We start from the raw sequence: 52,823 nt of genomic DNA on the forward strand, positions 1-52,823 counted from the left end.
GCCCCAATTGTTAAACACTTGGATCAAGTCATAACCAGTTTTATTGCAAAAGGACCCTGTACACATTTATCAATTCTAGTACCTTAATAGCTACCCAAGAAGTCATTAACATACAGAAACATGCATCATGAGAAGCAAGAAATATCACCCATCCCTTCTGCGTATTAGCAACTTGTCACTCCTGAGCAACAGCGCTCACATCACTGAGGTCTGTGAACAGTCACTTTTCGCATTCATCCTGAGTGAAAGATGGAATGACTTAAGTACAAATGCAACATATTATAAACAATTTCTTACAAAAAGAAGTCACAAATTAAACCGAAGTATTTTACAGAATTTACTACAAAACAGCATAAAAACTGCCTTCACTTAAGCTCTCTCTCCCCGTATCCGGCGAGCCAACTGGATGTCTTTGGGCATGATGGTGACTCTCTTAGCGTGGATGGCACACAGATTAGCATCTTCAAACAAACCTACCAGGTACGCTTCGCTAGCCTCCTGCAGCGCGCCGATGGCGGCACTCTGGAACCTCAAGTCGGTTTTGAAATCCTGGGCGATCTCCCTCACCAACCTCTGGAAAGGCAGTTTCCGGATCAGAAGCTCGGTGGATTTCTGGTAACGACGGATTTCTCGAAGCGCAACAGTCCCGGGCCTGTAGCGATGAGGTTTTTTTCACCCCGCCAGTAGAGGGGGCGCTTTTCCTGGCCGCTTTGGTGGCCAGCTCCTTGCGGGGCGCTTTTCCACCCGTTGACTTAACGAGCAGTCTGCTTGGTTCGGGCCATTTTCTTTTACCTAACGCCGAAGTTTTAGGCCGCTTCTCCGACCACCGCGCCGCCGATGCTGCCCAAAGAGCCGCAGTAGCTGAAACACGGGGAAAGCTCCCTCCAACGAACGACCAAACCGCTCTGCCTATTACGCCCATTTTAAAGGGAGGTGAACTAAGGCTCCGAGGGACAAAGCCAGGATTCCAACCTACCAAAAAGATGGTGACCGTAGTCATGAAATCAAAAGGCACTTGCTCCTTGGAAGAAAAGCTATGACGAACCCAGAGAGCGTATTAAAAAACAGAGACTTCACTTTGCTGACATAAGTTTTCCAGTACTTATGTGCAGATATGAGGATTAAACCATAAAGAAGGCTGAGCGCCAGAAGAATTGATGCTTTTGAACTGTGGTGCTGGAGAAGACTATTTAGAGCCCCTTGGACAGCAAAGCGGAGAAGGCAATGGCACCCCACTCCAGTACTCTTGCCTGGAAAATCCCATGGATGGAGGAGCCTGGAAGGCTGCAGTCCATGGGGTCTCTGAGGGTCGGACACGACTGAGGGACTTCACTTTCACTTTCATGCATTGGAGAAGGAAATGGAAACCCACTCCAGTGTTCTTGCCTGGAGAATTCCAGGGATGGGGGAGCCTGGTGGGCTGCCGTCTATGGGGTCGCACAGAGTCGGACACGACTGAAGTTGATTTAGCAGCAGAACAGCAAAGAGATCAAAGCAGTCGATCCTCAACCCTGAGTATTCGTTTGAAGGACTGATACTGAAGCTTCAGCTTCAATACTTTGGCCACCTGATGCGAGGCCGACTCACTGGAAAAGACCCTGATGCTGGGAAAGACTGAAGTCAGGAAAAGGGGACGACAGAGGATGAGATCGTTGAATGGCATCACCGACTCGATGGACATGAGTTTGACCAAACTCCAGGAGACAGTGAAGGGCAGGGACGCCTGGTGTGCTGCAGTCCATGTGGGTCGCAAAGCGTCCGACTCACTGAGCGACTGAACAACAGTAATGAGAATCAGAAAAGGGGCGGGAAGGCAGACATTAAGCACATTCCAATAATAACCGATAATAACCGAAGAGCCTCCATTTCTCAAGGAAATTGGAAGTAATAACCGACTTTGCCCACAGCGTGGAGCCGATGAGATCCTCGAGCGTTTGACCTGCGTAAGCGCCTTTACCCACAAGGCCTCCTGCTCGGGCACATTTTGTTCCGCCCCCTTTTGCAGCACTCACGGCGGCACTTTACGACTCTGGTACTTATTTCACTGGTGAGAACACGGCCCGGCCCGCCCCTCGGGCTTAGTAGGCCCCGCCTTACTCTGAGTGGATTGGTTAGCCTTCCCACGAGCCCCACTCTGACTGGCTCGCGTCGCTGCCACTCTATTTCAGCCTAGTGGCGCGCAGCGGCGGCTACCGGCGGGAACGTGAGCGGCGGCGGCGGTGGCGGAAGTGGCCGGGGAGGCCGGTCCCTACCGACACCATGGTGAGGCGACGGGGGATCCGGCCGCCAAAGGCCTTCGGGGCGGGTGCTGGGGCAGGGGCGATGCAGAGCGAGTGTGTCATCCGGGCCTCGAGTCCTGCCACCCGGTCGGAGCAGGGGAAACAGACCGGAGAATGCAGGGGTTTCTCTCAAGACACCTGGCACGTCGGTCTCAGGGGAACAGAGGATTGGACGAACGTGTAATCATAGTATAGCAATCTAGCCGCAGTCTTCTCATTTTTTGGATGGGAAAAATGAGGCCGGAGAGGAAGGGGAACCGCCCCCCCCCCCCCCACGGCCTCCCAGAACGCCAGTGAATGAAACAGAATGACTTCTCAGTTAGGGAAGTGACTCCGAGTGATCAGACCCAGTCTGACCTCGTAGAATGTAAAGCTAGAGCGCCAGGAAGTAGAGACCCGTTGTGCGTTCTCAGATTAAGCCAACTTGGGGAATTTCAGAGCTTGTAAGGTCCTTAGAGGGCTTCCCTCGTGGCTTCGTGGTAAAGAACCCGCCTATCAGTGTAGGAGACGCGAGTTCCATCCCCGGGTCAGGAAGATCCCCTGGAGAAGGAAATGGCAGTATCTTGCCAGAGAAATACCGAGCAGGTGCGTCTGGCGGGGTACAGTCCATGGGATCGCAAGAGTCGGACCGACTTAGCTACTGAACAACAAGGCCCTTAGGATGCTAGCCTCACAATCTCCTGTGCCTCTCCTTTTCAGGCTGAAAAACACCCAGAGATGGGTTTGCTTTTCCCAGGGTCACACAGCATGCGGTTCAGAGGGAGAGGGGTCATTTTGAGCCAGATTGAGACAGAATGGGCTAACTCCTCCCAGTTCACAGAAGGAAAAACTGAGACCCTGTCAGGAAACCTCTCCAAAGGCATGCTATTCACAAGTTGTGGACAAGTTATAGATCTAAACCAGAGAGTGCGTGTACCCCCGCCCCCTCCAGTGTATGACAGGGAAACTGTGGCCCCACAATGGAATTGAGAGCTGAAGGCTTCCTGAGAGAGTACCTGGCCTGTCAGCACCCAGATTGCTCTGAGGTGGTCCCTGCACATTTCTCTGAGCCAACCCATGAGGGCTCATTAAATTTCTCCTGGTCAGTGTAAGGCTAGAGAGAAGGGAACCGGTTCCTCTCTGCTCAAGGGTAGAGTTGGTCTCAGGGAATGAGCAAAACTGGAAAAATCCGTGTGTTAAGCTCTATGGAGACAGGATTTTCGATTTTTTTCTCATGGGAGTCCCAGAGCCTAGAGTAGTGCCTGCGTGAAGGACAGACTCGTTCAGCCTTTTCCTGCCTTCTGGGGAGTGTTGAGGCCATCAACAAGGCTTTTTCCCTGTGGTCCCCGCAGGGCCGGAAGCAGAGGTCTGGCTGAAGGAGTGGGTGGTCTGCAACAACTTCCTGAATTGGGAGCCTCAGGATACTGTTAGATCTAGGCCTGAGGACCAGGCCCCAGGCATTCTGAGAAAGGCCAAAGAAAGGCCTTTCTTTCCTCAACCTTTTTCCCCTGACTTCAGAGGACCCTATCTCCCCCAGGACTGAGTGTTCAGCCCTCTCCTATCTCGCTGGCACCTTCAAGCATCTTCCATCCCCCACCTGTGCTGCTGTCCCTTCCCCTTGGCTTTCAGGTTCATCAGAATCCTCCCCTTCCTCTCACCCCTGTCTTCAGCACAGTTTGGGGTTGTAGAAGATGGTGAGATGTGACCGTGGCTCCAGGCCCTGGGCTGTCCCAGCTCCACCTCTCCCTACCCAAGCCTCTCCTTTCTTTGCGGGGTGGAGCAGGAATCCCCCCATCCCACGTGCCTCCAGGGGGGTGGTGTGTGCTGTATTTGTTCAGCAAATATTTACTGAGACCTTCTCGTGTGCCTGACCGGGTGTTCAGTGCTGGACAAAGTCCACACCCTCCAAATTTTCCAGTCTAGCAGGAGGTTTGGCGTTTCCAGTCTAGCCAGGGAGACATAATAAATAAACAAGTTAATTAGAGACTGGCTGTGTCCTGTAATAGAAGCAGCAGAGGGTGACCCAGGTGGAAACCTCCTTTCTTCCCTCGACAGGGTTATAATGAGGACCTGGCTGAGGGGACAGTCACCAGCTGGGGGCAGGGCACCCCAGGCAGAGGGAGCCTCAGAACAAGGGCTACCAGCAGCACCAGGCGTGGTGTGTGAGGTGCAGAGGGGGCCAGTTTGCTGGAGCTGGATCGGGTCTGGCTCTGTGGGCTGCCTAGGGAGGGGTACACAGGGAGGGTTGTGAGCAGGTGCTGGTCCCATCTGTGTCGCAGCCATCTGAGGGCATACTGCCAGCAACAGCTGTGGAGGCTGTGGGTCCTGCAGGTCTGTGCTGCTGGTAGCTGGGACAGGGTGGCAGCCTGAGAGGGACCAGCCTAGAGGCTCTGTGTGCCATAAAAGGACATCTGTGGGTTCCCTGCTGACAGGCATCAGCCTACTCTCCTCAGCTTTACCAGGACCTTGCTCTGTGGCCCTGGGTAGGTTCCTCCTGCTCTAGCCGCTGGTGTCTCATGTAGAGGCTCCTTGGTTGGACTGCTCCGACCCTCCCTCCACCTCTCAGAGTCCATCTTCATTCTCGCCTTCCAGGGCTAACCTGGTGATCTGGGAGGAGGACCTAGGTGTGCCCCCGTCCAGATTCCCATTGTGGACACAAGAGAACAGGCTTGCCCAGGAAGAGTGCGAGGCTTCGCCGCTGTAAATACCACCTGGGTGTGTGGCTGCTGCATGCGTGTCTGAGCCTCCGGCTCACCGCACTCGGGCAGCCTTGCACAGATTTATTCCAGAGTAGAGGGCAGGTTGGCCACCCACGTGTCCTTCTGGGAACAACCACCTCCTTTCCACGTAGCCCCTTCTTCCTCCTTATCTTGCCCTTCCAGGAAGCCTGTGCAGGAAGTGGGCCTGGGCCTAGCTTCCTGCTGCCACTGGACCTCCCCCCGGGTGGCTTGTAGGGAAGGCCCGTGGGATGTGGAATTCCCCTCCCTCCAAGCCCTTCCACAGGGAGCCTTCCTCTGGAGATTGAGGGCCATTTGTGGCCTCCTGACAGAGAGGCTCACAGCCCCCACCACCTGGAGAAACAGCTACCCCCTATTCGATAGAGCCTGAGGGTAGGCTGGGACTCCCCAGCAAAGAGCTCCTAGGGGTCAGGCCAACTTAGAGCTCCCCAGTTACTGGGGCATGATAAGGTTTTCCCTGAGGTAATTTCCTGTCTGGTGGGGCCCTTGCTCTAGAACTTTCACCTACCTATGCTGGATAGGCTGCCACTGGACCCTGAACCCAAGCACTGCCCCTTGAGTCACCCTTCTGGAGGCCCAGAGACAGGCCCCAGGGTAAGGCTCAAGATTTGTGTTCCAAAAATGAAAACTAATTTCCGCCGCCCACCGCGCCCCCCCCCCACCCCCAGTTAACACTATATGGTTGTTTTTTTTTTTTTATGAAAAATTCAGTAATAAAGGAAACAGAACTATCTTGAAAGTTTACCTTATCTGGGTGAGTTTTTAAATCCCATTGTTTATCTGCTGTCCCTTCCAGTAACCACAGACTTTTTCTGAAATGTTTCTTCCTCTCACCTGGTAAATTCCGCTCAAATGCCCAGCTCAGATGTCACCTCCTTAGATCATGAGGCCAGTTGAGCCTGATGGATCACTCTGCCAGGGGACAGTCAGGGCTGCCCCCCAAGGTGTAGGCCCAGGATGAGCTGGCTTCTGACAGATAGGGTCGAGCCACACTCCATCTCTAGGTCTCTGGCGCTGGGCAAGTTCCTCAGTCTCTAAGCTCATCATCCTCACCTGAAAAGTGTGTGTGACGATAACCATCTACCATACTGAAAATGAAAGGCTTAGCTAGAGCTGCATGTGTTAACCTGGATGTATCTCTGAAGCAGCAGCAGAGCGAAACACAAGCAGCAGCAGGACCCATGTGCCATGATGCTGTTGATAAACCTAGAGGGCTATGCCTGGTCCTGTCAGGCATGAGCTAAAGAGAAATACCCAGAATGATCAGCCCCAACACCGGAGGGCAGCTGCTGCTGAGATTGTCAGGGGAAAGATCAAACCGTTTTATTGAAGGACTTCGGGGGAGGGTCAAAAGGCTGGGAGGACAAAGATCTAACGTCCTCCTCCTGGCTGAGATCTCCCCAGCTGCAGAATTGCTGAAATGAGATTTTCTAGACCTGAGTGCTAACCTGGGAGGTGGGTATGTGGCCTGGGGTTGGGCAGAGTTCAGAGGCTGTGTTTCTGTTGAGGGATATGCCAGCCCTGCCTAGAGGCCGGGGCCATGGTGCTGATGAGCCAGACAGGTCATGCGCTTTTGTTTGCCTTTCAGCTTCCCTTGTCGCTGCTGAAAACGGCTCAGAATCACCCAATGGTGAGTATGTGCCACTCTGGAGTGGTGCCTTTCAGCAGGTCCCAGCCTCAGCACAGGAACAGGGACACTGGGCAGAGGGCGAGGTGCCTCCAGACAAGCCCGCCTCCTGCCTGTCCACGAAGCAGCAGCTTGTCCTCTCCTCCCTCCCGCACGTCAGGGCCTGTGTCATTTCTGCTCCTGTTCCAAGTCATACATACTTATTAAAAGTGTCAAATACTGGAGATTCAGAGGAAGGGGAAGCCCCTCTTCATTAATCTTTCCAACAATTTATTCTTTGGTTTTTACACGTTTTGACTTTTAACATGTGTGTATAAGCATGACTGAATTTTTAAAATGTGGGTGGGTTCATGCAATACACATTCCCTAATCTGCTTTTGTTCCTTTGTGATAGAGTGTGATATCTGTCAATATATTCTGTTGTCTTTCCTTTTTTTAATTCAGATATTATTCATACAACCATACGGTTCAGCCTTTTCAGGGGGGACAGTTTAGGGACGCTCAGCACGCTCACAGGGTTGGGCAACCCCCACCTCTGTGTCATTGCGGAGTAATCCTGTCACCCCAAAAGGTGGCCCAGGCCCCACTAGCAGCCATCCCCACAGCCCCCTCCCCCAGCACCTGGCAACCACTCCTCTGCTTTCTGTCTCTGTGGATTTGCCTGTTCTGGACATTTCCCATAAATGGGCTCACACAACACGTGGCCTTTCATGTCTGGCTCCTCTCACTCAGCATGCTGTTCTCGGGGTTTGTCCACATTATAGCGTGTGTCGGAGCTCCATCCCTATGGCCAGGTGCTACTCCATTGTGTAGATCATGTCTGGCTCCTCTCACTCAGCATGCTGTTCTTGGGGTTTGTCCACATTATAAGGTGTGTCGGAGCTCCATCCCTATGGCCAGGTGCTACTCCATTGTGTAGATCATGTCTGGCTCCTCTCACTCAGCATGCTGTTCTTGGGGTTTGTCACATTATAGCGTGTGTCAGAGCTCCATCCCTATGGCCAGGTGCAACTCCATTGTGTAGATCATGTCTGGCTCCTCTCACTCAGCATGCTGTTCTCGGGGATTGTCACATTATAGCGTGTGTCGGAGCTCCATCCCTATGGCCAGGTGCAACTCCATTGTGTAGATCATGTCTGGCTCCTCTCACTCAGCATGCTGTTCTCGGGGTTTGTCACATTATAGCGTGTGTCGGAGCTCCATCCCTATGGCCAGGTGCAACTCCATTGTGTAGATCATGTCTGGCTCCTCTCACTCAGCATGCTGTTCTCGGGGTTTGTCACATTATAGCGTGTGTCGGAGCTCCATCCCTATGGCCAGGTGCTACTCCATTGTGTAGATATATCGCACTTCATCCATTTGTCCCGGTGGCTTCCCTGATAGTTCAGATGGTACAGAATCTGCCTGCAGTGAAGGAGACCAGAGTTTGATCCCTGGGTTGGGAAGATCCTCTGGAGAAGTGAATGGCAACCCACTCCAGTATTCTTGCCTGGAGACTTCCGTGGACAGAGGAGCCTGGCAGGCTACAGTTGATGGGATCACAGAGTTGGACACGACTGAGCTGCTAACACACATCCCTTTGTTCCCTGATGACGGACGTTTGGGTTGTTTCTGCTTTTTGGCTACTGAAAATTTGAGCTGCCGGAAACATTTGTGTACTCATTTTTCCGTGGATACATGCCTTCATTTCTCTTGGGCAGATAGCTGAGTTGATTCTTTTTTTTAATTTTTTCAAACTTGAAAGTGATGACTTTCTAAATCGTGTTTAAACCTTAAAGTGGTTGCCAAGGGCAACAGGCAGAGTAGCTGAAAAATGTCTACAGCACCATGGAAGGCAGGGGAGAGCGCGTGATGACTGCCGGTGGCCATCCAGGGACTCAGCTGAGCTGTCCCACAGGCCTACCAGGGTCTCACCCTCACGCACGTCACTGGTCACCCACCAGCAGGAACTTGAGCAGGAAGTCACAGGCATGGGCTGGGCTGCCGCTGTTGCTCATCATGCCAGCACCCGGCATCATGCCAGCGCTCAGGCCCGGCCCGCAGAACGGTGCAGAGGTGGTGTCTGGGCAGCCCAGTGCCTCTCCAGCCCCAAGAGTTGATTATTTTTTTAAATTTTTATTTTATATTGAAATATGGTTGATCCACATTTTGTTAGTTTCAGGTGTACAGCAAAGTGGTTCAGTTATGTATACACAGGTATCTGTTATTTTTAAAATTATTTTCCCATTTAGGTTGTTCCATAATATTGAGCAAAGAATCCCCTGTACTATAGAGTAGATCCTTGCTCAGTTTTTTATTTGTTTGTCTTTGGAGTATAATTGGTTTACAGTGCTCTGTTAGTCTCTGCTGTACAATGAAGTGAATGAGCTATATGTGTACATATACCCCCTCCCTCTTGGACCTCGTCCCACCCCACCCCCTTCCCATCCTGGAAGGGGGAACACCCATCACACAGCACCCAGCTGAGCTCCCTGTGCTATACTGCAGGTTCCTGGTTATCCATGTTAAATATAATTGTGTGTACATGTCAGTTCCATACTCCCTAACTATCCCTCCTTGCCCCCATCCCCTCTGGTAACCATAAGTTTGTTCTCTGAGTTGGTATTTTTTTAAGACAGGCTTTTCTAGCAAAAGCATGTCTTCTGAATGAGGTGCTTTTCCCCAAACACATCAAGACAGGCAAGTAATTCCTGCAATGAAAGACTATCTCCAGACCACCATAGATCACACACGTGGCATCACTGGGCACCTGGCCACCCTGTTACTACTCATTCTTTTAAAGATGTGTGGGTGGTGTTCATTTCTTCCACACACAGGAAAACGATTTCATCATAGAAAGTGTACAGTGCCCAGCAAAGTGTACTGAGAAAGCAGAGCACATCTCCTGCAAGATGGGCCCCTGGGAGCCTGGGTACCGGACGCTGTGCCCACTGGGTCCCAAGAGGAGCCAAGGCCGTGTCTGAGCAAGGCCCGATGGTGGCGACCTGCTCCTCGGGGTAGGTTTGCACCTTCCTTGGGGCCTGTGCCTGATGTGGGGCCTGTTTCTCTCCAGTTGGTGGAGCTCAAAAACGGGGAGACATACAACGGGCACCTGGTGAGCTGCGACAACTGGATGAACATCAACCTGCGCGAGGTGATCTGCACGTCCAGGGTGAGCGCCCTGTGCCCTCAGCCTGTGCCCCTTTCTGGGGACCTTCAGGTGGTGCTGGTCTGGTGGGCATCTTGAGTGGAGGCTGTGTGGCCAGGGTCATGCACTGGGACCTGGGGTGACCTTCCAGAGCCTCGGCCTTCTCACTTCCAAGTCCGGTACAAGCCCTCTGCCTGGACCGGACGGCCCACACCTCAGCCTCTACTGCAGTCTATCCTGCCAGGGGCGGGGCTCTGTGGAGGGGCGGGGCCCTGGGCTGGGTGTGGAGCTCGGCAGAGGGACAAGGCTCCAAGTCTCTGGTGCCCTGGACTTTGCACCTGTGGATGCTGCCCAGCAGTTACTGAGCTGCTCCTCCACCCCCCAATCCCAACGCCACTCCTGACCAGGAAGGACTTGGGCCTAGGGATGCCCCTGGCTGTAAACCCGTTCTCTACAGGAAGGGGGTGGCCTCCAGGGCAGACTCCCTCCCCCTCCCTGCACTGGGTTCCGCTAGTTAGTACTTTCCTTTCCCCTTGATTCCTGTCTCCATCACCTGCCCAAGGCAGCCCCCCATGTTATGGGGAAGAAGCTGCTGGGAGGCCCAGGCTGTCTTGAGCCAAGGACAGGGTACCCCCAGGGCTTGCCCCGCCAGCATTCAGCAGAGCACGAGGCAGCCTCTCTCGTCCTTGAAGGCAGACGGGGGCGGGGGGACCACCCCCCCTCCCCCTCAGCTGCTCAGCTCTGTAACTTATTTCTTGGGACCAAACTCCAGGCAGCAGGTGGCTGGGGATTTCCATTGTGGCTGTGGCACATGGTGCCATGGTGCACAGCTGGGCACATGTCCTTCTGCACATGGCCAGTAGGTTTCTGTCCACTTTGAGAATGTTGAGCCAATCACTGGGTCTTGGGGCAAGGTCAGTCCCACCTCCATGGCCAAGCCTGGACACATGGCTCCCCCTGGAAGGTTCCCCTTGGGACCCAGCGGTTGGGAGGAGAAACTGGGTGTGAGGAACCAATCTATGCAGCCATCAGGCCTCCTCACCTGTAAACAGGTGACAGCAGCCCCTTCTCCCCTCGAGCAGCCGATGCAGAGACCCCAGGGGCTGAGAGTGTGCAGGAGAACAAGCGTCTGGAGGCACGAGCTGCCCCCGTGGAAAGCACATAAGCCTGGTTCCCCCAGGGAGTGCGCTGGGCTGGGCCTGCCCTTGGCTGGGGAAAAGCCTCACGCTGAATGGCCACCCCGGTCCCAGCCCTGAGCTTCCACAGAATCATCATTTTGCCTGGCTGTACTCTGCATCCCCATGGACTTGGCTGCTCGCCTACCCTCTCTGGGAAAGGAATGCTCTGAGGCCTCTTGGGGCTCCTGTATGGGTCGGGGGCTCTTATGTATGTTCCTGGGAAGAGCTGGCCCTCAGACATTCCGCTTGTCCCCACCGAGCGCCTGCACTGGGCTGGGCTGAGTGGCCCAGGCACCGCTGATGTCATGCAGGAGGACTGAGGGCTTCAAGGAGGCTGCAAGCGAGGCCTGTTGAGGGCTGCAGTTAGCCAGACACGAAAAGGCGGGAACAGTGTATGCAAAATGCAGGAGGCCAGAAGCCCATTGTGTGTGTTCCAGAATGTTCCATCTGGAAGGCACATCGAATGCTGAGAGAGGGCAGCCAGAGTGGGGCGGGATCTCAGGCCCTCTGGAGCCACACTGAGAGAGTTGGACCTCGTCCTCAGCCAACGGGGCCCTGATTGGGATCTAAGCAGGGAGATGTCTTGGTCTGATTTCTAGGGGTGTGGGGGAGGGGTTGGCTTGGGGCAGCAGGGGTGGGGCAGGATAAGCAATGTGATGGACGAGGTCCCGGGCTCCTGCCCAAGGGCAGCAGGAGGGTGGGGCGAGGCCTTGTGCTGGTCACAGGGTGTTTGAGGGTCAGGGGGAGACAGCATCCTGAAAACTTCAAGGTCAGCGTTGCTCAAGAGTCTACAGCTGTACAAGCCCCCTTGTCTCTCTAGCTTCCATTAGCTCCCCTGTAAACTGGCATCACTGGGGTGCTGCCCCAGCTGGCCGCAAACCTGCCTCCCCACCCCCTCCTGGCCCTCTTCACCCACCACACAGGGTCTGTGTCCTGCTCACCTGTGTCCCATGCCCAGCTCAGACCCTGCCACGAGACACTTGTGTGAATGAATGAGTCACGGTGCATGGAGCGGACTCCAGGAGAGTTTGGGAAGACTGGGAGCAGAAAGGGGAGGAGCTGGGCTGTGGCAGCACCTGGCCCGTGAGGCAGCCTCGCCCCTCTCCAGGCTTTGGACGGCATCCCCCACCAGAGGACAGGCTGAGGACACAGGCTGCTCACGAGGCCCTGCCCTGCCCGCCCGCCCTCGTGCATGAAGGGCTGCCAAGGGTCTGGAGAGAGCCTGCTGGAGGGCAGCCCCTCCCATGTCCTGTGCAGAAGGAAGAACCTCATACCCTGCGGGGGCGACGCCAGGTGCAGGAAGCCTGAGCTGATCGATGCTGCCCCGGCTGACTACACGTCCCTCCCCACGGCTCTGACACGTACCCCCTCTTGCAGGACGGGGACAAATTCTGGCGGATGCCTGAGTGCTACATTCGCGGCAGCACCATTAAGTACCTGCGCATCCCCGACGAGATCATCGACATGGTCAAGGAGGAGGTGGTGGCCAAGGGCCGTGGCCGCGGTGGCCTGCAGCAGCAGAAGCAGCAGAAGGGCCGAGGGATGGGGGGCGCCGGGCGAGGTAGGCCCTTCTCTCCCCCTTCTCCCCTGGCAGGCAGCTGGGGCCTCCCCACTGGAGGGTGACTGCCGCACACGGCATCTGGCCTGGCCCAGTGTTGACATTCTCCACTGGTGTCGTCATGTTGCCGAGGGCCTGGCTCTGTGCCCCTCCTCCATAGCACTGGGGGGCCGTGACTCACAGGGCTCTTCTGTGGAACAGCTGATGCTGCTGGTTGCCACCTGAATGCCCCGTGTCCCCCACCCCAGGAGCCCAGCTAAGTCCTGGTGGTCAGTGCTAGCTGCGCCCATCCCCACAACATGGGCCCTCCTCCCCCCAGTGGCTCTTGGTGCTCCCTCAGCTCCAGGTGCCGCCCGGCAGACTAACCTGGTACCCACACAGACCTGGGACTTGAGCCCCACCTGTGTTTCCTGGCAGGTGCTCTGGGCACCTCCACAAGGCTCAGATTCCCTGCTGCAGAGAAGATCTCCATGGTGCCCAGCCTGGGACCCTTCCCTGCTGTGACTCCTTTAGACAAAACCGAGGTCACGCCTTTTGGGTAGATCACCCCACGCCACCCTGAAATGATAAATCTAGCATAAAACTAAACGTGCAGTCAGCTAGAGCCGGAGCCCAGAGGCCAGCGGTGGGCCCTACCCTTCCCCGCCTCCCCACCCGACTTCCGTCCTTGGAGGGACCTGGCTTTGTCTTGCCCACCTGGAGGGGCTTGTATGCTAGGTCCCAGGAACCCACCTTGGGGGCTTATATGCAGAGCCAGGAAGGACATAGGAGCCCTCCCTGAGCTGAGGCTTGAGTGACAGAAAGGAGCCAGAGAGAAGAGGGCACCGCAGGTGGAGAAGAACCTAGGATGGGGGTGAGCAGGGCCCCAGGGGCCCCAGGACCTGCCCCCAGGGCTAGGCTCTCCACCCAGGGTGCCATCACTGTCGAGTAAACTGCCTGAAGGAGCAGGGAGGACAGGGAGAGCAGCTTGCTTGCACCGGGGCCCCTGCATGACCAGGCTCCCCTTGGCCAAGCTGGGTCTTGCTCCGTTAGAGATGAGGCCAGGCAGACCCTGTCAGCACTGGCTCTGTCCCCTGCATGTGTGTGGAGGAAAGGGACCCTGGAAGGCCAAGCTGCTGCTTCTGTGACTTCCTGGGCAGGGTCTGCACCCACCCTTGGGCTATTCACCTTCCCCAGCAGCAGTGCTGTGTGCTCCATGTAAAATGTCTTTCGGAAACAGCCCCGCCTGTGGCTGCAGAGGTCAGAGCTCAGGAGGCTCCCCCGCCCCATCTCTGGGCTGGACACACAGAAACCCCACCCCACCCCATTGTTTCTCTGGGGCCAGCAAGGCAGGCTGGGGTCCCTGGTGCAGCCCCAGCCACAGCTGAGCATCGTTGCTCCACCCCTGGGCTGAGTCCAGGCCTCATTCTAGCTTGTACTCCCTCCTCCTCCTCCTGGAAACCCTCTGACTTTGTCCTGCTGATGACCACCCACCCCCTCACCTTGGCCCTCAGCCCTCTCTTCCAGGAAGCATCCCCCCCCGCCCCCGCAAGCCCCAGTGTGACTTGGTGCCAACCTCTGTCCTCCTTGGCATCCTTCGCACCCGTGGAGCGCCTGGTCTGATATCCCTTGTCACACTGAGAACGTTGTGGAGCAATACCCCTGCCCAGTCCTGGTCAGACGCTCCACCTCAGGTTTTCAGCCTGCTCTTAGAAGGTATGGTCACTGCCCCCACTTCACAGAGGTGAAAGCTGAGGCTCAGAGGGGTTCAACGACTTGGCTATAGTCTAAGAGTTCCAGTTCCTGGTCCCTGCCTACAGTGACCCTCCCAGCCCAGCTCTACTGAGGCCCCCCTCCTCTGTCTCACAGGTGTGTTCGGTGGCCGGGGCCGAGGTGGGATCCCCGGGACTGGCAGAGGTCAACCAGAAAAGAAGCCAGGCCGACAGGCGGGCAAGCAGTGAGCCGCCCCTCCCTCCATTCCCGAGACGGAGCTGCCGCATGGAGCATCTGCTCCCACCCAGAGGCTGCTTTCCTGCTCTCCAGTTTATGACTGTTCAGAACAAAAAGAAGAGGCAGGGGTCGGGGAGGACCCCCTGCCTGTTGTCTCGTGGTCCTCCTCTTTTTTTGTTAGCCAGCAGTTCTGTGGTTGGAAATGTTATTCTGTGCTTCTGGTTTTGTGAAGCCGCAGCCAACTGGGTTCCTGGAAGATTCTGTGTTTAATGCATCTGTAAAGCCCTCACTCTTGTTTTAAGGGCAGGCATTTTCCAAACAGGTTTGTTTTGCATTCTGTATGGTGAACAGACAGGAGGTTTTTATTTTCAGCTGTTTGCACTGAGATTGACAGCCTGGAGGGTCTCCTGAAACACGGACCCTGAAACTGCCTTTTCGAAATGAATCCAGGCAAACGTGTGCCTCAGAAGCTGTTCTGGGGGATGATGCCCTGTTCCGTCCCTTCTTCTCTCCCTCTTTGTCTTAGAAAAATAAAAACAAATACAACTACAAACTGCGAAATCCGTAATTCCTTTAAACCACTGGGCGCATCTAGTTGTAGTGTCCCCAGGAAATCACAGCCCCACGCAAGAAGTTTCCTTTTGCACCCTGTGGCCTCTCACCACAGGGAAGTATTTCAATGGGACACTGGTTCCCATGACCCTCAGCAGCCTCTTACCAAAGGTGGAAGGCAAGATGGGGGTCTGGGCAGTAGGGGACCCCCTTCCCCTCTTCGTGGGGAGGTGGGGGAGGGAAGTCCTAGGCGGGAGCCAGTGGGACACCCACACTGCCTGTCCTCAGCCTCCGTTCCTGTTGTGTAAGTACTGTTCACAGCAGAGCTCTCTGAGAAGCTGTGACAGGGAGCTGCCTCCAGGAACACAAGAGGAAGGCTTTTCGCGAACCTTTTACCTCTTAGAGTCGGGGCTCTTGCCTGTCCATGACTTAGCGATTTGTCTGAGACGCTGAGCCAGCACTTGTGCAGAACACTTCCGGCGATGTGGTCCTTTGACCGATATTCCTGGACAGCCTGATGTTAAGAGGCTGGTTCCTATGGATGTGAGGTCTGCCTGGCCTGAGGTCTACTTGTCACCGATACCGTATTGAGACCGGTTCTGAAGGGTGATTGGAAGAAAAGATGGTGGTGCCTGTAGAACTCCACTTAGGTCTGCAAAGTACTGGCCTAGCTATTGCAAAGATGCTCTAAGATTTCTCAGTCTGATCCTATCTGGAGAGTGCTGTTCCCTGCCACTTCCTCATCATTGCTTCTCTCCATTTGCACCCCCTCCAGGGACCTACTGCTGCCTGAGTCCTTGTTTTGGCATAGGTTGGGGACAGGGGTGTGGGGTCTGAGTTCCACCTGGGCCCTGGGAACCCACCTCCCTCAGAGACGTGGGCGGTGCCAGGCCAGGCTGGTAGGAAGACACAAAAAGAATGGCGGGGAGGGAGGGCCTGTGTTCACAAGTCCCCTTCCCACAGCCCTGGACACAGAATCCCATAATGGCCTTTGGGGGCCTTGGTCTGAAGTCTGGGTTTTCCACTTGCCAGGGGCGTGATGTCTCTGGTGAAGCTTTGATGGAAGCCGGGGGCTGTGAACGAGAAACCCTTTAGAAGCCCCGCCCCTTCCTGCTGTTCGCGGTTTGGTTTTTCTTCCTTAGCTCTGGACCAAGAACATGTTCAGACGTTCCCAAGGGCCCCTTCGCCGCTCAAGGTCTTGGGTCTCCGACGCGCCCGGTCTCCACACAGGGGCGCATCCCCGGCGGCGTGCGTAATCGCGGCTTCCTGCCAGCCGCCCCTGACCTTTCCATCCGGGCAGCTCCGGCTCACGGCCCAGTTCTCTGCGAGCCGGCTGGTGACGTGAGCCGCCTCCCCGGCACTGGCCGCTTAGATGCCAAGGGGCTGCCGGAAGGCTCCGTCCTCCTGAGTTGGGTGTCAGGACAGCCCGGTTTTCCAGTTCTTCTTCCTGGTTGGTTTCAAGAAACCAGCCTCAACGCCCTGAACAAGAAGAGAAACCAAAAGTACCGTGCTGGTTCCCACAAGTCCGCCTCCTTTCTGCCCTCCTGATGGTCTGTCTCTGGGGGCTGGCGCCCCCCTCAGCTGACTGCTGCATGACCTGAAGCCTGCGGGCTACCATAAGTGTGGGTGGTGAAGTGTAGGTGTTTCCCGCAGGCCGACCGTCTCCCTTTGGAGTTTGTTCCAGCTGTCAGGCCAGGGAGGCCCACACACCCAGGTGTGACTCAGCCTGGGGCCTGCCTGGATTGCCCTGTTGCTTCAACCTGAGCTCAGGACTCAGCTCCCTGAGTCCATTTCAGGGAGCTGGATCCAGTGGGCAGCCGTAAGCAGCAGCCCCCCAGGGAGTGGTGGGCAGGAGGGCGACCCTTGCCTTCCCGTGTCAGTCCTGCCTGCACACCCCTCAGCACTGACTCCTCCTCTACTGGGCCTCACCTGCGGCTCTGCCAGCACCTCCCCTGGAAGCCCTACCCCCAGCCTGCTGCCTCCCACTTCAGGCAGGCTTGATGGCAGGCGCCCTCCCCAGCCATCCAGCTGGGCCCTGGGGTCTGCGTGTCCCGGCCTGTGTGTCCCTACCCGCCCATCGCTGTCTGTGTCCTCTGACAGCCCTCCGTGGACAAGGCTGCTTGGTCTGTGGGAGGTACGGGAGGTGGTCTGATGTCCACTCAGACAGTCTTAATGGGGGCAGCTATTCGTCCTAAGAGGAACAGAGGCCTGGCTGGGGGTGGAGGAACTGGGGCCACAACCACATCCTAGGCACTGGAGACTAAGCTGTGAATTAAACAGAGTCCCCCACCACAGGGACCCTTACCTTCCAGGAGGGTGAGCTGGCAACGAACAGGCCAAATGCATAAATCCCAAGAAGAAAATGAGGGTGGGGAAGAGAGGCGGTCAGGGCAGGCCAGGGGTGACATTTTGAGAAAAGGGTTGGAGGGAGGCAGAGGAGTCATACCCCTGGCGAAAGAGTGTTCCTGACAGAGAGACAGCCTGTGCAAAGGTCCTGGGCCAGGTGGTGACAGGAACAAAGTGAGAGGGCAGGAAATGGGGCAGGTGCAGACCCTGAGTGAGATAGGAAGCCACAGAAGGTTCTAGAACAGACTGAGGCAAGTGTGGAAGCCAAGAAACCAGAGGAAGCAGTGCTGGGGTGGGGGTGGGGTCAGCCCAAGGGAGAGGCCACAGGTGGTGGAGGCAGGGGTGCCGTGAGGGCCCAGGCAGGGCTGTTCTGCAAACTCAGACGCTGGGCTGGGAGCTTTTTGAAGACTAGAAGGGGCACGTGGTCAAACTGGTTTCTGAAGGACATGAAGCCTCTGCTCAGGACTTTTCTGGAAGTCTAGTGGTTAAGACTGCCTTCCAATGCATAGGGTGCAGGTCTGATCCCTGGTCAGGGAGCTAAGATTCCACATGCCTCTGGGCCACAAAACCAAAACAGAAAACAGAAACAAGAGTGTCCAAATTCAATAAAGACTTTAAAAAGTCGTCCACATCAAAAAAGTCTTAAAAAAAGAAAAGAAAAAGAAGCCTCTGGCCTCGGGAAGAGAGCAGGGAACAACAGGTAAAGGTAACAGTCAACACAAAAGCCCTGAGACTCTGGGCCCTGCTTGGGGAGGGAAGCGAGGATGAGCAGACCCAGGGGCTCAATCCCAGCAAGAGCCGAGCGGGGCGCAGGCAGTGCCCGTGCGCAAGCACAGAGGGTGAGCCATCTACCCCAGGACACACCCTGGGACGTGTAACCCCACGTGCCTGTGCCTCAGACACACAGCCGTGCTCCATATTTGCTTTAAAAAAAAAAAATTATTTTTTTTATACTAGGAATTGAACTCGTGCCCCCTGCAGTGGAAGCGCGGAGTCTTAACTGCTGGACCTCTGGGGAAGTCCCTCATTCCTGCTTGAAAACACAGGAGAAGCGCCTCACTGGGCACCTGGGGAGTGTCTGAAACCTCACCTAGGACCCTCTTTCTCTCCATTAGCTGTGGGGGCAGCGTGACTGACTGGCTGGGGGGACCTGAGCAGCGGTGCCATGCCACAGGGAGGGCCAGGCCACTGTCCTCTGTGCCCCGGAGGCCGACACCAGATGCCTGGCCCCAGGTCCCTAAGCTGTCACCTTACAGGCCCTGGGTCCTGCCCTGAGACCCCCCCTCCTGGTCTGGGCCCAGCCACCCAGGGATGACTCACCCCCATTCCGCCCCCACTGGAACCAGGCACCAAAATAGTCACCCAGCTCACTCTTGGGAGTGGCCGTGGAATATTTCAGGGCCGCGTTCAGTGCCTAAAAATACTTGGGGAATACAGGCATGCATCTCCCCTCCCTCGTTCCCGTCTCTGTTCCTTGGAAAACCATCCCTATAAGCACCCCCAGGCCCGTCCCTCCACGCTACACCCCTCCAGCAGGTTATGCCTCCCCGGCCAGCAGGTCTGTGGGAGGTCCCCAAGTGCCCACATCCCTGTCAAGTGTGGTGAGGTGGCCTTGCTTCCTCCCTGTTGCCATGGAGAGACTCCACAAGGTTCCCCAGAACTCTCTGGAAGGGCGAAGCCTTTTCCACAACCCTTAGAAGTCTCGATTCCTGGAGAGGGAGGCCAGGACGCAGCAACATGGATCAGGGAGATCTTCATTACTCAGCAGTTTTCCTTCAAAATTAGAAAATGGATCTTGCCGTTTGTGTTCAGGAGGCTGCTGGAAACAGGCTCCTAGGACAGGGCCCCCAGCTGGGTCCAATCCTGTTGCCTCCGTGGGACCGCACGTAGGTTACTGGTCCTTCTCCCTCCCCCAGGGAGCAGCCTGTCCCCCTCCAACACACCCAAATATCTTTGACATCATCCTAACCACTGAGTCTCCTGGGCACACTCCATCCTTACCACCAAGACCCTTGACCTTTCTTGTAGCCCCAGGAAAGAGAGGGAAATGATTCGAGTTGGAGTGTGGCTTGGCCCACTGGGGTCTGATCAGCTTCTCTATGCCCTGAAGCCTCCAGCTGGAGGGAATAGCAGGTGCAAAGGCCCTGGGGAAGGCACATGCTGGGTGTCTTGGAGACACAGCAAATTGAGCATTATTGCCTAAAGTCCACACCTGATGACTCAGAAGGTAAAGAATCTGCCTGCAATGCAGGAGACCCGGGTTCCATCCCTGGAATTGGGAAGATCCCCTGGAGAAGGAAATGGCAACCCACTCCAGTATTCTTGCCTGAGACATCCCATGAACAGAGGAGCCTGGCGGGCTACAGTCCACGAGGTTGCAAAGAGTCAGACACAACCAAGCAGCTAACACAGAGACAGTTTTTACCTAAAGTGCTTTAAAAACAATTGAAGTAACATTCAGTAACATAAAATCAACCTTTTTAAAGTGAGCAATTCAGGGACTTCCCCGGTGGTCCAGTGACTGAGACTGTGCTCGCAGTGCAGGGGGCCAGGGTTCCATCCCTGGTCAGGAGGGACTAGATCCCACTTGCTTCAACCAAAGATCCTGCATGCCACATCTAAGACCTGGCACAGCCAGATTAAAAACAACCAAAAGAAAGTGAGCACTTCAGCGGTATTTAGTACATTTGCGATGTTGTGTAACCACCACCTGTACCTAGTTCCAGAACACTGTCATCACCCCAGAAAGAAGCCTCACACCCACTCCCTCCTCCTCAGCCCCTGACTACCACTAATCTGCTTGCCGTTTTTACGAACTGACCTGTTTTGGACATTTCACATAAACGGAATCACATCCTATGGGGCCTTTCGCATCTGGCTTCTTTCACTCAGCATAAGATTTTTAAGGTTCATACGTGTTGCAGTGTGTATCGGTGCTTCATTCTTCTCTTTGGCTGAATAATACACCATATGACTGGATACATTGTGTTTATCCTTCATCAGCTCCTGGACTGTCGGCTGAGTGTTTACTCTGTGTTCACACCTAAGGAACAAAAGGCCATCTCTTAGGTCTATATACTCTGAAGATGGGGGGTAGAGAGATAATCAGGAAACCAAGAATTAAACAAGACAGATACCTGGTGAAGACCCTAAGGGTCTTCCAGGCAGAGACAGCAGCATGTGCAAAGGCCCTGAGGTAGGAATGAGCTGATGTACTGGAGGAAAGGCACAAAGGCTGATGTGGCTAGAGCAGGATAAGTGAAGAGTGAGGTGGGCACAGCTGTGAGGCCTGAGGGGTGTGGAGAAGCGTCTGGGCTGTACTTTGAGATGGAGAGACAGAGAGAGAGATACTGAAAGAGACACAGGAAGAGGGGGAGAGACTGACAGCAGAAGGGAGAAAAGAGGGCCTCAGCATCTCGACGCCTGGGCCCAAGTGGCCAAGGGTCTTCGCCAGCATCCTCTCAGCCCAAACCCTTCTCTGATACTCTGATTGCATGAGCAAGAGTTAACTGCCCTGTGCTGAGAACCGTGTGGCCATGCAGGAAGTGGTCCATAAACGTTAGGTGGATGAATGAACAGAGGGAAAGATGGATAGGTGGGTGGGTGGATGGGTGGACAGACAGACAGATGGGCGGGATGACAGGTGGATGGAGGGAGGAAGAGCTGGTACCCCTTCACTGCAGTGAGAACATGATCTCCCACCTGCTAGCAGGTGATTGGATGGGGGTTGTGAAGAAACTTAACCAGCTGCCACAGGGCCTCACCCGCCCCCCTCTGGTCTCAGAAGATGAGTGGAGTGCAGGCTGCAGGGTGGGGGCTGGGCAGGGTGCCTTGCGTGCAGAGGCGGCTGCCGGGTACCAGATGCCGCTACCTGCCTCTGCCTCTGAGTCAGCATCACCATGGCAACGCGGGCCCTGCCGGATGCTCCTCCAGGCACATCCCCCATCACTGTAGCCATCATCACTGCCACCTCCTCACAGGGGGCTGGGGCAGAGGGGCAGCTATTTTTAACCAGGTTGTGGGCAGAGCTCAAGGACCCCGATGCCCACCTTCTCCCATCTGTCAGCCTCTCTGTCTCTTAAGCCACCCCCCCCCTGCAGAGCTTGCAGCCAAACATGGGGTGAGGGGGCTGAGTGAGGGGCCCAATGGGGTTGGGGAGCCAGCCGAGGGAAAGTCTTCAGGCTCGGCTAGATAGGGGGGCTGCAGAGTGTTTTGTGGGCACTAGTGAGGGAACATCATGGACAAAGGTTAGGTGGCTGGATGGCAGCAGTGGGCAGAGAGCTAGGGGGTGACAGGGAGATGGGCTGAGCAGGGAGCCACAGGGCATGTGAAGAGGCCAGGGGGCACTCACAGAGAGCAGGAGATGGACCACTGTGACCCTGGGCAGCCTCTATGCCCCCCGTGTCTCCCCTGCATCCTCTGGAACATGGGCACTGGTGGGGAAACAGAGGCAGGGAGGGTAGTCACAGGCTCTACCTGAGCTGGCAAGGACTCCACCTACGCCCACCCCAGCTACTGACAACATGGATGCCCCTGCTCTTACCTTCCCCCATCTCCCCTTTCCTCACTCTACTCCAGCCTTGATTGTCTTCCAACACACTCTGTATCTCTACCTCAGGGCCTTTGCACTTGCTAACCCAGCGTTTAGGAACATCCTTTCCTGGTGCCTCCTTGCAGATGTCATGGACCCTCTGCATTCCCCACTCCCTTCCTCCTGGTGAGATTTCTTCACAGCGCTTGCCAGATATTATATTACCTACATTTTCAGATATTCTCACCCCAAGAATGCAGGCCCCTCTCAGAGTGTCGGTCTATCCAACGACGGCAGTAGCCAGTGCGCCGAGGGAAGAGGAAGCCAGGCCATGAAATGCCAGTGTCTGGGTCCTCTCCACCTGACCCAGAGCTGCAGGGCCAGGCTGGGGACTTGGGAGTGAGAGCTACAGCTCCCTGGGTGGTTCAGGCCACAAAGCACTGAGGTCACTGAGGGTGACCTCACTCAGTGACCACCACTGAGAAGGTGGGCATCGGGGTCCTTGAGCTCTGCCCACAAGTCAGAGGTCACTGAGCAGTGGGTGAGCCAGGCCATGGCCAGAAGTCAGCATCAAGGATCTTGCCCCGTGAGCCTCCAGGGGAGCTGAGGCCTCCAGCTCACAAGGTGGTCTCCTGAATCCCTTATCACCACCCATACTGAGCATTGCTAGGGCCGCCATGCCCTCACTAGCTCCAATTAGGCTGCCCTCGGACAGTCACTTCGGATAGTATCTTCCTTGTACAGATTTATGTCACCCTTCTCATCATGCCAACAAGACTGAAGCCTGGTTCCAATCCCCAGCCAAGAACCATGGACCCCAGTGAAAACTGGCTTGATTTTATAACAATCAAGAGTCCCTTGCTGTGTCTTCTGCCTTCTGTAACTGGTCTCTCTTCCCACGGCCTTTCTCTCTTGTCTCTGTCTCCACCAGACTTTGCCTCCCTCCCTCTCCTGCCCTCTTCCTCCATCTCTGCCTTTCTCCCTTTGTTTATTTCACAGTCACTATAATTCCTTTTCCCCTCCGAACTATTTGTCGGCTCCAGCCCTCCTGTTAGGAGGCCATGAAGAGTCTGCCTTGTCCAGCCCCTAAGCCTTGATTGATCCATTCATCAGTTTTACCTGGTGGCTCAGTGGTAAAGAACCCGTCTGCCAATGCAAGAGACTCGGGTTCCATCCCGGGGTGGGAAAGATCCCCTAGAGAAGCAAAGGGCAACTCACTCTAGCATTCTTGCGGGGGAAATCCCATGGACAGGGGAGCCTGGGGGGCTACTGTCCATGGGGTCGTGAAAGAGTCAGACGTGACTTGGCGACTAAACAACAACAACCCATTGATCAGATGGGCTTGTCCTGGGGCCTGAAGTTCTGGGCGGAGGGGAGTTTGGCAGCTGACACTCTCCCTCCTTCCCGGGCAATAGCAGCGCTCCAGGGCCCGGCATGGAAGAGGTTAAGGTGTGCGGTCCTCACTTCCCCAGCCCTGCATTTAATTAGCGGCCCCGCAGGGAGGCCAAGCCAGCCCGGGGGTGGCGGGGCGATGGGAAGGAGGAGGGGAGGACGGGGGAGAAGTGGAAGGGAGGAAGAGAACGGAGGGAGAGGGACCAGAGAGGGCTGGAGGTAAGGAGGCGGGGCCGGTAGCCAGTGGGGGATTCGAATCTTGCCTGGCTAGTGTCCCCAACTCGTACCTCTGGGCTCTCGTTTCCCTTCCCCGCCCCTCGGGGTGGGAATCCCCTCCCAACCCCCTCCCTAAGGCCGAGCGGGCCTTGGCAGTAAACGTCAGCTCTCTCCCCAATGTCGGGTGGAGAAAACTGAGGCCCACGTTGAAATGCGACTAAGTACGGCAGCACCCGGGGCCGCCCAGCGAGTATTTAGGCAGGTTTGTCCGCGTACTGGAGAACAAAACTAACATATCAGTCTGTGCCAGCCAGGCGACCCCGGGTGGCGGGACAAAGGTGGGGAGTCCCGGCTTGGATGAGGGTGACCAGGTGGGACAGGGGCGGGCGGGGGCCTGGAGCCCAGAGACCCGCGGCGATTCCAGGTAGGCCACGCCCCTTCTCGTGCCTCAGTAGCCCCGTCTTTTTGCACCGCATGGGGGAAACTGCGCGGGTAGGCCTCCCCCCACCAACCACACCCACCGCCTCCCGAGCGGCGGGGGCGCGGGCCACGCAGCCCGAGCATCGGCGTCTACGCCGCTCCTCCTAGCCTTGACGTTGGTTCTGACGCCACCCACCCCCACGCCAGAGTCCGGTCGCCGCAGGGGTTAACTCTTGCGCGGCCGCCTGCTGCGCCGAACCCCACCCCACCCCCCCCCCCCGCCACAACCTTCTCTCCCCGATCTCCGCCAGAGGCGGGGCCAGGCTGCGGGGACCGACGTGAGACAGGTTTTGGGCAGCGCAGCCGCGAGGCAAGCCGAGAAGCCCCATCGGGATCAGGTCTTTGCCTGCACCGCGGAATGCGCCTCCCTCCTCCCTCCAAGTCCGTGTTTACTGCGACGTCGCTCCCTCCGGCCCGGCCCTGACCCTTCTAAGGCTGGGCGTGTCCTTGTCCGGCTGGGTTTTCCCGCCCCGGGCCGGGGGTGGGGGTGGGGAATGAATAGGGTCGAGGGGCTCGTCAGGTCCGGGGCGGGGACCTCTCACCCAGCAATTCACTGTTTCAAGGTCGAGCTTCTTACCCCCACATTTAAGATGAGAACCGTCAAAGCCTAGAGAACTTGTGTTACCGGGGTGGGGTGGGGGGTTGGCGGGCGTGCAACCCTGGCCCAGTCCCAGCTCGGGCAGCCTCCTTTGGGCCCCACCCCTGTGTGTGTGCGGGGGTGGGGGGGCCTCGATTCCTGCTAAGGGGGAGGGAACCCTGCAGGCCCCGCCCTGCCCCAGGGGAAGTGAGAATGGGGGGCCCTCCCCCGCATCCTCACCACTTCCTCCCTGGGAGAGGCGGCGGCGGCGCCTGGGGGGAGGGGGAGGAGGCGACGGGCGAGGGGGTTCGGAAGAACGTCCTCAGGTTCAGAGGAAGGGTCGTCCTGCCCCCTCGCCCATTAAGCGCAGGACTGGCGTTAATACATACCCCATATGTAGGCCCTCGCCCCCGGTCTGCGCCTTCCTTGGGGCCTCTTCCTAAGCGACGCGGACTCCGCCTGCTCCTCCCCACCCTGGGGGCCCCCGCCGCCTCCTCCCTGCTGCTTCACCCCCTCGTTCGATCTACTCCCCTACAGGGGCCAGGATCCTGTAGAGCTGCCGACGTGGTGCCTTCCCCCAAGGGCCCCCGCAGCCCCAGGTCCAGCCTCATCTCCCCAAGATGCCCAGCTCCCTGAGCCTTGTCTGCCCGTAGAGATTCACCTGGATTCCAGTCTTCCTCCAAAGTCTGGACCTATGCTTTGCTCAGAACCTCAGTTTATTTATGTGAAAAATGGGGACAGGTGTCCCTCTTCTCGGTGGTTCTGTGGAGCTTTTAAAGAACAATGTCAAGAGTGGGTTTCCCATATTGGCCTCCTGGAAGCATCTGCTCATTACTCTGCTAAATGATACACTTACTCATTTAATTATTTGTTACTGTATCCATTGATTCTCAACTTCCCTGGTGGCTCAGATGGTAAAGAAAATGCCTGCCATGCGGGAGCCCCGGGTTCGATCCCTGGGTGGGGAAGATCCCCAGGCGCAGACAATGGCTAACCCACTCCAGTATTCTTGCCTGGATAATTCCAAGGACAGGAATCTGGTGGGCTACAGTCCATGGGGTCACAGAGTCAGACACGATTGACATCCCCCCTCTCCAACCCCAGGTAGTATGGGAAGAATGGCAGGGTCCCACAGTATTGTGGGTGGGGCAGCCCCAAGGTCTTTAGGCAGAAATGAGAGCTTCCACTTAACCAGCTTGAAGCCTCCTCAGAGAGACCCCTGGCGACACACACCCAAGAGGCCTCTGCCTGCCACTGCCATCTGTTCCCTCTGCCCCCCAAACAGCTCAATACCTCGAGGAACCTTGGGAGGATTCTGGCTGATGCAGGCAAACCCCACACATATTATAGTAGGTGCTTATCACCCAAGCTGGGCACATTATTGAGCTCCTACTGTGTGCTGACCCCCCTCTTGGAGACTGGAATGCTGTGTGGGTCCCTGTGGCCCTTCCTGCCCTGTGAACACACGTGCCTGTCTTCTTGGTTTGGGGCTTCCCAGCCTTTAATATTTTTTGGATAATGGAACATTTGGGGTCCGGAATTGACCCAGAGTGTCCCCGAGGAGGGAATGCCTGAGTTTTGCTCTCATTTCTTCGTTTTTCAGTTTCCTTCTATTTATGGCAAGAGAAACTGGTTTTCCATTCCTGGTGGTGACTCGAAGCTTCCCTTTTGAAATGTATTTACTGAAGTAAAAGCTGAAAAGGGGTCAACTTAAAGGAAAAGAAAATGATGACACTGACCTAAAGTGGGCTTTTCTGTTATCGTGGTGGTTTCCCATCCCCCGTGAGATTCTGGTCAGCTTAGGGGCTATAAGGGAAGGCCCTAAACCCTCCCTCAGCGCATAGGCCTTGGCATACAGCAGTGGTTCAGTAGAGGGTGGTAGATGAATGATGACGCTTCAACTTGGCCAAAAGCAAAAATCAACTTCTGAAGTTGGTCTTGTGACATCTGACCCTTAAATCTGTTTCTCCAATGTCCACCTGTGAATACACTGGGCCTGGCCTGTGTATACAGCAAGTGTACTCACCTAGGCCTGTACCATGCGGTTAGTTGTGTCCGACTCTTTGTAACCCCATGGACTGTAGCCTGCCAGACTCACTCCTCTGTCCATGGAATTTTCCAGGCAAGAATACTGGAGCAGGATGCCATTTCCTACTCCAGGGGATCTTCCCCACCCAGGGATCTAACCGGAATCTCTGTCTCCTGCATTGGCAGGTGGATTCTTTACAACTGAGCCACCTGGGAACCTGGGCGTGGGTATTCAGCAATTGTACATAAAATGTTCACTGGATGAGTGCAGGAGGCCTGCCTGTCCTGGGCGGGGGTGGGGGTCAGCGTGGCCTCAGTTATTTTCTTCTTGTCCCGTAGTCCTTCTGGGCTTACTTGGTACGGTCAATTCAATCAACATATATTGGACTTAGCGGCTCTTCTGGGAGCCTAGGGACATCACAATCTCGGGGAACAGTCAACAGGGTCGCCGGTCGTAAAGCAGGCTTTGCCCGCTTTTCTGGTGCTGAAGGGGGCTGGCGGCGCATCAGTTTCCTCGCCTGTAAAATGGTCTTGTGAGACTGGAAAGAGCCAGAGGGTTGGGGCTGGGTCCTCACCCAGCGACCGGACAAACACCTGCACTGGACGAGGGAGATGACTGCCGTTCCCGCTCTAGGCGAGGGCGGAAGCGGGGCAGGAGGGGAGGGGCCGCCGCCTGCGCCAGTAACCCGATCCTCTGGAATGCGCCGGGGCCAGACGCACCCCCAGCCCGAGCCCGGCGCCCTTCCCCCGGCCGATCCACAGGTCCTGTCACTGGGGACGATCTCCGCAAGCTCCACCCCCACCAGCCCTTGGGTCCTAAGCGCCGGGGACTCTGTAGGCAGGAGCCCCACCCGCCCCGCGGGGTCTCGAGCGCCCGGGGACCGTCCTTGGCCAGACCCTCTGCCCCAGGACCCGGCCGCTTCATTCCTTTCGGCTTCCTCCTTAAATTTTCTTTCTTTGGGGCTTTGTGTTTTATTAAGTAGATTTCAGGTCTCGATCTTCAAATAAAGACTAAACATTAAATCGAATTGTAGGTTCCTTTAAACAAGAGAGCAATCTCTTCGCGCTGGGGAGAGGCCAGAGCCGGGAGATTTGAAAACGGGCGAGGGGGCTGTTAAGATCAGCCAGCCTCCCTTTGGAAAGCTAGGGTGGGGATGGGGCTTCAGCTTCGGCTTTGGGACCCAGGGCAAATTTTTGGTCCATCCTCTCTGGACCCTGCTGGGGGTGGGGGGTGGGGTGGGATAATTCCGAAGACTTAAGACGCTGCAGGGAGTATAAACGGGAAAATGAGGAGTCCCAACCTAGCCGGTTTCCCTTCTAGTCCCTCAATTCCATCTGCCACTTCTGCCCTTGAGACAGGCGCTCAGTCGTATCCGAATCTTAGCGATCCCATGGACTGCAGCATGCCAGGCTTCCCTATCTTTCACCACTTCCCAAAGTTCAAATAGCACCTGGGTTTCAGTGGAAGCACTTTCACCTTTCACCGCCACCCTTACCTTCTCTCCCTCTGGCTTTCCCTGGCTCAGTGAATCCAGCCTCACTTCCCTCTTCACCCTGCGCAGATGTGGCCAGCAGGTTTCTGCCCCTGGACCTTTGCACTTGCTGCTTTCCCTGGGACACTGCCCTCAAATGAATTATCTCATGATTTTCTCCAGCTCCTCCTGAATTTAGCATCATCTCCTGGGGTGACCCTCCCAGAGTACTCAACTCTAAAACCACTTCCCCCTGCATCCTGCAGGAAGGAGGTACCATTTCTTCTCTTTGAAGCTGTGCTTGTCAGATTCCTCCCTCAGACTGTGTGCCTGAGCAGTTGCTGGTGTTTGTGTCATTCATGTGTTCCCCCATCACTAGGCTCACAGTAAGTGCTCAGTCAGTGTATGTGGAATGAATGAATGAATGGGAGATAGCCCATGTTCACTGCCTGGGACTGGTTGATGGATTTCAGGCCCCCTTTGACCTGGCTGAGGAGCCCTCAATCTGGGAAGACAAGCTGGAAACAGCTGCACCCCAGCTCTGGGGGGTCAACCCCTGGCCCAAATGGAGGATCAGGACTGGGGTGTCCCAGAGGGAAAAAGGAGAGGATGAGGAAGGACACTGGGTCACAAGGAATGCCAAGTCACAGCACAGGAGCCTAATGGGGTAGGTATTGGAGAGTAGGGATGGCAGAGGCTGCCAAGGGCAGCCAAGACAGGGCTTCCGCATCTAGCCCCAAGGACCCTCCTGCTGCTATGTCACTTCAGTCATGTCCGACTCTATGCGACCCCATAGATGGCAGCCCACCAGGCTCCGCCATCCCTGGGATTCTCCAGGCAAGAACACTGGAGTGGGTTACCATTTCCTTCTCCAATGCGTGAAAGTGAAGTCGCTCAAGTCCTGTCCAACCCACAGCGACCCCCTGGACTGCAGCCTACCAGGCTTCTCCATCCATGGGATTTTCCAGGCAAGAGTACTGGAGTGGGGTGCCATTTCCTTCTCCAAAGGACCCTTCTAGGGCAGAGTAAATCAGACATAGAGAGTGGGAAGGGCTCACTCAGATGGAAGGGTCTAGGGAAATCCCTGTAGGCATGGTGATGGAAGACTTCTTGGAGCAGGGGACACTGGAGGTGGGTTTTGAAGGATTAGTAGGAGTTCGCCAGGAGGTTAAGGAAGGGCAGTCCAGGCTGAGGGTAGTCCAAAGAACTGCAGTTAAGTTTGGCCAAATGATAATAAAACAACTACAGAAAACATTTATTGAGCTCTTACTATGTGTTCAAATACTTCCAATAGAAGTCACAATACTCTATGAAGTAGGTGGGATTATTTGCTCCATTTTCATAAGCAATAAATACAAACAGAGGTAATACGCCTTGGCCTTCCTTTGCCTCCATTTTCCAAAGCCTGCGGGTGACCAGCAGACAAGCCCTGCCCGCAGCTCACCAGACCGTTCTTACCTATCAAAGTCAAGGCCCAAGGTAAGGGGGGAGCCTCCTTAGGCTACCCACTCACCCTCCTGCCTTGGGGAGAAGCATGGCCCCATCTCCTTCAATCTAGCCCCACTGCATAGGCCCAGAGCAGGGTCCTAGGGTGTGGCTGGTTATAGGCTAGGGGCTGCATCCCCTTCATTTAGGGGTCCCTTCAGAAGAACTGTACAAAAAAGATCTTCATGACCCAGATAATCACGATGGTATGATCACTGACCTACAGCCAGACATCCTGGAATGTGAAGTCAAGTGGGCCTTAGAAAGCATCACTACGAACAAACCTAGTGGAGGTGATGGAATTCCAGTTGAGCTATTTCAAATCCTGAAAGATGATGCTGTGAAAGTGCTGCACTCAATATGCCAGCAAATTTGGAAAATTCGGCAGTGGCCACAGAACTGGAAAAGGTCAGTTTTCATTCCAATCCCAAAGAAAGGCAATGCCAAAGAATGCTCAAACTACCGCACAATTGCACTCATCTCACCTGCTAGTAAAGTAATGCTCAAAATTCTCCAAGCTAGGCTTCAGCAATACGTGAACCGTGAACTTCCTGATGTCCAAGCTGGTTTTAGAAAAGGCAGAGGAACCAGAGATTAAATTGCCAACATCCACTGGATCATGGACAAAGCAAGAGAGTTCCAGAAAAACATCTATTTCTGCTTTATTGACTCTGCCAAAGCCTTTGACTGTGTGGATCACAATAAACTGTGGAAAATTCTTCAAGAGATGGGAATACCAGACCACCTGACCTGCCTCCTGAGAAATCTGTATGCAGGTCAGGAAGCAAGGGTTAGAACTGGACATGGAACAACAGACTGGTTCCAAATAGGAAAAGGAGTTCGTCAAGGCTGTATATTGTCACCCTGCTTATTTAACTTCTATGCAGAGTACATCATGAGAAACACTGGACTGGAAAAAGCACAAGCTGGAATCAAGATTGCCAGGAGAAATATCAATAACCTCAGATATGCAGATGACACCACCCTTATGGCAGAAAGTGAAGAGGAACTAAAAAGCCTCTTGATGAAAGTGAAAGAAGAGAGTGAAAAAGTTGGCTTAAAGCTCAACATTCAGAAAACTAAGATCATGGCATCTGGTCCCATCACTTCATGGGAAATAGATGGGGAAACAGTGGAAACCGTGTCAGACTTTATTTTTTGGGGGCTCCAAAATCACTGCAGATGGTGACTGCAGCCATGAAATTAAAAGATGCTTACTCCTTGGAAGGAAAGTTATGACCAACCTAGATAGCACATTCAAAAGCAGAGACATTACTTTGCCAACAAAGGCTCGTCTAGTCAAGGCTATGGTTTTTCCTGTGGTCATGCATGGATGTGAGAGTTGGACTGTGAAGAAGGCTGAGCGCCGAAGAATTGATGCTTTTAAACTGTGGTGTTGGAGAAGACTCTTGAGAGTCCCTTGGACTGCAAGGAGATCCAACCAGTCCATTCTGAAGGAGATCAGCCCTGAGATTTCTTTGGAGGGAATGATACTAAAGCTGAAACTCCAGTACTTTGGCCACCTCATGTGAAGAGTTGACTCATTGGAAAAGACTCTGATGCTGGGAGGGATTGGGGGCAAGAGGAGAAGGGGACGACAGAGGATGAGATGGCTGGATGGCATCACTGACTTGATGGACATGAGTCTGAGTGAACTCCGGGAGTTGGTGATGGACAGGGAGGCCTGGCATGCTGTGATTCATGGGGTGGCAAAGAGTCGGACACGACTGAGCAACTGAACTGAACTGAACTTGGCCATACTGGGACCCGAGAGGACATGACTGGAGGCTACAGAAACCCACATGCCTGGAAACACATACACATATACACACACATACATACACATGGGTATACATATGCATGGATTCACACAAGCACAGACACCCACTCCTGTGTGTGAACACACCTGGGTTCATATGTGAACACATACAGGCACATGTGGGCACAAACAGACATTTGTGGGTACACAGACATACATCCATACCCCCAACTCTCCACCAGCCAGGCCAGGCCTCTTGCTTATGGTGACAGCCTCCTTCAAGGCCTTCTTGCTCCACAGCCCAGTTAGGTGTAAGGCCAGGTGAGGAAGGGAAACAGAAGACCAGGTGTTCATGTCCATAGGCCAATCAGACAAACTGAGGCCAGAAAGTGCCACAGTAATCCCACCAGCCCTCTCCTTTAACACTGGCTATTGGATGCTAGGCCCCATGCAGGGAGCTGGAGACCCAGCCGGCCCAAGATAGCCTGCCCTGCTGGGACTTATGGTCCGCCCTAGCATTCGGAGAAGGCAGTGGCACCCCACTCCAGTACTCTTGCCTGGAAAATCCCATGGATGGAGGAGCCTGGTAGGCTGCAGTCCATGGGGTCGCCAAGAGTCAAACACGACTGAGCGACTTGACTTTCACTTTTCACTTTCATGCATTGGAGAAGGAAATGGCAACCCACTCCAGTGTTCTTGCCTGGAGAATCCCAGGGACGGGGGAGCCTGGTGGGCTGCCGTCTATGGGGCCACACAGAGTCGGACACGACTGACTTAGCAGCAGCAGCAGCAGCATTGTGAATGGTTCCAGGTATAAGGGAAACAAGGTGAATGGGAGGGGCCTCTCTGAGAACCAGCCCTTGGCATTGGGGGAAGGGAGCCAGCACCTGTTCAGGCCCTGAGGGCAGCAAGGAGTTGGGAAGACAGCGCTCAGAGAGGGTGAGTGAAAGGTTAGAGAGTGTCACCGGAAAGAACAAAGGAATGTATGGGCCCTCCACCAACTAGTGATGGACTGGGCCCCATCCAGTGTGTGATGAGAGCCATGGGGGTGTTTTGTGCAGGGGTCGTAGGTCAGACCCAGATGTCCCAAGGATCTCCCGGCAGTGTGGTGAAGGGCCCCTCCCACCTCCCTCATACTCCCATCCCCAGCCAGTCTTTATGGAGGCCCATTAAGCCTGACCTGACAATCACAGTAGTAATTAACAGGTAATAAGTACCATCTGGGATTCCTGACTTAACAGCCCAGTCCGGGAGCCACCGGGGTACCCACAGGAGGCTCTGGCAGACGCAGAGGTAAAAACGTAAGCCGCTGCCCGGGGCATGGACGCCCGGGTTCTACTGCATGGATAAGAGCTCAGGTTTGGTCACGCTCTGGCCTCGAGGGCAGGTCACTCCACCTCGCAGAGCCTCAATTTCCCGTCTGTAAAGTCAGGAAATCGGACTCCCGCGATTTAGACCCCACCCTATGAAAAGCAGCAGGATCAAAGCATTTACAACAACTTCTGGCTGGAACCTCCTCTCCCCTCCTCAGCCTTTCTGAGGCAAACACACCGGGTGGGGGTGAGCTGGAAACAGACCTGGCCCACACCCGCAGCGAGCCGCCGGGCACAGCTCCTTTAGGCCCGCACAATGTCCAGTGTGAGGCGCGATAAGGGAGACACAGCATAGTGAAGCGGGAGGCGCCAGGGAGTTATTTATCCATCCGGAGCCCCATCCCCCGCTCGGGTCTCCGGAGGCCAGCACCGCCCCCTTCCCGCCCGGGGCCCCACGCGCGGACGCGGGGCGGGGCCTCTGGGAGGGCGGGCGCCGGGTGGCCGGGCCCATCACGCCACCCGGGACGTGCCTTGGCGGGAGGCGGCGCTGGGGGCATTGGTCGTACACAGCACTCCTGGGGCGGAGTGACCAGGCCTGGTGCTCGGCCCGCCCCCATGACGTCAACCCACAAGGCAGCGCGCTGTTGTGCGGTTTACCGCGCGTCACCCGGACAACGGCAGGCGGTGGGGAATAAGGGGGGCGTCATTGACTTGGCCCCACCCCATCATGCAAATGAGAGACGTCACTCGTGCCCAATGGCGAGCGGGGACAGTGAGCTCATCGCGCCGGGCCGAGGCTATAAGGGGGCGCACGGGTTGCGCGGCGCAGGAGCCGCCGCCAGCGGAGGGCCGGGCGCAGCGGCCGCAGCCGGGGAGGGTGCAGGGCCGAGCGGACGGGGGGGGGCGCGGGCCCCCGGGCGGCCGCGGCCACTCCCCCCCCGGGCCGGCGCGGCGGGGGAGGCGGAGGATGGAAACACCCTTCTACGGCGATGAGGCGCTGAGCGGCCTGGGCGGCGGCGGCAGTAGCAGTGGCGGCGGTGGCAGCTTCGCGTCCCCGGGTCGTCTGTTCCCCGGGGCGCCCCCGACGGCGGCGCCCGGCAGCATGATGAAGAAAGACGCGCTGACGCTGAGCTTGAGCGAACAGGTGGCGGCAGCTCTCAAGCCCGCGGCCGCGCCGCCCCCGGGCCCCTTGCGCACCGACGGCGCCCCGGGCACGGCGCCCCCCGACGGTCTGCTTGCCTCGCCCGAGCTGGGGCTGCTCAAGCTCGCTTCGCCCGAGCTCGAGCGCCTCATCATCCAGTCCAACGGGCTGGTTACCACCACGCCGACGAGCACGCAGTTCCTCTATCCCAAGGTGGCGGCCAGCGAGGAGCAGGAGTTCGCCGAGGGCTTCGTCAAGGCCCTAGAGGACTTACACAAGCAAAACCAGCTGGGCGCGGGCGCGGCCTCCGCTGCAGCCGCCGCCGGGGGACCTTCGGGCACGGCTGCGGGCGCCGCGCCTCCCAGCGAGCTGGCCCCAGCGGCGGCCACGCCCGAGGCGCCCGTCTACGCGAACCTGAGCAGCTACGCGGGCGGCACCGGGAGTGCTGGGGGTGCTGCGACGGTCGCCTTCGCCGCGGAGCCTGTGCCCTTCCCACCGCCGCCACCCCCAGGCACGTTGGGGCCACCGCGCCTGGCCGCGCTCAAGGATGAACCGCAGACGGTGCCCGACGTGCCGAGCTTCGGCGAGAGCCCGCCGCTGTCGCCCATCGACATGGACACGCAAGAGCGCATTAAGGCAGAGCGCAAGCGGCTGCGCAACCGCATCGCTGCCTCCAAGTGCCGCAAGCGCAAGCTGGAGCGCATCTCGCGCCTCGAGGAGAAAGTGAAGACGCTCAAGAGCCAGAACACGGAGCTGGCGTCCACAGCGAGCCTGCTGCGCGAGCAGGTGGCGCAGCTCAAGCAGAAGGTCCTCAGCCACGTCAACAGCGGCTGCCAGCTGCTGCCCCAGCACCAGGTGCCCGCGTACTGAGCCCGCGCACGGGGCGCATGCGCGGCCCCCTCCCAGAGAGGCGGGCTCGCGTGTGTGTGGGGGGGCGTGGGCGCCCCGGACTCGGAGAGGGCGCGGCCCCGGGGACCCCCTCCCCCATGGTGCCAGGACTCGGAGAGGGCGCCTCAGACTCGACAAGCTGGACCCCCTGCTCCCGGGGGTGTGAGCGCATGACCTCCCCTGCCCCGCTCTTGCGCTGCCTTTATCCCGGGCCGCGGTCACCCCGTGTTGCACAAACCCGCGCGTCCTGGCCGCCCCTTTGTACACACCGCCGCCGAAGGAGGCTCCGAGGGGGCGCAGCCTCAAGCCCTGCGCTTCCTTTTCCTTTTACCCCCCTTTTTTTTTTTTTTTGACTTTGGAAGAGAGAACAGAGTGTTCGATTCTGCCCTATTTATGTTTCTACTCGGGAACAAACGTTGGTTGTGTGTGTGTGTGTTCTCCTGTGTTGGTTTTTTAAGGAAATGGGAAGAAGAAAAAAAAAAAAAAAAGCCCTCCTCCCCTTTCCTCGCTCTCGCTTCCCCTCCCCTTCCATCCCTCCGACACCCCCTCCTCCCGCCCTTTTCCTCTGTTTGTTTTTTTGTTTTGTTTTGCTACGAGTCCACATTCCTGTTTGTAATCCTTGGTTCGCCCGGTGTTGTTTTCAGTAAAGTCTCGTTAACGCCAGCTCGGCTCTTCGCCTCCTTCTTCTCCTGCAGGGGCCTGACAGGGTGGGCGGGGCCTGGCCGGGTCCCATCCGCTCCTGCCTCCTTCTCCTCCCTCCGCCTCTGCTCGGAGGAGGCCGGACTCGGCGTCCGGGAAGAGCCTGCACATCTGGCGCTTAGCGAGCGCCATCTAGGCGCTCCTGGGCGCCGGGCCGACTCCGGTCGGCTTGGGTGGGGGACATTGGCGTTTGCAACCTGCCTTTGGAAATAGCGAGCCCGCGGGTGTCCCCTTTGCGTAGGAGGGACTGCGGGAGGGAAGCGGGGAGGCAACTCCAGCCCGAGACTGAGTGAAAGGCGGAAACTTGAACTTTCCGGGCTGTTGTCTGCTTGTCTCTAAGATGGGCAGAGCAATCTTAAACTTGTCCCATAAAGTTGTTAGGATTAAGAGAGTTTGTTTACAGAACAGGTCTTGGCTTACAGGTGGTGCTCAATTTAAGCTTGTGTTATCATTTGTTGGATGGGAAACCTGAATCTCAGGACCAGAAGAAAGGCTGTCTTCCTCCAAGCCTGGGGTGTGGGTAGGTTCTGTGGGACCTCCCTGTTAAAGCACTAACTTGAAATCCAGGATTTTTCAAGAACTTTCTGAAACACCCCTCCCCCAACATCCTATTCTCCCGTTTTGAAGAAACTAAGGTTCAGGGAGGTTGAGTGACTGGCTTGAGGTCACATAGCCTTCTTAGGAGCCTGTGCCGGGATGTATGGACCTTGGACCTTTCATCTCCAGAGCCTTGACTTCCAGGTTCCCCTCTTCCCCTGTCTGCTCTGGCCTTTCCTATTGTGGGGGCAAAAGACCCCAGACCTTGGGCTTCTGCCTAATTTGGGGTCCCTAGGGACTTGAGCTTTGGTGGCCAAGGACACAGGGCAAGTGAGTTTTGAACTCCAGTTGTGTACCCGACCCTGCTAGGGAAGGTGGGCAAATCATGCCTGTTTTACAGATAAGGAAACACATGCAGAGAAGGAAGGCCTTGTGCCCACAGTCCCCCTTGGCCATCAAAAGAGAGGGGCCTCCACCTACAAGTTCATTTTTCCTCCAGGTCACCCTGGCTGCCCACTTTTTAAGGCTTCGAGAGCTGCTTTGGGGTTTGTTTTTTAACCATGTGACCTCTTCTTGGTCCCACCTTCAGGAAGACGTTTCAGGAGAGGGGCCTGGAGAGAGAAGAGGGCTGATAACTGAGCTTGGGGTGTCCACACAGAGGGGACCAAGCAGAACCATGCCTGGGGGGCAGAGCCTCACTCTTCAGGAGACTTGGGTCCCAGCTTGAATGCCAGCGTGCTGCTATAACCCTCAGCCAAGTTCCCTTCCTGCTCTGGCCTTTACCTCCTGTGCTGTGAAAAAGGATGTGTTTCCTGTGTCCAGGTAACGTGTCTCAGGTCAGAAGTTGGAAGTGCTCAGGAGACAAAGAGTAGAGAAAGAGTAGTCAGGCGAGGTACACCCTGTGCAGCCTCAAATCTATAGAGAAGGGGGGACCCCAGGAAGGTTAAAAGATCTGCTGATGCCCCCTGAGATGTTTTTACTCACAGCACTTCTGACATCAAATGCATGTTTGTTTTATTTTGTTTTCTTTTTCTTTTTTATTTTTATTTTATTTGTTTATTTTTTGCATGTTTGTTTTATTTCTCCCCATACCAACCAGTTCTCCAACTCCAGACACCAACTGGGTATCCTACAATTCTCTACTGGAGTTAGACGGGGCCGCACAGATGAAGAGTTCAAGACTGCCCCACTTCAGATACCGATCAGTCCTAGATTACAACCTGTACTCCTTTATTTTTTAATTAAAAAAATTTTTTACCTATTTATTTTTGGCCTCGCCGAGCATGCTAACCAGGATTTGAACCTGTGCCCCCTGCAGTGGAAGTGCAGCATCCTAACCACTGGAACGCTAAGAAGTTCTCTGCCCCCTGTACTTCTTAACGACTGACTATAAACCCGAGAGTTTCCACTACCCATTCTTCAGGTTCAGTAATTTGCTAAAACAGCTCACAAACTATTTCCAGTTGATTATAAAGAAAACAACTCAGGGACAAGCACGTGGAAGAGACGCACAGGGCAAGGTATGGGGGAAGGGCGGGGAGCTCCCCTGCCCTCTCCAGGTACCTCATCTTCTGAGCGTCCCATGTGTTCACCAATGGGATGAAATCACTGGCATTTGGGGATTAACTCAAAATCCAGCCATCTCTCCTCTCAGGAGGTCTGGGAAGTGGGGGCTGAAATTTACAACCACCTAATCACGCCTTCCCTGGAGTAGGAAATGGCAACCCATTCCAGTATTCTTGCCTGAAGAATCCCATGGACAGTGGGCTCTTCCATGAGGTTGCAAAGAGTAGAGCACTAAATGACTTCACACAGCACGGTCATACCTTGGTCTTTTTGGAGAACAGCCCCCATTCTGAAGCTATTTGAGTGCCTTGGGCCACTGCTTTTGTTATTAGCATACAAAAGACACATCACTCCGGAGTTCACCAAAGTTTTAGAAGCTGTGTGCTAAAAACCAAGGACAAAGATCAGATATTTCTTGGGACTTATCTGGTGGTCCAGTGGATAAAGACTCCATGCTCAGAGGGCAGGGAACCCAGGTTGGATTCCTGGTCAGGGAGCTAGATCCCACATGTGAGAACTAAAAGTTTGCATGCTGCAACGAAGACCCTGCACAGCCAAAAAAGGATCAAGTGTGTCTTACACCTTCCTGCTAAACTGCAGCATGGGGGGCCTTTGACCTCCCTCGAAGGAGCCTCGGGGCTCGGTGGAAGCCCAGTCTTTTCACTAGCCTGTGCCCTGAAGGACTTTTTGGAAACCACAGATCTGACCCCTCCTTGATACTTTTCTGGAAAAAAGGCTTTGACTGCACTTGGCCCTGGGCAGGTGTCTCTTTCCAGGCTCCACCTCCCCACCCAAACTGTTGCCTTTCCTTCTGGCCTCAGGGCCTTTGCACAGCTGCATGGCCTGATACACTTCTTCCCTCAGCCACACAGCTCATCTCCACCTTTCAGCCTCTGCTGCAGGTGCCCTTATGGGGCTCCATCGGTGCTCTGTGCTTCTACTATTATTGCCGTGGTCACCCTGGATTTGTGTTTGGCTGTCTTAGGGCCTGGATAGGAGCTATCCTGGTGACTGCTGAAACAAAAGACCGAAGTTTAGTCCAACTGCCATGTCCCTGGTTTTGCCCAGAACCTCACCCACAGTGTGGAAAAGACAGGGTCTTTGGAGAGGAAGGCTGAGCATCCCCGAAGGCCTCTTGCTTCCATGTCCCCACACCCTGCAGGCTCCCCAGGGAGGCCAGCCAGAGGCCTGTGGGCCAGGCTGTGTGGCTTTGGCAGGACTTCACTGAGCTGAGGCCAAAGTGTGTGTCAGCCGGGACCCAGCCAGCAGTGATTCACACCAGGCCTTGGCCCAGCCCCAGGAGGTGACTGGGGACGGTGGCCTCACTTCCCCTTCCAGGACTGTGGCTCAGGGTCAGTGCCCACTTTTGCCAAGCAGTGGTAAGTTCCCAAGGGGCCCTGGACCTGGCACTACCCTAAGGAGCCCCCATCCTCCACAGCGGGAGCCCAGAGCCTGTGCTCCTTTGCTATAACCCTCTCATGGCTTCCCTGCACCTTCTCAACAAAACCAAAGCTGCTATCCTCCTCTCTGAAGCCCCACCTATACAGTCACCCTCCCTTTCCTCCCTACCCTCCTTTCCCTCCCTCAACAGCTTTAGCACCTCCATGATCTCTATGGTCTTCCCTGGTGACTCAGACAGTGAAGAATTCTTCCTGCAGTTGGGACACCTGGGTTTGATGCTTGGGTCAGAAAGATCCCCTGGAGTAGGAAATGGCAACCCACTCCAGTATTCTTGCCTGGAGAATTTCATGGACAGAGGAGCCTGGTGGGCTACAGTCCAAGGGTGTGGCAGAGTCTAACAAAACTGAGCAACTAACGCTTTCACCTTGTTCCCTAAACGTGACCAGCTTGTTCTCACCTCAGGGCCTTTGCACGTGCCCTGCCATCCATCTGGGATGCCGTTCCCACAGCAGGCCCCCAGTAAACTCTTTTTCTCTCTCTGTGGGGTTCAGCCCATCCCACCCCCTCTTTGGTTTGTGAAATGATATATTTCCTTCTGAATCCAGTGGGCAAGAAATGTCACAGCCGTTAGCAATTTCTGGCTTCTAACTGTAAATGAGGGCTCCCCAAAGGGGACAAGATCCCTGCGATCCAGCAGCTTTCCCTCATGGTGATTGCTGAGGAGCTGGGTGGTGTGGGGTTGGGGGAGGATGCAAAAAGTAGCCCCTCGCCACACCTGCCACCCCTTACAGTGAACAAGGAAACAGGATTTGGCCCCACAGATGGCTGAGGTGCATAGGAAAGAAAGCATTTCAGTGAGCCCAGAGGCTTACGTCTTTTACATAATGGGCTAAATTCCCTAACTTGATACCTGATTTTTCTTACTTCACAGTAATCTTTGATGTTCTGACTACTTGCTCCCTTTGTTGCAAACTTGGATATAGCCTGATTTCCCCTCCTGCCTCCTTGGAGCAGTTTTCTCAGCGCTACTGAGAAGCTGGCTCCTGGGCTTGGTGTCCTTAACATTCCTACCAAATAGAACAATTCTCTATTTACAGGTTGTGACTATTTTCTAGTCGACAGGTTCCTTCCTAACAGCTTCACACCCCTAAATTATTTGAGTTGTTTGTGTCCCCAGCACAAGGGTCCCAGCACAGAGTAGGTGTTCAGGAAATGCCCAAGGGATGAGAGAGACTGAGGCCATCTCCGGACACACGAAGGGGGAGAATTTGGGGTCCCCTCTGTGCTCAGAGCCCTAACCTTTCTATTTGGGATGGGCAGGCGAGGTACAGCAACCACCATACCCTTCAGCCCTGACCTGGGTCCTGCCCCCTCCCCCATCCCACTGAGTCAGCCTTCTAGAATCCCCTCCCATCAGGAACTGGTGGGGATTGGCCAGAACCTGGCGGTGAGTCACAAAGCCGCCCTGATACCAGCGCCCCAAGGCTGGCCATTCGGGCTGGTGGGTTCAGCTTCAAGGGCAGGTGAGTGAGGCTGGTGTTGGGCTTAGTAAGGGTGGGTATGTGGAGACCTGGTCATTCTCCCAAGGCCCCCAGGGCCTTCAGGGTCCTCCTGGGCCTTCCAGGCTGCTCTGAGAGGTGGGACAGCCCCTCACAGCGAAGGCGCAAGGGGCCCCCAAAGGCCTGATGGTGAGTCTGTCCTCCTCGGGCACCCAGCCTGGAGAGCCTATCACATTTTCTTGGGAACCTGGGAAGGTGGTCTTTGCTCAGGTGACATTTAATGGAGACCCCGAGGGGTTTACTCAGAATTGCCCAACTGGCCACTCAGCTCATGTGTCTGCGGCTCTTACTCCTTCTCGTTTCTCCACATCCTGTTTCTGTCACCCTGTCCTTCCTTTGTCTCATTCTGATTGAGTTTATGGAACAGGCTGAATCATGCGGTTGAGGAAACCTCAGAACCTGAGATGGACCAATTCAGATCCTGAAGTTGCCATCTCCAAGTTCCGAATGCTGGACCACATCCATCCATCCATCTGTCGGTCCATCCGTGTATCCGTCCTTCCATTCATTCTTCCATTTATCCATAAATCTCTCTGTTTTAAGAAAATATTTATTTGGCTGTGCTGGGTCTTACCTGCGGCACTCGGGATCTCCGTCTTCCTTGTGGCATGCAGGATCTTCAGCTGAGGCATGCACACTCATAGCTGCGGCGTGTGGGATCCAGTTTCCCAAGCAGGGATCGATTCCCGGGCCCTCTGCATTGGGAGCACAGAGTCGCAGTCACTGGACCACCAGGGAAGTGTCCCCACAAGTGGATCTGGGACACCTACTGTATGTACTGTTCTAGGCACTGGGACTCAAAAGCAGACAAAGGGCCCTACCTGGTGGTCAGCTCCCAGGCTAATGGGGGAGGCAAATAAGAAACGATATAAAGAAGTAAGACATGGTATGCTGGCTTCTCTGGACCTTCGTTTCCTCCTCTGTGACATGGAGACAGCGACCGTGCCGACCCCCAGGGGAGCCAGCCTCAGGCCACTTTGCCCTTATGAGTCAGTTCCCACTGATGCCCATTGTGCCTGGGCCTGGCCCATCTTGGGGCCAGATGCTCAGACCATCACACAAGTGAAGTCAAAATGTCTAGTGGGAAAGGAGGTGGTGCTTGGGTCTTTGAAAACGAATTGATTGTGATCATCTCTGTCTTAAGGTATTTAGTCCATTACCATCCGAGTGATTAATATGATTGACTTTAAATACACCATTTTACTAGTGTTCTTTCTGTAGTCCCTGAATTTTATTCCTCCATCCCCCCTTCTGCCTTTTTTTTTTTTATTATTTGAATCATTTTTAGAATTCTATTTTAAATTCTACTGCCTTTTTTTTCCTTTTTAGGGGCTGCTAAAGGAATTGTAATCCTTAACAAACATTAAGTGATAACTGAATTAGAGTTACTGTTGTTCTACTTCATCTAAAATGTAAAAATCTTCCAACCATATAGGTCCTATTATTCAATAATTCAATGTTATTCAATGTTTATAGAATAAACATTGTTGTTTATTCTCTACTTTTCATGTGAAATACATCTGCTGCTGCTAAGTCACTTCAGTCGTGTCCAACTCTGTGCTACCCCATAGACAGCCTCCTACCAGGCTCCTCTGTCTCTGGGATTCTCCAGGCAAGAACACTGGAGTGGGGTGCCATTGCCTTCTCCGGTGAAATACATCTACATAGATTATAGATGCCACAAGACTGTGTGTTAATCTTTGCTTATACTGCCATGTGTGTTTTTTTCAAAGATGAAAATAATAGTCTTTCCTTTTTATGTGGGTATCTGTCATCCCTTATGTATTCTTCATTTCTCCCCAGATATGTCTCCCTCAAGTATGATTCTCCTTCAACTTGAAGAAGTTTCTTAGCATTTCTGCTCTAAAATCCTTGTCTGATAATTACAAGAACTGGGCCTCTTGGGGTCACACTCCATTGATAAACTTTTCTCATGAGAATGTTTCATTTTCTTGAGTTTATTCAAACTCATTTGTCGCCATTTTGGATTATATCCTAGACATTGCAAATGTTAAGTTGCGGACACTCTGGATACTGTCATAGTCTTCCAGAAGTATGGGTATTTTTGTTTTAGCAGGATAGCAACTTGGACTCTTTACCACATGCATCGCAAACTTTTTTCCTAGTCTCTCGTACTTTGGCCTTATTTATGGCATCATTAGGCATACACTTTTTTTTTTTGGTCTTTATGATGTCAAACATGTCTATCTTTTTCAAAGCTTTTGGGTTTCCTGTTTAGTTTCTTAAGAGCTCACTGACATACACACATAATAATAAATGTTCTTATAATTTTTCAAGTCATCTGAATTTTTTAGAATATGGTATGAGGTAGAGGTCCAAGCATATGTTCTTGCAGATAGATTGCCCTGTACCATTTATTTAAACACAGAATTTCCCTCTCCTGAATTGAAATACATTATATCATTGGTACTTTGGTACATTGGTATTAATTTCTGGTTTCATTTTTCTGTCCCACTGGTCTATTTCTCTAGTCACAGATGTGAGCCATACAGTGATTATGATGGCTTTTAAGTCTATACATCTGACGAGTCAAAGTTTTCTTATTACTGTTATTTTTTCTGATCTTTTGGGCTACTCTCACTTACTTTCCATCTGAATACTGAAAATATTTCAGTATTTCCAAAAAACACCACATTGAGATTCTAATCGGACATGAATTATGGTCTGTGACTTGTGACATTGTGTAATAATTGTTATAGGAATTCTTCCTTTCTGCTGGTGGTACATCAGGGGCTAGGGTACCTGTAGTTTGTAACTTGCTTTTTTCATTTAATGTATGCTCCGATTATTTGCTTACCTCATTACATATTCCTCAAAATCACTTAAGACTATTTTGGCCTCTATATGAAGGTGATGCAGAGAGAAAAGCCTCCAAAGATCTTTTGTCTCTTTTCCTCGCCTTCATGTAACTCCTTTGGCTTTTGTGTAATGTTTGCTCCTGTGAATTGTAGAGTTTTGGACATCACTATGAATTTTTTTTTTTCTCATTTCCATTTGCAGCTCGTTTTTTTTTGTATGCAGCCATGTGCCTTAGGGATGATGGGATATATATATACATACATGTGTTCTGTATGTGTATACAGATATGCTTTTAAAAATTAGAATCTCTTGGATCTTCTAATTGACAATTCCTGCTAAGCTCTCTTTTCAAACATTTACACTGATTGTCCAAGTCCTTGTTATCTTGCTTTTGCTGTAATTACCAAAAATAATGATACCCACAGCAAGGGTGGGCAACATCTTTCTCCCTCCTTTAGCAAAACTGACTTTAGAATTTCAATGTAAAAAAAAAAAGAATTTCAATGTAAAAATGGCATTTGTTATGGTTTTGTGGTTAGACTTACCATTTTTAGGTACTATCTTATCTATTTTTAAAAATATTTATTATAAATAGCTATGGATTTGGGAAAGTGCTTTGGGGTGCTATTTGGAAAACCATATGGCTATCTTTTAAAGTCCTAGATGTAATGAATTACCTTGGGAATTTATAGATACTGAACTAATGTTACATCTTTAGAATAAATCCTACTTGGGTATAGTATTATTCTTCTGATAACTGGTCTTTTTTTTTTATAGAGTATTTGCATCATATCTGTTGGTGAGAGCTAGATTTTGATAACGTTTTTCTTTTTTCTTCTTTTTTAAAAAGGAAATTACAAAGTTTTTCTTTTCCTTTTTTTATGGTAACTGGTGCCTCAGACAGTAAAGCGTCTACCTGCACTGTGGAAGACCCTGGTTCGATCCCTGAGTCAGGAAGATCCCCTGGAGAAGGCAATGGCAACCCACTCCAGTACTCTTGCCTAGAAAACTCCATGCATGGAGGAGCCTGGTGGGCTACAGTCCATAGGGTCGCAAAGAGTGGCCCACGACTGAGCGACTTTTCTTTCTTGCTTTCTTTTTTTATGAGTTGGTTTGTTGTTGAGGTATAGTTTTCTTTTTAAAGAAAAGTTTTCCCCCAGTTTTATTGAAACATAATTGACATACAGCACTGTGCAAATTTAAGGTGTATGGCATAATGACTTAGGTACATCATGAAATAATGATCACAAGAAGTTTCGTGAACATTGGGACTTCCCTGGTGATCCAGCAGTTAAGTCTCTGAGCTCCCAGTGCAGGGGGTGCGGATTTGATCTCTGGTTATAGCTCAGTTGGTAAAGAATATGCCTGCAATGCAGGAGACCCCTGTTTGATTCATGGGTTGGCAAGATCCGCTGGAGAAGGGAAAGGCTACGCACTCCAGTATCCTGGCCTGGAGAATTCCATGGACTGTATAGAACATGGGGTTGCAAAGATTTGGACATGCAATGGCACCCCAGTACTTTTGGCTAGAAAATCCCATGGACAAAGGAGCCTGGTAGGCTGCAGTCCATGGGGTTGCTAGAGTCGGACACGACTGATCGACTTCACTTTCACTTTTCACTTTCATGCATTGGAGAAGGAACTGGCAACCCACTCCAGTGTTCTTGCCTGGAGAATCCCAGGGACGGGGGAACCTGGTGGGCTGCCATCTATGGGGTCTCTCAGAGTCGGACACGACTGAAGCGACTTAGCAGCAGCAGCAGCAAAGCGACTTTCACTTTCACTTGGAGAATTAATCCCACATGCTGCAAGTCATGGCCTTAAATAAATAAATAAATATATAAAAGAAATGTTTAGTGAACATCCATCATCTCATATAGATACAAAATAAAAGAAAAAGAAAATTATTTTCCCTTGTGGTGATAACTCAGAATTCACTCTCTTAAATCTTTCATATACAACATACAACAGTATTTTTAAATCATGTTGTACATTACATCCCTAATATATATTTATCTTATAGTTGGAAGTATGTACCTCTTGACTGTCTTCATCCACGTCCCCCTCTCCCTACCCCACTCCCTCCGGTAACCGCAAATCTGATCTCTCTTCCTATGAGTTCATTTGTTTTTGGCTGCAGCACAAGGCACGTGGGATTTTAGTTTGCCAACCAGGGACTGAACCCGAGATCCCTGCAGTGGACGTGTGGAGTCTTAACCCCTGGACCGCCAGAGAAGTCCGTGTTGTTTGGTTTTGAAGTGGAATCGACACACAGTGTTAAGTTAGTTACTGGTTTTCAATTTAGTAATCTGATGTTTCTGTGCATTAAACCATGATCACCACGTAACACTGTTTTAAAATACTCCATCATTCTTTCTATGTTTGAATGAAGGAGTGAGGGAGGCCAGGTCCCCACATCATATCCTCCTGCCAGCTTGACTAAAAGGCCAAATTCTAATGTTTTAAGTTAAATTTTGTTTATTAAAGTACCCCTTGAGACTACTCCTCACACACACACACACAATCACTTGTCAATTTAATTGTTTATCCTTCCAGATTTTTTAATGTCTATTCCAGTGTGTGTGTGTTGTGTGTGTTTGTATTTTTTTAAAAGTCAAGTCCTGGGACCTCCCCGGTGGTCCAGTGGTTAAGAATCCACCTTCCAACGGAGGGGATGTGGGCTTGATCCTGATCGGGGAACTAAGACCCCATATGCCACGGGGGCAGCTGAGGCGGCACACCGCAGCTACTTAGCCCACACGCCCTAAGTAGAGAAGAGCCTGCCCGCCACTCTAAGACCTGATGCGGCCAAGCACGTGAAGAAAAGAAAAAGGTCAAGTCCTGTGCGCTTGTTGTTTATAACTCGCATTTTTCATTTAAGCTATGCTCTGATTCTTTGCTTATCTCCTTACATATTCCTCATCATCACTTATGAGTATTTTGGCCTCTATATGAAGGTGATGCAGAGAGAAAAGCCAGGCCATATTTTCACAATCCAAAGAAACCTACGTGACTGGCCTCCCAAGCCCGCCCATGTCCCCTCTCAATCACCTCATTTCTGTATTTATTTTATTTCTTGGCTGTGATGGGTCTCCCTTGCTACGCACCGGCTTTCTCTAGTTGCCGTGAGTAGGGGCTGCTCTCTGTTGTGACGCGAGGACTTCTCATCGCGGCGGCTCCTCTTGTTGTGGAGCACAGGCTCTAAGTGTGCAGATTTCAGCAGTTGCGGCACACAGGCTTAGTTGCTCCTTGGCATGTGGGAGCTTCCGGGACCAGGGATCAAACCCGTGTCCCTTACCTTTCAAGGTGGATTTTTAACCACTGGATCACCAGGGAAGCCCCTGTCTAGACTTTCAATAGCAGAGCTTAATTTCTTCTCTTCTCTTTTGTATGTCCTATAACTGGAGGAACCAATTTGTTGTCTTTTATGTTCAGGTTCTTTCACTGAAAACAATGTATGTGAGATTCCTCTATACTGTTGACCGCTTTCTCACTGACATGTCAAATAAAATGCATTGATTTATAAATAGGTCGATATTTTTAATTCTATTCATTTATATTAATATATTGATAGATATACAGTTGACTTATTCATTATTCTGTTGATGGACATTTGGATGGTTTCTGGTTTGGGGTGAGTGTAAACACTTGAACCTCCTGAGTATATTCATCTGAGTAGAATTGATGACTTGTCCTCAAGATAGAGATCCAAGTGGTTGTAACTTGTTTCCCTTTTAAATTTTACCTATTCTGGTGGATCTGCACACCATTTCTTTTTTAAACCCTTTCTTTTCTTTTTTAAAAATATTATCTGACTGTGCCCTATTTTAGCTGCAGAATGCAGGGTCTTCAGTCTTCCTTGAGTCATGAGAAATTTTAGTTGTGGCTTGTGGGATCTAGTTCCCTGACCAGGGATTGAACCCGGGCCTCCTGCATTTAAGCCACCTCCCTGCTGAAAAGCATTGTTGTTTTCAGTTTTGACTCTCATAAACAATACGGTGATAAACATCCTTGAGTACCCTTCCTTATACACTTGTTAACTGACCCCCTAGCAATCACCTTTTTGGTTATTTCCAGGTTTTTTTTTTTTTAGGTACAAAATAACACTGATACATATCAAATCTATAACCAAATGGACCTACAAGATAACACAGGGAACTATGCTCAATATCTTGTAATAACCTATAATGAAAGAGAATGTCAAAAAGGAATATATATGTGCCTCCCCTCATGGTCCAGTGGCTCAGACTCCAAGCTCCCAGTGCAGGGGACCTGGGTTCAATCCCCAGTCAGGGAACGAGATCTCATATGCTGCAGCTGAAGTCCCCACGTTCCACAGATAAGACCTGGTGCAGCTAAATAAATAAACTAGCACAAATAAATATTCTAAGGAGGAATATAGACATGTATATATAACTGAATCACTTTGCTATATACCTGAAACTAATACAACATTGGAAATCAACTATATTTCAATAAAAAAATTTTTTTTAAAGGGAATAAACTTCCTTGCACATTCAGTTTTGGACTTAAAATTCTTTGTTTTTGATGTTTCATTGTTAATCCAAAGACATGAACATGGAGGAAATTCACTGACAGTCATAGCCAAAATGCCATTTTTTAAAAAAAAGATTTATTTATTTATCTGGATGCACCAAGACTTAGTTGAGGCATTTGGGTTCTAGTCCCCTGGCCAGGGATCGAACCCAGGTCCCCTCCACTGGACACAAGAATTAGCCACTACATTAGCTACTAAACCACCAGGGAAGTCGCCCAAAATACCAATTTTTGATGGTGGCTTTACCCTACTCTTTGACCTGACTGTTATTTCTCTAGTTTTACCTCTGAATAAGTGAACTTTGCAGTAACAAAAAAGGTTTTGTTTTGTTTTTTAAATAGAATTTAGTTTTTTGGGGTTTTGGGGTTTTTTTTTGGTTTTCACATCTCTTCATTTTGGTCTTGGGGACAGAGTCAGCCCAGGGCAGTGTTGCTGCACATTGCGTGGGATGAAGGGCTGAAGGCTGCTGCTTCTTGCAAGCTGGCTTCTGAGACTGCACCTTCTTCTCCTGCTCCTCCTCCAACTCTATGATCTTCCAAGGTATGAAGTCTGTGGTCCCAGCCAGAAGGGGGGACTCCTGTAAAGAAAGTGTCTTATGCTCCAGGGCTGCCTGAGTGTATGAATACTCTGCACCGGGATACTTCTGAAATCTAGTCACCTCTTCGTTTTTTCCTGTACCCATCCTTCCATCTGTCATTGATCTATCCATCATCTATGTTATCCCCCATCTGATCCATCCAGCCATTCGTCAATCCACCTCCTTTTCATTGATCTCTTTACCAATTCCTTTACCTTTCGTCATTCACTCACTCATTTATCTACTCATTTCCATCTATTCACTCACCCACTCATCTATCCTCCATCTCTCCATCTATCCAACTATCCTGCTACTCAGACACCCATCCATTTATCTGTTTATGCTATCATCCATCCATCCATCCATGCATCCATTTCCTTATTTACTGATCTGTTTGCCCATTCATTCATCAACTTCATTTACTCACCCATTTTCAGCCCAAACTCTCTTATCTGTTCCTCCAACCCATCCAATATTCATTCGTCCACTAATTTATCCCTTCAGGATCTAGTCATCCATCTATCCATCCAACCTTCAATCTGCTCCCCTATTCATTTACAGCCAAGCTAGCCACTCAGAACATCTACCTTTTCACAACTGGGAGCCCAGGCCCTGTGCCTGAGATGCGGCCCCAGAAATGAGTCAGGCTTGGTTCCTACCATCTAAGAATTCAGAATACCATCAGTCAGTGGGAAAAAGCAAATCACACCACGCACACGGACACAGGCAGGATATTTCCAAAACAGTATGATCAGTGCTGTCCTTATAGTGTGTTCCAGATACAGAGGAAAGTTGAAGAGCAGGTAGGTGGTCAGGCGTTCAGGTGAGAATGTGCCCTGTGTGCTGATGTCGAAGTAGCCACAGGATGATGTGGCCTGGGTACGAAAGGGCACCCGGGCATGTGACTGGGAAGGAGTACCTGCCAAGTGGAGGAGGAAGATGGCAAGATCCCAGGAACAAGAACACGTAGGTTCTGGGGGTGAGTACCCGCCCCCGCTAGGAGGCCTCGTGTCTGCATGACGCTCCTCCCTGACCACCTCCCTACTGCCCCCCACAGGCAGAGCCGACCCGCCTAGGAACCAAGACAATGCAGCAAGCAACACAGCTACAGGTGTCACCCAGTGGGCAGAGCTCCTATCAGTCCATCCCCAATTTCCAAGATAGAATGGGGACACTGTGTTCACAGCTACAGGCGTCACCCAGTGGGCAGAGCTATCAGTCCATCCCCAATTTCCAAGATAGAATGAGGACACTGTGTTCACAGCTACAGGCGTCACCCAGTGGGCAGAGCTCCTATCAGCCCGATCCCAGTCTCCAAGACAAACCGGGAACACTGCATCCACAGCCCCAGAGCGAACCCCCTGCCTCCAAGGAGACCCTTCTGGAACAGCCTGACAAGGACAAGACGGTGGCTCGTCGTGTCCCTCGCCTCCGCGCTGTGGTGGAGAGCCAGGCCTTCAGGAATGTCCTGGTGGATGAAATGGACATAATGGTGTCCCGCGCAGCCACCCTCATTCAAGCCTGTTGGAGGGGGTACCGCCTCCGGCAGAAGCTTATCTCGCAGATGATGGCGGCCAAGGCCATCCAGGCGTCCTGGCGACGCTTCAACACCAGGCGCCTCCTCCGGGCTGGCAAGGCGATGGAGAAAAAAGCAAAGGTGGAGGAACGCGACATCCCTTACCACCCGCCCCAGCAGGTGCGGTTCCAGCATCCGGAAGAGGGCAAGTCCCTTCTGGCCCAGCCCACCATGGTGAGTAAGGAAACCCAGTTCCCTTCCTCTGACAGCCTGGCCACTTATACCCACCAACCGGCCCTTTTGCAGTCCCAGGGCATGTCACCGCCTGGGACGTGCTCTGCCGGAGGCCCCAGCGTCACCTTCCTGCCACACCAGACAGTCGCCATCAAACTTCCATGTCCCATGAGTCTCGATGCGAAGTGCCGCCCATGCCTGATGACAAGAACGGTCAGAAGTACCTGCCTTGTCCAAGTAGAAGGGGACCCAATGAAGACCAAGCAAATAACTTCCAGGGCCAACAAGGCAGGAGCCATGGGGCCACCACCATCTGCAAGGTGCGCCCAGGCAGTTCAAGGACAATTCAAGACCCAAACCCAGGTCCACACGGAAGCAGAGGTCCTCAAAATGCTACCTCAGACAGGCCCAGCGCCTGTGATAACCAAGACCCTCGCCCACCCAGGGCCCACTATGACCACGAGCAAGACTCCCTTCCAGATGTACCCGGCAGCCACGATAACCAAGACCTCAACCCAGCCTTGCCCAGTGCCCATGGTAACAATAGCCAGGACCCCACCCCAGATGTACCTGGCAGCTGCAATGGCCAAGATTCCACCAGAGACAGACCCAGCAGCCCCCATGACCAAGACTGCGGCCCAGACATGCCCGGCGGCCACCATGATCAAGGCTCCACTCCAGTCGTGCTTGGCAGCCATGATGAACAAGACCCTACCCCAGCCATGCCCGATGTCAACTGTCACAATAACCAAGGCCCCACCCCAGGTGTACCCCCAAGGCCCGGTGGGCAAGATCCCACCTCAGATGTGCCCACCAGCCACGGCGACCAAGACCCCACTCCAGTCATGCCTGGCGGCCATGATGAGTAAGATCCAACCCCAGCCATGCCCAGTGCCCATGATAACCATCACCAAAACCCCACCCCAGCCCTGCCCGGTGACCCAAGGGACCAAGACCCCAGCTGCAATGCGACCAACAACCTCCATGACCAACACTACACCCCAGACACGACCGGCAGCCACGATGACGAAGGCCCCACCCCAGCTAGGCCTGCTGGCCTCGATGATCAAGTCTCCAACTCAGACACGGCCTGCGGCCACAGCGACCAAAGTCCCGCCCCAGGCGTGTGCAGTGCCCTTGCTGACCAAGACGCCACCCCAGACGCACCCAGCACCCACGGGAACCAAGACCCTACTGCAGACATGTCAGGTGGCTACAGCGACCAAGACCCTCTCTCATCAGATGCTCCAAGGAGCCACGGTGGCGAAAACTGCTCCTCCCCAGACACGCCTGGCGGCCATGATCACCAAGACTCCAGCTCAGTTACGCTCAGTGGCCACCATCCTCAAAACCCTGTGCCTGCCCCCGTCAGCAGCTGGAAACCTCAAGCCTCCGTTTTCAGCAGCGGCGACAGCTGGAATTTCCGACACCTCATCCCACACGTGTCTAAGTGGACCAAAGGCCAGGGCCACGGTGAACGCGAGACAGGCAACCAGGGCGGTCAAGGTCTCGTCCCGCTCATACTTGACAGAGGGAAAAGTGAAATGCTTTCCCCCGTCGCATCCGGGGGCTGGGGCTCCCAAGCCTCCAGCCAGGCCTCCTTTGGAAGGTGAGAAAATCAAGGCCTTCTCCCAGAAACAAGGGAAAACGGAAACCACGTCTGACACCAGTATGGCCATGGAAATGCCCGGGGATCTGACCTGGGCAAAAGTGGCGAGCGACAGGAACAAGTGGGCATATCCGAGGACGGACATCTTGAAGGTTCAATCCCAACTGTATGGGCCTGCGAGAACCGCTGGGGCGCCTCTGAGCACATGTCTGCCTCAAGCGCAACTGGCCCCTCGTTCAACCACAGGCTCGCCTCAGGCCCAACTGCTGGCCGAGCTGACTAAGGCCCTGCCCCAGGATCACGTGTCTGCCAAGTTGACCATGGCCCAGGGCCAAGGATACCCACAAGCCCAAACCCCCGCCGCCGTGGCCCAACCACACCTGAGTGTGTGTCTGTCTAAGACACCGTCCCAGGCACACTTGCCCGCCAAGCTGATGAAGGCGCAGTCCCAGGCAGAGCTGACCACAGCAGTGATCAAGGTACAGTCCCAAGGGCATCTCCCCACCAGATTGACAAAGGCGCAGTCCCAGGCCCAGCTGGTCACAGATACAGCCAAGAGCCTCTATGCGGCCCACCAGGCTGCTGAACTCAGCAGCAAGACGCAGTCGCAGCCACTCCTGGTGGGCTTCAAGGCTTCCACCCAGCCCTGCCAGCACATTGGCGCTCTGCCCCGAGCCAAGCCAGAAGACAGACTGACCCAGCTCCCATCCCACAGCTACGTGCAGGGCAAGGCCACCCTGGGCCTGCACCAGGGGGCCTCTGAGACCCAGAACACGCTGGTGCCTCTGCTGGCCTCTGCTGGCCACACCACGTGCAACGCTGAATCCTGGGGGGACGGCAGGGCTGCCCGGGCCCAGCCTTCAACCACCAGCGCACCCCCGCCCAGCCAGGAGGAGCTAGCGGCCTCCCAACTCGCCTCCCTGTGTGCTGAGCTGGCCGCCGTGCTGGGCTCGCAGGAGGACCTCCGCGCCCTGCTGGCCAAAGCCCTCTCCCGGGGGGAAGTGAGGGCGGCCCTGAACCAGGCCCTGTCCAAAGAAGTCTTGGGAGCCACGATGGCCAAGGCCTTGCCCCAGGGCATCCTGGGCACGGTGCTGGTGAAGGCGCTCTCCTGGGGCGAGCTGGGCACCAGCCTGTCCCGCGCACTGTCCCGGG

General features: G+C 53.7%; 3 protein-coding genes, 3 long non-coding RNA genes and 1 pseudogene across 9 annotated transcripts in view; 4 read left to right on the forward strand and 3 right to left on the reverse strand.

Annotated features, from left to right (window-relative positions):
• Positions 1-324: 324 nt before the first annotated feature.
• LOC147368098 (histone H3.3A-like) lies at positions 325-921 on the reverse strand (annotated as a pseudogene).
• LSM4 (LSM4 homolog, U6 small nuclear RNA and mRNA degradation associated) lies at positions 838-14,968 on the forward strand. Its single transcript, XM_086413529.1, has 6 exons — positions 838-857; positions 2,169-2,262; positions 6,585-6,626; positions 9,676-9,774; positions 12,306-12,489; positions 14,335-14,968. The coding sequence occupies exons 1-6, from the start codon at positions 838-840 to the stop codon at positions 14,424-14,426; spliced, it is 531 nt and encodes a 176-aa protein (XP_086269655.1). The 3' UTR covers positions 14,427-14,968.
• Position 14,969: 1 nt separating this feature from the next.
• On the reverse strand, positions 14,970-17,489 carry LOC147368100 (uncharacterized). The gene is made up of 2 exons (XR_015166477.1): positions 17,273-17,489; positions 14,970-16,446 (listed from the first exon to the last, which is right to left on the reverse strand). It is a non-coding gene; the product is annotated as an uncharacterized LOC147368100 (long non-coding RNA).
• A 2,228-nt stretch (positions 17,490-19,717) lies between these two features.
• LOC147368101 (uncharacterized) lies at positions 19,718-25,009 on the reverse strand. 4 transcript variants are annotated; one of them, XR_015166474.1, is made up of 5 exons: positions 24,161-24,330; positions 22,964-23,038; positions 21,665-21,746; positions 20,135-20,356; positions 19,718-19,938 (listed from the first exon to the last, which is right to left on the reverse strand). It is a non-coding gene; the product is annotated as an uncharacterized LOC147368101 (long non-coding RNA). The 4 variants fall into 4 exon arrangements; XR_015166473.1 differs by lacking the exons at positions 22,964-23,038; positions 24,161-24,330 and adding an exon at positions 24,899-25,009; XR_015166475.1 differs by lacking the exons at positions 22,964-23,038; positions 24,161-24,330 and adding an exon at positions 24,510-24,640.
• A 7,429-nt stretch (positions 25,010-32,438) lies between these two features.
• LOC147368102 (uncharacterized) lies at positions 32,439-37,096 on the forward strand. Its single transcript, XR_015166476.1, has 3 exons — positions 32,439-32,546; positions 36,421-36,653; positions 36,931-37,096. It is a non-coding gene; the product is annotated as an uncharacterized LOC147368102 (long non-coding RNA).
• JUND (JunD proto-oncogene, AP-1 transcription factor subunit) lies at positions 32,927-35,258 on the forward strand. Its single transcript, XM_086408408.1, has one exon. It carries the CDS (start codon positions 33,294-33,296, stop codon positions 34,575-34,577), a length of 1,284 nt encoding a protein of 427 aa, XP_086264534.1. The 5' UTR covers positions 32,927-33,293; the 3' UTR covers positions 34,578-35,258.
• Positions 37,097-45,313: 8,217 nt separating the features above from the next.
• The window catches only part of LOC147368104 (uncharacterized), a 15,382-nt gene continuing 7,872 nt past the window's right edge, over positions 45,314-52,823 (forward strand). The window contains exons 1-3 of the mRNA XM_086408407.1: positions 45,314-45,458; positions 48,147-48,275; positions 49,370-52,823. The exon at positions 49,370-52,823 is cut by the window's right edge and continues 7,872 nt beyond it. Of these exons, the coding sequence (XP_086264533.1) occupies positions 49,400-52,823 (3,424 nt within the window). The 5' untranslated portion in view covers positions 45,314-45,458; positions 48,147-48,275; positions 49,370-49,399. The remainder of the gene's footprint in view (positions 45,459-48,146; positions 48,276-49,369) is intronic.

Source organism: Bos grunniens, chromosome 7 (genome assembly GCF_055505025.1).
Source record: "Bos grunniens cultivar Pamir isolate PY7600 chromosome 7, Bosgru_T2T1.0, whole genome shotgun sequence".
NCBI lineage: Eukaryota > Metazoa > Chordata > Mammalia > Artiodactyla > Bovidae > Bos > Bos grunniens.

Coding starts and splice junctions, on each gene's coding strand:
- LSM4 (XM_086413529.1), top strand. CDS start 838: ATGCTGCCCAAAGAGCCGCA. Junction 9,775..12,305: donor AGGTGATCTGCACGTCCAGG/GTGAGCGCCCTG, acceptor CCCCTCTTGCAG/GACGGGGACAAATTCTGGCG. Junction 12,490..14,334: donor GATGGGGGGCGCCGGGCGAG/GTAGGCCCTTCT, acceptor TCTGTCTCACAG/GTGTGTTCGGTGGCCGGGGC.
- JUND (XM_086408408.1), top strand. CDS start 33,294: ATGCAAATGAGAGACGTCACTCGTGCCCAATGGCGAGCGGGGACAGTG.